This window comes from Hippichthys cyanospilos, chromosome 5 (assembly GCF_059441005.1).
Source record: "Hippichthys cyanospilos isolate Australia breed blue-spotted pipefish chromosome 5, RoL_Hcya_1.0, whole genome shotgun sequence".
Classification (NCBI taxonomy): Eukaryota; Metazoa; Chordata; class Actinopteri; order Syngnathiformes; family Syngnathidae; genus Hippichthys; species Hippichthys cyanospilos.
The window spans coordinates 4,030,083-4,091,030 of NC_142373.1; the positions used below are offsets into that span (position 1 = coordinate 4,030,083).

General features: G+C 39.3%; 1 protein-coding gene and 2 long non-coding RNA genes across 8 annotated transcripts; 1 reads left to right on the forward strand and 2 right to left on the reverse strand.

Annotated features, from left to right (window-relative positions):
- Positions 1-2,859: 2,859 nt before the first annotated feature.
- Positions 2,860-19,039, reverse strand: LOC148423202 (uncharacterized). Its single transcript, XR_015865637.1, has 3 exons — positions 17,005-19,039; positions 3,534-3,584; positions 2,860-3,387 (listed from the first exon to the last, which is right to left on the reverse strand). It is a non-coding gene; the product is annotated as an uncharacterized LOC148423202 (long non-coding RNA).
- Positions 8,118-59,979, forward strand: LOC148423203 (protein mono-ADP-ribosyltransferase PARP4-like). 6 transcript variants are annotated; one of them, XM_088415165.1, is made up of 37 exons: positions 8,118-8,152; positions 8,704-8,831; positions 12,886-13,108; positions 17,386-17,464; positions 18,813-18,891; positions 18,968-19,057; positions 19,133-19,291; positions 22,646-22,783; positions 24,084-24,251; positions 25,539-25,690; positions 28,699-28,830; positions 33,372-33,470; positions 33,617-33,800; positions 34,851-34,992; positions 35,588-35,730; positions 35,808-35,939; positions 36,938-37,024; positions 37,112-37,276; positions 37,369-37,415; positions 39,140-39,221; positions 39,476-39,613; positions 39,694-39,883; positions 41,076-41,146; positions 41,951-42,138; positions 42,568-42,667; positions 42,790-42,960; positions 45,333-45,413; positions 45,496-45,576; positions 46,746-46,841; positions 46,924-47,109; positions 47,282-47,326; positions 49,578-49,734; positions 49,837-50,803; positions 51,777-51,882; positions 54,102-54,201; positions 56,281-56,410; positions 58,210-59,979. In XM_088415165.1, the coding sequence occupies exons 2-37, from the start codon at positions 8,706-8,708 to the stop codon at positions 58,430-58,432; spliced, it is 5,457 nt and encodes a 1,818-aa protein (XP_088271291.1). In that variant the 5' UTR covers positions 8,118-8,152; positions 8,704-8,705; the 3' UTR covers positions 58,433-59,979. The 6 variants fall into 6 exon arrangements, with proteins under 6 accessions (XP_088271291.1, XP_088271295.1, XP_088271297.1 ...); XM_088415169.1 differs by having other exon boundaries at positions 58,213-59,979; XM_088415166.1 differs by lacking the exon at positions 8,118-8,152 and adding an exon at positions 8,203-8,327.
- LOC148423204 (uncharacterized) lies at positions 23,029-32,953 on the reverse strand. Its single transcript, XR_015865636.1, has 4 exons — positions 32,515-32,953; positions 28,682-28,822; positions 24,047-24,244; positions 23,029-23,125 (listed from the first exon to the last, which is right to left on the reverse strand). It is a non-coding gene; the product is annotated as an uncharacterized LOC148423204 (long non-coding RNA).
- Positions 59,980-60,948: the final 969 nt, after the last annotated feature.

The following is a 60,948-nucleotide window of genomic DNA, read 5'->3' on the forward strand; positions in this document are numbered from 1 at the left end:
GTCAATGCCACCGTGCAACGCGTCACTACAATTCTGGTCTGGTATTGGTCGGCGTCTATTCACGGATATGCTGGTCTGCTATTGGTCAGCCTCACTCGTTTCAAAATGGCGGAATGGTAAAGTTTTGTTCTATCATGACTGGTTACAAAACCGCATTTATAGTGCATTTTACTGCTTAATTCAAACTTGAATGGGTTAGCCACCAGTCCCAAGATTGCTTATGATGTTACAGAGAGAAGTATGAAGATGATATACAGTATATGGAAACGAAGCTGGAGATGATCAAGAAATACGAAGCTAGCCTAGCCTAGGCTACCCTTACTAGGGAATATGGCCATAACAAGCGGCACTCAAAGGTAAATAAATCCTTTCTGGTTGGTTTATTTATGATGTTTTCTGATTGTATACATGTGTATTATATATATGTAGCACTTACTATACTATTTTGTTACCAATTTTTTATATGGATGTACAATTTTGATGTTTTTGCCTGGGGTTATATATGCGATAGCTATTTAACAGAGGTTTGGATTGCCCGCCATACGGTGAATTCGCCCTACGAGCCCAACCGAGGAACGGATTAATCTCATTACACAGGGTCCCAATGTATTGAGTTTATTTGTGAATGTCTGATTTCACAGAATCCATTGAAGCTTTTCCCCTGGTGGCAAGTAAAAACAAATGCAGATGCCGCACTGGACTAACAAACTGCAAGGTTCAAAGAGAGAGAAAAAAGTATTGGTTTATATTTCGAAATTTACGGTAGCAAATTACAAACTTAAATTCCAGCGCATTTATTCAGTGAGGAAAAAAAAAAAAATCATACTAAGAAATAATTGTTACATCACATGATGTCAATCAATCAATCAAATTTTATTTGTATAGCCCTAAAAGGCAAACATTCTTCTGCTGCATAATCTCTCAAAATCATCTAATTCGGTACTTTCCTATACAATTTCCTCATGAGTCTCCTTTACAAGTTTTGATTCTGTGTCCGCTGAACTATTAAGACTTTCAGTAGCAGAGTGTGTTTCATCACTAATAATGGGATTAATTTCAAAGCTGATAACCATAGGTGTTAATAATTATTTATTGAACAAATTTCTTAATAGCACCCCCATGACTGCCCAACCTAACTGTTGGCTCTGACCCTAAACTTTAATACTGCACTTTGAAACCCTAACCATAGACTTAAACTCTACAGTACATTAAAATGCTGACCTTGATTTAAAAATCCCAACCCTAACCACTTTCAAATGTGACCTCACACATTGTAACAGCTGACATTCAAACTTAATTTTGCAAACTCACCATTGAAATCCTGACTGATTTGTTAGCGCTGTCTATATGGTTCAGTGGGTCACATCTCTTATGGTGCACATATGGTGGTGTAGAAATCAAATTATTTTCATGGATATTTTGGACCTGAACTTTTTTAACACATTTTTAACCGTCAGAAGTAGGAACATGCCCTGCAATTGGCCAGAAAGCCAGAGACCCGCGTAATAAGAAGCGGCGGCTTGTTAAGTGCGACCGAAGCAGGAGAACAACGCTGGGTTATTTCTCGCCAGCCCATGTGTATCTGCCCTGAGAATCCAGCCAGCGAACCTAGTAATCGCCTGCTCTGTAGGTTTTGTTGATACTTTGATATTCCGAGTTTTTCCCTATTAATAGTATGTTTTCTCTGTTAATTTTTTTCGTGTGTTGTCGTTCTCCTGTGGTGTGTATTTTTTGCATGGATAATTTTATTTCTCTCTTTTGGTTGCAGTTTTAATTTTTGCTCCAAGTCTCAGTTGTACTTTACCTTTTTGGCATTTTTTGGCAGTTTTTCTTCCAAACTGTGATTCTTGTCGATAAACCTTGTTGGAACATTCAGTGTGCCTCCTGTCTGATTGGGCACAGACTGCACTATCACTTACTCCTGAAGTCTGTGGATTGTAGTCCAATTTCTGCTTGTGTTTTGAGATTAATTCGTAACAGATTGAAGAAAAAGTATTCACCAGTTTGTTTATTGCTGCACAATGTGGAATGTTTGTGATTTTATGTGAATATGTCCAAAGCTAGCCTATAAAACTGCAGACTTGTAGCCTCCACCGTATGCATGAAATACCAATATTGCGAACATAAATATCACTGTTTTCATTTTTGCTAGATTCTATTTGCGAAAGTATATTCAGTATATATCAGTATATTGACAGCATTAATATATATATATATATATATATATATATATATATATATATATATATATATATATATATATTAATATATAATATTAATATATTGACATCACAGCCACAAGTCAAGGCTCATGCGCACTACCTAAACATGTGCACCTAGAATGAGACATAACTTTCTAATTAAAAACATCTTTAATATTTTACTTTAAAATAAAAGTCAAAGTTAAATTATCAGCTAAATTTTATAATTCAATAAAAGAAATATTTTCTTTTAGGTTGAAATACAGTTCAAAGATGCTAAATATTTATTAATCATTGAAACCTATAGAATTTAAAGAATATAAAGGGTCAGGGCTGGTTTTGGCAAGGCCACCGCAACATAGCTCATCCTCAGCCTCGAAATCGCTTAATGTAGGACCTAGTAAAAACACGCTCACATACAAACATAATTTATGTCCACACATAAAGCAATGTTAAAAAGACAAGCAATTAAAACTCATGCTGGATCATTTATTTTACATCCAAGTACCGTATATACATTACGCGTAGTTGTCTTGAAGAATGCGAGGCAATTAAGCTGGTGTGCAGGTCAACGCTTATGTATGAAAGCATCAAACTACAGCCTAACATTAAAGGTTAGAGGAAGACTTAGGGTCCAAATTATTTCATATATTCTGTCTGTAGTTTAGAAACATGTTGCATTTTTTGTGTGTCTGTCTTGTTGAAATCAGAAACATGTATCTCAACTCTTAATTGTCAGCACAATGCCAGCACTCACTAGCACAGTGGTTCTCAAAGTGGTGTTCATGGGCTCCCGAGGGTCTGTGGCCTGACTCGTGGGGGTCTATGAAATAATTTGGGTGTTTTGGAATTGTTTGGGTACCTCGGTGGAGCAGTGAAACGCACCTGCGCCTTATGGTCCAAGGAACCCAAGTTCAAATCAACCTCGCTCTGGCCTTGCTGTGTGGAGTTTGCATGTTCTCTCCGAGCCCGTGTGGGTTGTCTCCGTGCACTCCGGCTTCCTCACACATTCTAAAACCATACATGGCAGGTGAAATGGATATACTAAAATTGTCCTTAGGTGTGATTGGGTGCGTGAATGGTTGTTCATCACTGTGTGCGCTGCAGTTGGCTGGCAACCAGTTCAGGGTGTCCTCAGCCGACTGCCTGAGGCCAGCTGGGATGGGCATCAGCAAGCCTGTGACCCCTATGAAAATGGATCGATGGATGCAACTAATTTAGTTTATCTTTCAACAGTTACAGATTTGTGCCTTGTTGGGCTTAGTCTGTTTTTTGGCGCCGCCTAAAGGAGTGAGAGCTGACTACTAACGGAACAAATTAAAGAAGAGTTACCCTCATTTGCTGTTCGCTGTCTGTCTTCTTATGTAGAAGCCATTGGGACATCTAAGGAAGGACAGAACATTGCGTTATTAATCAAAACTATGTATATTTATGTTAAATATATTTTATATTATATTGTGAGTGTATTCAAGACTCTTCAATGATGCAATCAATTCAACCAGTTTAATATATTTTCAAAAATGTAATCATTTTCAAATCTGTCAAAATGCATTTTGTGTCTACAATCGTTTGCTAAAAGGAGATGAAGCTAGCTACCTTTCTGGGGGAAATTGAACTGGTTTGTTTTAAGGAGGTGTGCAATTTGCAATTTTTATTTTCTTAACTTCAGCATAGCTGAAACGTAACAAATATACTAGTTGTCAAACTGAATATGTTGCTGAATAAAATGGGCACTTATGCTTGGCCTAAATATTTTTTTGTTTGTTTTGTTTGTGAAAAGATTTGCAATGGGGGTCCTAAGAAAATGTGCTTTTTAAAAGTGGTCTCTGACTCCAAAAGGTTTGAGATGTAGGAGACCTAAAACTGTGTACTATTTTCTAGTTCTAGTCCACCACCCGTAGAGATTAGGGCAGATTGGAAAACTTGTTCCTGTAAATATTACAGGCAACAAATGTACCCGGCAACAGCGATGTACGAAAATACTGTAAGTTTCTACAGTACCTTACTGCACCTATAATTTGTAGTATAACACAATGTAGTTTAGGGTTAAGGTAGATTTTTAATTTAACTGGATATAAATTTACAAAAATTAATAAAAATGTACTGTATTATATATTATTGTAAATATTCCTTGGACCTCTATATTTTTGATTACTATTGGCAGTAAAACACTGATATTGGGTGATTAGGGGAAAAAACTGTAATTTTGAAAATTTTGGACAACAACTATCTGTATGTTGAAAATAGTTTGACGGCATCATTTCGTATTTTATTAAGCGACAGAATTCAAAGTGCGTAGCACCAAATTACACAATTGAAAGTATACCCTCACGTCATTCAGGCACTTTCGAATTAATGTAGCAGCAAGAAAGCAAGCAAGAAAGTGTCAACCGGCGAACGCTAATGTAAAGTTACTTCATAGAGCGCAAACGTATCCAAAACAATACATCCAATGCAGGCAAAATAAACCAAATTATAAAGAAAGAAAGACAAACGCTTTACCAGTTGACACACACTGGGTCAAGGCCGAGTGTTCTGATGTGTTCCGCCGCACAGGCTGCACCAACTGAAATGCACTTATAACAAACTGGAGTTCTGTTGAATAAGACCCCTTTAAACAGACACTAAGAACAACATTTACTTCTTCATCTTTCATCCAAGTTTTAATGAGACACTCAGTTGACACATGGCTGTTGTGATTCTGGCACGACTGTGCCACGGGTACTGAATGTAGGAATAAATTATTATGCTTGCACAATGCACATACACCATGCATATTTCCAAATACTGTGTATACCCTGCAATGTGCCCCTATGGTTACAGGTATGTATTTGGAAACACTGTAGTTGATTAATGATTGTCTTAAAATCCAATTTTCCTTTGTGAGCTTTTTTCTTTTAGTCTTTTTATCTTAACTGATCCACACTGAGATCTGTGCAAGTCAATGTTACTCGTTGTGGTGAAAATTCCACTTTTTAGCAAATTCTTCATATTTGAAATTTGAACACCTTTATTATCTTAAAAGGAATTATTTCTGGATTGTGATCGAGTGTTTAAAAAGGTATTATTTCTGTGTTTCTGCATTTTGTGTCTTATAATTTCTCCAGAGACAGTCTTCAGAAAATATTTGACAAGATGCTGTATTATAACTGATGTTAATTTAGAGCCAACCCATGACTTCATACTCCCTGTTTGCGTTTTTCTTCTCCTAAATGTTACTTGTGCATGGTTTGAGACATTTCTTTGCTCATTGCAGGGGTTTTGACGAGAGACTTGTTCACTTTGAATATGATGCCATCCACAACAGTCACTTCTGTTGTATGCATTCAGTATTCCTGTCTTGCAGCCAGACATGTAGGTCTTTTTTCATGCATCCTCTTGGTGTTGTCTCTTTTGTGTTCTCAAGGTCTGGTCTGTTTCTGTCACTTTTCTGAGCTTGTCTCTTCTCTCTTCAGAGACTGAAAGGGATGACACAATCATATCCACATAAGCCTGTATTTCACTATATTTTAAAGTTTAGTACCCTCTTTCATTTGTATCAACTGCACTAGAAAGTTACTCTGCATCAAATATACTGTACTTGCCTGGTATATAAATGCATAATTTGTAGGGCTGTATCGTCATTCATTTTATCCATGTTGAGCGGTGACGGGGTGGGGATTTCAACCCTGGGCCTTCAATGGCGACATATTTGTGGCTGTCTAATATGCCTCATAATAGCATCAATGTGACACCAGGGCTCGAGTGTCGCACATATACATCACATCACCTTTTATGTATACAAGTTAATCAAGCAACACCATTTACAGAGCATTTAAAATCAATTATTTTTAAGAACCTGTATTTTTGACACTTAATTTTGTTACCATTGATTTAATAACTCATAAACATGACAAAAACAATAAAAACAATGCCCTTTTCATTCACCAAAGGGCATCTGCACAGTGCGTCATTCTTTGAAAATAAAATCCATCCTTTTTTCTTTCCTTTAGAAGACTGCAATGGCCCCTCCGTGAGTCGTCCCGTGATCCGTAGAGCAACATTGTCTGGGGTTTTATGCCCCTGGAAGGGTCTCCCATGACAAACAGGGCCTAGGTGGAGGGCCAGACTAAGCACAGCTCATAGACCCTTTATGATCAGTAACATTATTGGATCTCGTTTTCCCTTGCACAGACGCGGGTTATCGGGGCCCCCCCTCTGGAGTCAGGCCTGGAAGTGTGGGTCATTGGTGAGCGTTTGGGCCTGCACCCATGGGGCAACATGCCCCCCCCCCCCCCCCCCCCCCCCCCCCCTTCACACACACACACACACACTTCACCACCTGTGGGGGGGCCAAAGGGGTCTGGAGTGCAGAGAGCTGGGCAGCGGCCATGGGTGGGGACCTTGGCGGACCCATCCTCGGCTACAGAAGCTAGCTCTTAGGACATGGAATGTCACCGCTCTAGCAGGGAAGGAGCCTGAGATGGGGGACTTCATTGCTCACGTGGGCAATGGCAGTGAGACTGGAGGGGCGTGATTGGGAGGAATGGCTCAATCTAAGCGGTGCTTGGTTAATGAACTTCTGTGCTCGTCACTGATTGTCCATGATAAACACATCTTATTTTCTAATTACAACATATACTGTACCAGGACTTTACTACATAACTTTCTTAAAACAATACCCTTTCATGATTTGTGAAAGGACATTGAATTTGTTTATGGCAAAAGAGTGTTTTGAGAAAAAATTAGCTGCTCTGGACCAAAACATAAAGAAGAATGACCGATGACAGAGGTACCATTCATTTTACTCATTATGTCCCAGTTTTTCTTTTAAGTGCTATGTGATTTTTTTCTTTTTTTTTTTTTTGTGGGGGGGGGGGGGGGGGGGGGGGGTAGGCTAATAGATAGTGCACTGGCCCTGTAAGTAGGTTAAAGAAAACACTGTGGTACTAACTGCTAAGCTTCCTAGAAAATACTTGTTCTGCCACAGATTTATACCGTAGAAAATGTTGTGTCTAAGAGTCTATTCTTAGATTTCACCTCCCTTTACTACAAGGATGGTTAGAGTAGCAGTGATTATATTCCTTATTGCATGCCAAGTAAATATAAGCACTCTTTCATATAAATACATGTATTTTCTCAATATCTTAAATGGCATTTTTGTCATGCATCTTGTTAGGAAGTGTGTGGTCCTATGTGCCTCCCCATTAGCACTAATGAAAAATTAGGCAGCCTCAGCATTTAAATTGCCCACCCCTGCTGTTTAAGAAAATCAATGCTTTTCTTAGATTTTATTTTGAAGTTGTACGTTTGAAGCAATCATTGTGGTCAACACCGCAACCTCGAATTGAAGAAGGAATGGCCTATTAGTATGCCAGATCGTGGTAATAGACATAAACCGGAGAAGTAAATTTAAATTCCAGTCCTCGTGCGTTAGCGCATTACTTCCGCTCCTTGTTTTGCTGATTTGCTTGTTGTGCTTCAATAAAAAAAAAAAAAATTAAAAAATGCTTACCATACTGAAAAATGTACAAAGTAAAATTCACGTTTTGCAAATACTCTTTCATTTTGGAATTGAAATGAAACTATAACTGTGCTTGTAACGGTTAAAAAAAAAAAAAAACGCTGTTACATAATTTTTCTCTCAACACTCATGACTGAGGAAAGGATTTTTATATCACTGTATGTATTTTTATTTACATTTTGGACAACGTGTAAACTTAATTGTATTTGGACTTTGTATGCTCATAACACGGAAGAAACAGGATAAGACCTGCTACTTTAAATACATTTGATAATTATGGTATGAATTAAATGATTATGTTGTGAATTGTTTCATCAAAAGCCACTGGTGATTTATTTATTTATTTATTACAGAGCTTTGTTTTGAAATCGCACCGGAAGCTTTTTTCCTTTTAGAAAGATATTGGTTTCGGTTCATAGTAGGCTGACACAAAAAACAAGATTGACAGGTCAGTGTAAATTTCGAAAGTTTTTAAAAATTTCTTAGCGGAATCGTTGTGTACTGATGACGCATATGTTTATTCTCGGTTCTAAATTTAAGCGTCGTTTTCCTTTTTACGGGATCCCCCCGTTTACCTTTTCTGATTTATCTGTTATGTTTGTGAAATACCTTTATTTCCTACAGTACGTATTGGCATGATAGATTATTACTGTTCTTTGTAACGTTGTTTGCAATAAAATCAGAATCGCCAGTAGGTTGCTAACATGAAAGTCAGGTTTCTTCGTAGTGTTACTATACTTCCTTGTTATTTGAGCTGTATTTTGTACGGTGCCAAATTATTAAAGATGTTTAGTATTTGTTCGTGGGCAGATGTGTGGTGAATATGGTGAATTTAATCATGCTTGTCTTGTGTTTTAATCAAATACAGGATGCATGTCGAGTTGTTATTAGTTGCTAAGACTAGTTTTAAATAGGTATGTTTGTCGTATGGAGCGCATTGTTTTAGTGCGTTGATGAAACCCAGGCGGACGCATTGACTTTAGGAGTGTCTTTTTACAGACATGGCTGTATTTGACAACTGCTCTGTGCTTTTGGACCTGAAGAACTTGCCGTTTAAGCAGAGGAGAAGTCTGAAGTTGTCAGTGACGGAAAACGGAGGAAGCCTTTGTTTTGTTGTCACCAAACAAGTAAGACCGGTGTTCTACTGTGCATAACTGCATAACTACTGTCCCCCCGTTTTGATTGTTGTTTTGTTTAGGTTATTAATTAATGAAAAAAAAAATCGATATTTTTTCGACCATACAAACAGCAAATTCAACGTGTTCTTATAAAACTCTATAAATTAACTAAAATGTCATTTAGCAAGCAAGAATTACATCAGTTATATGTATAAATGCAAATACCCAACCAACTACAGGAAGAAAGTTTATTCCTTAATTAATTTTTTTAATGCTACTTTTTGTTTTAATTAAAAAAAAAAACTATTACACTTCACAAAATTACATCTGAAGTCTCACAATGTCAAGAAGAGGTTCACATATTTCATATTTTTGGAACTTGTCCAATTTCCCATGACAAATATGTTATTGCTAATTTTCGGGCCAGTGCAAGTCTCGTTTAGTCTGCTTGTGAATTTGGTTGACAGGCTACACCTCGCTGGGCATTCCGGCAGACATGCAGTGCTAATTTTGCTACAAAAAAGCAGATTACATTTTAGACTACCTAAAAGGTGGGTGTTTCTTTTGTAGCGCAAGTTTTGTAAATGCAATTTTGGTGAATTAGACGGTGGCGCTTGTAGGCAGATTCTGTGGTCCTTATTGTGTCGTAGATTGAATTGTATTTCATTCATAAGTGTTACAACAGCATGAAACAATCTGTCTGTTTTATTATCAAAATAATGTCCCTGAACATGTAATAATTATTACCATCTATCCATCCATCGGTCCATCTGTCTATATATCCAGCCTTCCAACTTTTACTCACAAGTGTCGCAGGCATGCTGGAGTCTATCCCAGCTGTCTTCGTGCAGTATGCTGGGAACACACTGAAATGGATGCCAGCCAATCACAGAGCACACACTGACAAAAACCCATGCACAACCACAAGCACACTCAAGGGCTATTTAGAGTGACCAATATACCTACCAGGTATACCAGGAAACTGAAGTACCCGGAAATAACCCACTCAGACACAGGGAGAACATGCAAGCCCCACACAAGTCGGCAGGAACCGGAAGTGAATCTGCGAACTCTGCACTGTGAGGCAAACATGTTAATCAGTCTAATCATTATTCACTTCAAATATAATTTAATAGCAACCTTGAATCACACACAGTCTCAGTTCAAATACAAGGTAGTACAGTCCCCCTGAATTATCATATGAATCAATTGTGGAGAAACAAAAAATAATCATTATCATTTCTATCTTGTAATAGCATGTCGTGACCAGTCGGGACAACTATTGTGAGAGGGGTACGGTTGCGTTTGCCAGGCGGTCTCTCAACTGCACTCACCAATGACATCATCCACACGAGGAGATCCTAGAAATTACCTCGATGTGGGCACGCCAATGTCACACACGGACCAGCGAGTCTGTTTCTATTCCCGCTACGTTAAAGTCCTCTTAGGCTTTACATGCCCTAATTTTTTAATGTAAATGAGGGATAACACCAGGCTTGTCTCGTTCCGTTCCTCCATGGCCCTCAATAAGACAAACCGTGTTATGCCTTATTCTGTGCAAAGCCTTGGAAAATACCATAAGTGAGAAAACTTCATTCATATGCAGATTTAAAGTGCACTTTGCTCTAGACTTGCATTCTGCACAAACATAGGGCCCCCGGTGTTGGTTTTCAGGTTTGCCGTTTAATGCAGAAATTTCTAGACATTCTTTTAATCTTTTGAAAACAATAACTATGTGTAAAGTGTAAAGTGAGAGACATTTTTCTTTTATGATTGGATTGTATTTACACAGTTGTTGAACCTTGCCTTGCTGAGCCTTTCTTGGATGTTCCTTCTATACCAGGCATGTCCAAAGTCGGTCCTCGAGGGCCTCCTATCCTGCATGTTTTTGAGGTTTCTGTCCTCTAACACACCTGATTCAAATGTTTATTTGTACGATGGAAATGTCAAAAACATGCAGGATAGTGGCTCTTGAGGACCGGCTTTGGACATGCCTGTTCTATACTCAACCATGAAACTCACTTGTTTTCACCTAACCTCTTCACTTATGGAATGTTTCGGACAGGTGTTTTTAACTTTTTCTCAACTTTCACAGTCTTTTAATGTCCCAGTCCTAGCTTTGTTAGAAAGTGTTGCAGGGGTCACGTTCAAAATGAATGATTATTTATAACTAACTACATTACTCTATTAAAATAAGTATGTAACCTATGAACACAACTGTAGATCACTCTTGTTCAGCAGTACAATGTACATATTGGTGTACCTTGAACCAACAGTAGAACGCCTCGATAAAGAAATCATATTTGCAGCCAGAAATTTTTCACAACGGGGGACTTTTCACAATAGCAAATCTATGTCTCGGACGTAAACATAACAAACTTGTTGTGGAATCTACAATCTGACTGAAGTTAAAAAAAAAAACCATCCAACATTAAAAAAAAAAAAAAAACAGAGTAAGAAACTGCCAAATCTACAATAAGCTTTCATTTTCATCGTTACATCAATTTCTTGCATAATGTATTTCACTTTGCTTCATCCATCTTTCATCTTTATTACTTTGAACCTGTTTTCAAGTGTTAAGCTTGGTTTAAGCTTGACACGAACATGAATGAAATGATCCATGCATCAAATGACGTGATTTCGGCAACCATGCCCCTCCGCGCAGAGTCCACAAGGAACGTATTTTTAGCAACACGTGTCTTCCGGAATTTCTTTACGAGCAGACAACATGGTGGAGGAACTATTCCTTATTCGATGGTTAAAATAATAACCGATAAATTGTTGAGACCATAGGTGAGAGTAGAAACGTAGATCGGCTGGTAAATGTAAAGCTTTCCCTTTGGGCTCAGCCAGACAGATACTGACAAAAACCACTATTCATAACTACAGTTCCATCCGCAGGTGAAATATTGACTACAAATACTGATTGTCCAGTTGTGTGCTCTCGAACACAATTTTTTTGCCACTTGTATATTTTGTATATTAAAGTAAAGATGTATAACTAATAATAAATGAATCATTGCTGTTTAGTTGGCTGATCCAGTGAAACCCCGCTGCCCCACCCCCAACCCTGGAATGTAAATGAAAGTAAAAAAACATGTAAACCTCTCCACAAGGTAGGGTGAATACACGCCCACCCTTTTGTGGAGAGGTTTACATGTTTTTTTACTTTCATTTACATTCCAGGGTTGGGGGTGGGGCAGCGGGGTTTCACTGGATCAGCCAACTAAACAGCAATGATTCATTTATTATTAGTTATACATCTTTACTTTAATATACAAAATATACAAGTGGCAAAAAAATTGTGTTCGAGAGCACACAACTGGACAATCAGTATTTGTAGTCAATATTTCACCTGCGGATGGAACTGTAGTTATGAATAGTGGTTTTTGTCAGTATCTGTCTGGCTGAGCCCAAAGGGAAAGCTTTACATTTACCAGCCGATCTACGTTTCTACTCTCACCTATGGTCTCAACAATTTATCGGTCACGACCGAGAAAAGAAGATCCTGAATATAAGCTCGGACTTTCCCCTAGTAATAGCGAGCTGAGCTAGATATAGTTTGCTGCTTGGCTTTCCATGCAAAGATATACAGTAAAACTCCTCGACAACGAAACCTGCATGTGTGAAAAAAATCCCCCATTGTCAAAAAAAAAAAAAAAAAACATGCATTGAAGCCCTTTCCTCTTCTTACTTCCTCATACAACGACTACAAATAATAATATAAAATAATTCTTTTTGTGACTGATTAACGCAGTGGTTACTCCCTGTGGGGATGGGGTAAATTCATTGATATTACTACAGAAAATCTAGTAAACATATGAACAAATTTCTATTAAGAAAGAGCTTTGGCACTCTATTTTGCCATCTTGTAACTTGATAAGAATACAGTATCATCAAAATTCCAAAAGAATAGGCCTAGGTAAATGTATAAACAAATAGGTGGGCAATTACTGTACACACTAATTTTCAGGGAAAAAAAAAAAAAAAAATTGGCATCACCCACCTATTTTCAATGTGTAAAGCACCATTACTAACACTCAATTTTTTGCCTCATTCACAGTGCTCCTTCGTCGTAGTCAGCAACATTTCACACCTTACCCCGAACAGGCTGCGCAGCATCTGCAGGTTCCAAACGCCAGTGGTGGCGTTGGATTATGTGCACAGTTGTTTGCAAAGAGGCATCCTTCTGCCTGTGGATGACTACAAGATTGACATCCCTTCCATTGATGCGTCCTCTCACATTCTTCCTTCCTCAACAAAACTAAGTCCTTTCAAAGATGAAGGTAAAATTTAGTTTGCAGCCATATAAGATGAACATTTAGTTCCAGCTGCTTGGATCGAGTCATACGCCGTTCATGGGTGCTTTCCAGATCAGATTATTTCATCATTACGTCCTAAAAAAAAGGGTGGAATGCCCTCTCTGGGTTGGTGATGATGTCCTGCCCCAAGTAGAGAAGTTTATGTATCTTACAGTCTTGTACATCGACATTATATGCCGTTATTGCGGGCTGGTCTGTCGCATGAAGAGAGAGGTGAGCCGAAAGGTGAAGGTTATTCTATGTTTCTGCTCTCACCTATGGTCACGAGTTGTGAGTCATGACCGAAAGAACAATATCGCGGATACAAGCGGCCGAAATGAGTTTCCTCCGAAGCTCGGTCATCTGGGAGGGTCTCAGTGTCGAGCCGCTGCTCCTCCGCATTAAAAGGATACAGTCGAGGTGGTTAAGGCATCTGGTTAAAATGCCTCCCTGACGCCTCCCTGTTAAGGTGTTCCGGGCATGTCATACCTGGAGGAGGCCCCAAGACTGGACGAAGTAGCCGGAGAGAGGGAAGTCTGGGCTTCCCTGCTCAAGCTGCTGCCCCCGGATAAAATGGTAGCTGATGGATGAATTATGTGATTCTATTAAATACTGTATGTAATTCACCACAAGTAAATTATGTTCACCACATAGCTTTTTTTTTTTTTTTTTTTGATAAGGGCTTCTTACTACCGGTACTCAATTTTTATCTGCTCATTGGGTGACATAAAGAAGGTCAGCTGATTGGCTCATTTGTATGTAAAGGCACTTGACCTTAACTGAAGAGCGTGCTTCATGTACTATTAACTAAGTGACAAGACAAATAGAGCCTTTCTACCTTTGGTTCTCAAAGTGCTTTAGACCAGTGGTCCCCAACCCCCAGTCCGCGGTCCGTGGATCAACTGGTACCGGGCCGCGTGGGCTGCACTCGAAATAATGTTTTGGAGATGATTTAGTTTAATGGTACGTGCACACCGAACCGTAACGAGGCGAAAAAGCGGGGAGTTTTGAATTGTAGTCAATGGAGTTCGCGTGACTGGGCGCGAATGCACGTCGGGCGATGCTATGGACGCGAATGGAGCGATGCGAATGGCCGCGCGCGGTCACGAGAAGCGAAATTTTGCCTTTTCGCGTGAAGTTAATTTTTTACTTTTTCCTCATTTCGCGTCGCGACAGCCAATCAACTTCGGGAACATTCAACGGGTCACGCAGGGGGCAGGAATGAATCATGGCGGCCACTTTGCGGTCACCGGGAGCGAACCAACAGGGCCAGCTGAGCTTTCAATACAAAACAGAGTCAAGCAAGAGCCCTCACCTGGCTTGTAGAAAGACAGAAGCGAGAACTTGGAGTAACTGGTTTGCTTCACTTCACAGCTGTTGAACCGTAGTTACTGTGCTAAGCTAACGATAGCGCAGCATTGTCAGCACAATATTTAGCACGGTCTCGGCCACGGCAAGATTGCGACATTGAAAACTTCTGGCGCCGCCTTTGGCCGCTGTTGATATTTCATATATTACATACATAGTAAGAAGGATGATGTGGCTCTTAGGGCAGACCCCCTCCCCCCGATCCACAATATAAATGTAAGGCGTTGACCGGTCCGTGGTGATCAAAAGGTTGGGGACCACTACTTTAGACTAACTAGTTATTTACAGTACGTACTGTTGCCACGGCATCAGGAGAAACTGGGGCTTCATTGTCTTGCTTAAGGATACTTTGACATGGTCGAGGATCAAACTCACAGTAGTTACTGTGCTAAGCTAAAGATAGGGCAGCATTGTCAGCACAATATTTAGCACGGTCTCGGCCACGGCGAGATTGAGACATTGAAAACTTCTGGCGCCGCCTCTGGCCGCTTTTGATATTTCATATATTACATACATAGTGAGAAGGATGATGTGGCTCTTAGAGCAGACCCCACGGTCCACAATATAAATGTAAGGCGTTGACCGTTCCGTGGTGATCAAAAGGTTGGGGACCACTGCTTTAGATTAACTAGTTATTTACAGTACGTACTGTTGCCACGGCATCAGGAGAAACTGGGGCTTCATTGTCTTGCTCAAGGACACTTTGACATGGTCGAGGATCAAACTCACAGTCAATCAGATGGGAGACCACCACCCTATTACTAAGCCACACTTTATACAAACCACTGAACTTTTTGTTTTTTATGCCTGATAAGGTAAATGTTCATGCTGTATTCACACAGATTTTTTGACAGCTATTCACAGTTCAATTTTGGTCGTGGACAGTATAAAAGGTAAATTCTTAAGAACTGAGTCACTGTTTCGATTAAACTTAGTGTTGTCATGTAATACAGGCTGTATTACATGACAACACTAGAGGTAAAATCAACAATAAAATTGAACACAGACAAGATATGCTTAGTGATACACAAAGGCACTTTGACAAGCAAGTTCCACCATATTTTTTTCAGACTGTTTCTTATTGATTGTCTGGAGCTGAAATGTGAATGTGATTCTTCAGTTTAGTTGATATATTCTTTTTTTTTGACATTGATTTCTTTTTCTTCTTCACAAAATCATCTTCTTTCCCCTATAGTGGTTACTGGAGCCTGGAGACATGTACTTCTTGTAGAGCAGAGGTCTTCAGTCCTGTTCCTTGAAGGCCTGTGTTCTGGATGTTTTAAATGTCTCCATGACACAAGACACCTGATCCAAATGTTCAAGATTGTCATCCAGCTTCTGAAGAGCTTGCTCATTTTCTGCACATTTGAATCAGGTGTGTTACAACTAGAAGACATACAAAACATCCAGGACACCAGCTCTTGAGGACGCTATGGCAGCAAACTGAGGCAATCAGTCAATTGGAATTGGTTTGGCTTTGCAGCATCAGACAATGAGAAACAGTCTGCTGCAAAGTATGTTTAAATTACAGGGGTGTCAAACTCATTCTTATCGAGGGCCACGTTGCAGTTACAGTTTCTGTCAGAGGGCCGGGATGACTGTGATAAAATACATTTTGGATGTATTTGTCACACTTCCAAATAGTTTTGAAATCAGAGAGAGGGTGAGGGGAAAAAAGTGCAAATTGACATACAAATGTGATATTTTGACCGGAAACTTGAATTGGAATGGGCGTTCACGCGGGCCGCATGAAATGATGTGGCGGGCCGGATCTGGCCCCCGGGCCTGGAGTTTGACACCCATGGTTTAGAACATCCATCTATCCATTTTCGAGAGCCGCTTATCCTCACAGTGGTCGCAGACTTGCTGGTGCATGTTCAAACTAAATCGAGAAGCACGACTTTTATGATTTCAATATTTAAGTTGAGGCATTTGAAGTAAGTATTGCACTGTGTGTGACATAAAAGGAAAAGCTTTAGTTTGACAAGACAGAAGCTCCATACAGGGCAATCACTGAGTCAATTGTACTAAACATTGTCAAAGTGAAGTTGCCAGTTTATTTCATTAGCCACATATTGATTCACTTCAATGGTCGGTGCAAACGGTGTATGATATATGAGAATCTCCTGAAAATAATCTTGAACATTTTGAACATTGCCTTTAATATAATCTCCGTTATGAAGATGGAAAAAAAAATCAAATTTGAGTTAAAAAGAAAAAAAAGTTTTTTTTTTCTATTGAAGCCACATCCCCCAGCCATAGTTTGTTGGCAGGAGAAAGGAAGCTGCAGGATGGAATATATGGTATATGGGTGTAGTTGGGTGGAAAAACTGTAAAAGATTTAGGTTTTGCTTGCACAAATCCCACCTTGATATATGCCCACAAGCAGTGCAGATAGAGTGCCATAAATATGAGGCGCAGACGTGAGGACTAATGGAAAAACAGCCAATGCAGCATGTGCACTCTCCTCTGTTTACACAGTGCAGACAGATTGAATCAGATCCAACACCCACCCAGTTTCAGCCAAGCGACTCTTGGCTCTTGGCTCTTGGCGCTTGTCGATCACGGCCTTCATTTGCTCGTGGTGCCGACACGAATCAAAGAGTTGTGCTCTCTCTTGGCTGATGTATTGGCCTGTTGATAAAGCGTCTGCGTTAGGCTCACTCGGCTCGACACAGACGGCTCGAGGTCATGCAAAGGTTTCTAACGACAAACTGGTGCCGCAAAAAGATTGTGAGGCTGCAGATCAGGTGTGTGTCGGAGCTTAAAGCCACATTTCTTTGGAAGTACATTGTTATGGGTGTGGATTCCCTCTTCCTCCAGGCTGCCACAAAGCAAATGACACTGCTGTATCGTGACTAACTGTGAGTGCGTGACTGTGTTTGTATTTGCAGTGAGCGGAGCTGTAGTCAAGCCTTCCAAGGAGGAAACCTCCATTCTAGATAAAAGTGAAAGCATACTGGGCAAGTCCAGGTATGTAAATTGTATAATGCTTGGGCACAGAAAATTGTTGGATTATCAGAATAAATTAGGTACAGTAAAAGAACCAGTAACACAGCATAATTAACCTGTGGACTCATGGGCTCTGGTTCTCTTCGCCCTATTCACATAATTAATTTATGTTTTGAAGCCACGGTTCTTTGCTGCAATTGTGAAAGTGGCTGGTACTATTGTCACTACACATTATAGGTACCCACCGATGCACAGTGTTCACCTGCACTTTTAAATGCATGTAAACATGTCTATCTTAATGATTTTACCAGTAAAAACCTGGCTTAATACTCCTAGGCTATTTGATTAGAAACTAAATACCCCCAGGGCCAATACCAATTATTAGTCATCAAAGATGCCAATAACATTCAATATTCATTTTCATGAGACAGAAACATTTCTGTATAATATTAAAAAATATATATATATATGATAAAACACCATGTCTTTAAATATATGTTTATTGAACAAAATTTTACTTTGTGTCATTTTGATTGTGTTTTTTTTAGTTGTATTTATAGTTATTTCAGAAAAGTTACATCTTTGTTGTAAAATTCAAACACAATTCAGGGCATGCCCAGGCCCCAGGGTCTCCCTTTAGTTTTATACAGTAAAGAAAGTATCGTCCTGCGATTTGCTAGTGACCAGTCCAAGGTGTCTCTACCTACTGTCCGAAGACGGCTGGGATAGGCACCAGCAAGCAGGCAACCCTGATGAGGATAAGCAGCTAGGTTTATGAATTAATTAGCTAATAATAATTCAATAATCCATTAAATGTAATATACAGTATCATACTATATAGCATATAAACAGTAATTAATCTGCTTATATAAACAGTAATTAATCTGCTTTATATATTTTTTTTATATCACAGAAGCCTGCCATTTCAATGGGGGTGTGGACTCTTCTATATCCACTGTAGATTAACCTTCTATTTCAAAGTCTATCAAGATGATGAAAATACTATGTAGTTTGTTGTAACACCACAGCAGCATTTTTCGATTCTTTTTGGCTCACCAGTCACATAACACAAATTGACAAACAAGCATTTATGTGCAAAACCAAACCTCCAGGGGTACTCATATCCCCCTTTTGAGAACTGCTAATGTACTGTACAGTACTGTGAACAATATGCTTTTGTTTGCAAAGTTAATATAAATGTCCTGGTTGTTGCGTGCCTTTTTATATGAGGACTGTTCTCTCAAATTGCACATCACTGCCATCTGCTATAGACTACTGGGCTTATCTCGCTAAAACCTCTTCAGAATGGACTCCTGTATTACTTCAATGAAAATACTTATCATGGCATTTCTGCTGTGGCTTTTCACAGGATTTATACAGAACAGGATGAAAATCTTCCCATATATCCAGATGACTTCAATGTGGCTAAGTATTCCATCTTTTATAAGGTGACTGTGAGGCGCCACATCTTTGTGTCTTACTTGTCAGAGGTAATAATGTGTTATAATGTACTCATCTGTGTAGGATGACAGCAGAAGTTGGTGCGTGCTGGAGCTGCAGAGTGCCAAAGGAAAGAAGAGGCAGCAGTACCGCGTAATTCGCTACTGGAAGGACGTGAGTCAAATAAGTCTTCTTTAAGAGTATGGAAATATTGGTCAAATGTAATGCAGGTGGTTTTTGTGCGAACAGCAGACCCTACCCAGTGACATGGTGATGTTCCCCTCGACCTCGGAGCAGGCTGTGGAGGTCTTCCAGACACTGACTGACACGCTGCTGGCTTCGGGTCTGGAACAATGGACCGGCATCCCCTCGCAGGATCAGAATTTTGGCTCGAAGGCCCTGCAGCAGGTTTTCCATCCCCTCCTCACAGCTTAAAACACAAATATTCAAGTAATTATGTAAACAGTAGCAACCAATTAGTCCCTAGAGGGCGCCACTGAGACATAAAAGATTATTATACCATAAACCATCACGCGCTTCCTCTGTGTATCAGAGGTATTACTAGCAAGATTATGAGTAACATAAAATTTATTGTGAAGGGACACACACGCTGCCCTGAGCAAAACTGTCTCTGTTACCTAGTTGGGTTCGTAGTTGTCATAATGATACACTTGGTCACTCCTGTTTTGTGAAACCCCATAGACATAATCAGCATAAAATGTTCCACTATGAACAACATAAACATTTGAATCAATGATTTTGTCTCAATAAACAATTATGCTTTATTTTTGGCCGCGTAATTTCACCAGTAAATCTTCTATTTGCAAGTCGGTTTGTCTGCAACATTTGCCAATTAGCACCAAAACACAATATATGCCACTTATTGTAGGTTGTTTGGGTCCACACTTATTGACTTGGCCAAGCCCCCCAATTTTCTGCGGCAACCAGAAATAGTATAATCTGTTAATGAATTTTTTATGAGGACACCGCTGCATAACATTGTATCCTCTTTGAGATTATCCATCCATCTACTATCTATTGCTTATCTGGCGTCAGGTGGCAGGGGCAGAAGCTTGAGAAGGGGATTCCAGACTTCCCGCTCCTCAACCACTTCATCCAGGTCCTCCTAGGTTCATAAAATGAAACAAAAACACTTACAGGATGGTGGTGCAGGCCAACATTTGTCTTTATGATTATTTGTCGTGAACACAACTTCTTTTTCGCTCTGGGTTTATGTAAGGGCATCAACACGTGGATTGTAAAACATGGTGTATTCTTAAAAAAGGAATTAAGTGACAACAGTCTTTGCACTCAAAACTCATCTTTCTCTTTTTCATTGCGGAACCATTGTCACGTGGCCTCCGGCACCGATGAAGAGGACACATTCAGAAAGACGTTCCAAGTGTGCACTGTTGCACTCAAGTCATGCGGAAATTCAGTGTTGCCCCTCAGAAATTTAGAGTGCACCATACACACTTTACATAGTCCGACTGCCACCAACTGTAGTGGATGTGTAATTCCTCTTTGTGTTCTGAAATGGCAAATAAATGAATTGAGTGTGTTTCCTAGGGTCACACACATCGCCCTCAACAAGCATAGTAAAACACACCCAATTTGAGAAGCACAGCACGCACCTTCGGTCAAGGTCTCTTGTAATAAAATTAGATGTCCATTTATAACAGGGTGGCGCAGTGGTTAACATGTCCGCCTCACAGTTAAGGGACCCAAGTCTCCAACTAGCTCTGGCCTTCCTGTGTGGCGTTCGCGTGTTCTCCCCGAGCACGTGTGCGTTCTCTCCGGGCTCTCTGGCTTCCTTCCACTTGCCAAAAAAACGTGCATGGTATGTAGGTGTACTGGACACACTAAATTGTCCTTAGGTGTGATTGGGTGCGGGAATGGTTGTTCGGCCCTCTTTGCCCTGCAGTTGACTGGCAACCAGATCAGGGTGTCCCCTGCCTACTGCCCAAAGTCAGCTGGGATGGGCACCAGCCAGCCTGTGGCCCTTGTGAGGGAAAGCGGCTATAAAAAATGGATGGCTGGATCCATTTATAACCAACCATATTGAGTCACGCCACAAATTACAGGTTATTTTGAGGGATTGGTGTATCCTTAATTTTGTCATTATACCCTCAGATGATGTAACCCAATAACATACCATTTTATTCTTATAAAAGGTCACTGCTTTCACAAATCCACACAAAACCATCGATCCGAATATAATCATTGAGGTTGTAATGTACAGTATTAATTGAAAGTTATCATTGACTACAAATTTTATTTTTGGTTGTCCTGTCAGGTATGTTTAAGTATGGATGCAATTTAATTATCATGTATTATAGCAATCTAGGGAAAACAAAAGTCTCAGACTTCATAATGATAACGTTTTTGTAAGGTAAGACAAAAAATATACAGTGGGCCCCCGTGTTACGAACTTAATCCGTTCAGCGGCTACTCTCGTAACTCAAACTGCTCGTATGACGGGCAATCCAAACCTATGTTAATTAGTGAATGCGTACAACGCGTGCAAAAACCTTAGGTAAAAACATCACAACTTTATACAAATATTAAAAATGAGTAACATAACCTACTGTACAGTTAAATTAAATAACATAACTATACAAAGGAAAAATGACATTTACCTTTGGGGCGACGTGACTTGAGCTGGGTGGAGGTGGAGGGGAGCAGAGACCAACCCGCAGAATTTATTTATTTTCTTAAACGGGAACTTTTCTCAAACTAGAACATATCACCGGCGATTTCCTTCTCTTTAATCCATAATAGAAGAACCCTCTCCGTCTACCGCCACTAGCAATTTTAGCAGCCACGTCTAACAGATAAAGTTTGCAAAGTCTTCACAACACACCGACCAGCTGTGCCATCAAGCTAGATCCATGTTTTTCAACCGCCATGTGCCGCAACACAGATATTGTCAGTTGTGCCGCGGGAAATTATCCCCCCGGTCCGCTGTCGGCATTGACTGTGCCGCGGACAGCCCCCCCGGTCCGCTGTATACATTTACAGCATTGACTGTGCCGCGGATAGCACCCTCAATGCTTTAAATGTGCCGCAGTGATCAAAAGGTTGGGAAACACTGAGCTAGATGAAGGCGTTCGGCCAAGCATATCGGCATTTCTGTGATTGACGTGACGCCGGCCAATAGTATATCCGCATCTCCGTGAGTGAGACCGGGACTGTGACCTTAATCGACCAATAGCATATCGGCATCTCCGTGACTGACTCCGTGACTGAGACAGTGACTGTGACATTGTAAGAGCAATATCGTTCAGCGTTGCCGTGACAAGCGTGATCATTTAGTTTCGTTGATGCAGCAAAGCGAAAATAATTGTACAAACATATTAACCAGCATGTCGGATTGTTCGTAAGACAAAAGGTTTGTGCGTAAGAGGGGGACAAAAAACGCCGCGGTCCACGCTCGTAAGTCGAAAAGTTCGTAAGAGAGGGAGTTCGTAAACCGGGGGTCCACTGTATATATATGCTTCATGTTCACATATATTACTGGGCACACTCATGTGCTAAAAGTGTCTGTCTAGGAAGGATTACTAGGCTTCACAGGAATAAATGGCCATGGCATACTTCACTAGCATTCACAGATGAATTGACTGATGTCAAGCAAAGTGCAGAGGATGCTCCAACAGAGTCTGAAAAGAGTCCTGCAGATGTCACAGGGTTACTCAACCATCTGACAAATATTCTCTGTCACTATTATGCCACTGATTGATATGTACCTTGTTCAAATGGCAGCTGCTGCTGGAGGAGAAGCTGAATGCCGGAGTGTTGTCTCAAGACATTGCCGTTTTTGTGGAGCTGCTGTGGACTGAGGCCCTGGGTCGTCTTGACAACCTCCTCAAAGTGCCTGTTAACAAAATCAGCCTCAATGATGTAAGGCTTTCTTGTTTTTACCATAATGCAGAATGTAGTTTGTCACTCCCCAGAAAAGATGTTGACTATTGACTACTTATAGTAGAAGTCTTCAATAAATCTTATATACAGGTATGACATTTCAGAAAAGTTCCAGCAGTAGTTTCATAAAAGATGGGTTTGAAATTCAAACTACAAAGTACAAGGTCCTCCTCTTTGAAGTTATCCCCCCCGGAATGTAATGCACTTTTGCAGCATTCTCTGACCTCGCCTTTATGCATTCTTGGAAGGATTCCTCCAGGATTCTCCAGAGCTTCGTCGTCATGCCATCTTGATGTCATCCATATCTTCAAAACGGGTCCCCTTGATGACCCCCATGAGTTTGAAAAAGAGAAAAAAAAATTTAAGTAGGGAGGTTGTTCCGGCATGGCGATATTTTTCTCAGACAGGAATTTGCTTAAAGCGCTGTGAGCCTGCGTTGTCATGATAAAGCAGCCATGAGTATTCCTGCCACAAGTCTGGCTTCTTTTCATGGAATTGCAAGAATGCAAACACCCCTTGATCTCTGCTGTAGACATGCTGGTTGATTGTCTAGCCCGCATTGAAGGGGACATCTCTGAATTTGTAGTCAGGACTTGAAATAATATTTTGTGACACTACTCCTTGAGCTTTTCCAGCAGACCTCAGATGTGTTTTTGTTAACACTCAATAGAACGTAAGGTACTTTTTTTTAAAATAAATTATAGTTCAGTTGTTGCAATCACTAGGGATAGGCGGGTACCAGGTATCTCGGTGGTGGGTCATGCATTTCAGCCCTGGGCCTTCAGTGACATCAGGTTTATTCCAACATAAATTAATATGCCTGATATTAATGTCAATATGACATCAGTGTTTGAGAAGCCATACATATAAATTACACCCTGACACTAAAATAGGCTAAGCAAGCAACATTTAATTTCCAGAGATGTTAGAATCAATTATTTTGAGTGTTTTTCACATGTTATTTGTTACCATTGATTTAATAACAAATAAACATGGCAAAAACAGTGAAACGCAAATAAAATGTACTGGTTAACTCCAAAGACAATACAGTCATCATCACTGAAGCTACATATTTTTGAAAATGTTCAAAATAATTTAGTCGTGCAGGTTTTGTCTTATGGGAACTAAGCTTTTTTTTCTTTCAACATTGAAAACATTTCAATCTGGCATGAACTCACAAAATGCAAACGCTACACAGAAGGGCTTTAGCCCAAATTGATTCAAACAGAAATGGGATCCTACATTCAGTGTTTTTGCACTCCATCCTGTGTGTTTTAAGGTGAGCAGAGCTGAGGGCATGTTGCTTGAAGCACAAAGAAAACTGAAGGAATCCGATGCTCCTGCAGCGCACTCTCTTCTCTGTCAAGTTCACACCCTGCTGCCATGCAAATACTTCAGTGTTGGTTGCACTCCCTTGGTTATCGCCGAAAAACTGGACCTCTGTCAGGTATAATAAAACATTCATGTTTCGTGTGTGTTACATGCACAAATGAGTACACAATAGTACTGTAATAAAGAAAAGGATGAGGAGATTTCTTAAGTGTTTTCCAGTCCACAATTCACACTGCTGCAACAGATAACAATCCACCGTAATTAATATTGCCGGCTTGCAACAAACCACAGCCCAAAGAGGGTTCTGTTTTGCCTCCTCAATTTGGTTGCGCTTTCTTCTGCTTCTGAAGCCTGTCGAAACCCCTTTGATGAACTCACAAAAATACCCTCAAGCTTGTTCTTTTTCTGCTTTTGAACATTTGAAATGCTGACAGCCTTCAACAGCAAAGAATATACTCATTTATATTTTTTGATGTAGCTGTTTTCATCTCAATTCATATGTAATTATTGCAATTTTTTTTTTCTAATTGTCACATATTGGATCCTTATAGGTCAAATGTAAAGACTATGCACAAAAACAACTGGGAAGCTCACCTTAAAATATCTTTAAAATACCGTCAACTATTGTTTCACTTCTCCCTCTCAGTGGTATGTATTTTAAACACAAAGGAACAATGGTAAAAGCACATTTGTAAAGTAATAAAACACAGCATTAGGAATAATATTGTGTTTATGACTTTAGAAGTGAGCGTTTTTTAAAAATCCATTTCAGGGGGAGCCAGACAATATTTGAGCCGTGTTCTGTCGATACCTGCGCAGTTGACAACTATGACCTAATTTTCGGTCTACAGCATGTGGCAAAATGGCCGCCTCCTGAGATGGATGCAATTGTGGATTTTTTTGCTTAATTCTTATTTCATCTAACACAATATTAAGACACATAGAACATATTGTTAGCTACGCGAATGTTATCAGTTTTGCAGTCTTGTCAAATGTGAAAAGAGAAGCGTGGAAGAGCGCAATGTTTGTGTGGCCGAGTCTTGTGGGGCCAAGCATACCAGAGCATGACCACATTTGTACACAACTCTCCACATTGCATGCTGCTATAGCATCAAATTTATTTTCTGAGATCTAGTTACTACCTACTGTTGTTCTGTTTGGAACTCAAACGACTCACATGATATTTAGAAAGAAATGCATTATAATAGGCAAGTTAAGTAATGGATGAATTCACCACATACATTTGTTGAATAACTGAGGATCTCCCTTTGTTTTATTTTTCCATGTCAAACAACTCAGAAAAATATTAGCCGCATATCGACAAGAAAATGCACTTTCCCCCCTTCCACACACGTGGCTCTAATCAAGACTGACAAGTGAGTCATTGTTTCTTTTTGCCTAGCTTGTTCGTGACATCCTGAACGTGAGTGAGATGACTCTGAGAAGCCCCACCCCTTCCTGCGTTGGCAAATTTCGCGCCCTAAGGTGCAGCATTGAAACAGTTGAGACTGGCTGCCACGAATACCGCACTGTATCATCTCTGCTCGAAGACAGGTAAGAAATTTATATGCACGGTATAAAAGCACCACAAGTAAATCATACAAAACAAATCAAGTTAGAAGCTAAAGTAAAACCCTAATCGCACAGCAAAAGTCAACCATCCCTAAGCCTGATGACGAAGGGAGGAGGACTTAAGGGAATACCTCTGTTAATGTGTTATTACTTTAATTTAACAACAATTTTAGAGCAAAAAGAAATAAGCAAATACAAATTTACAAAAGTAATTCAATGACTCGAGTGTCTGCAATTACTCAGCAATCTATTTTCTAATTATTCGATTGTGTTTTCATCATTCTGAAAATATTACACATATCCATTTTCTATGAGGCTTATCCTCAGAGATGTGGGTGCCCTCTTATCACAGCTGACTTTGAGTAAGAGGCTGCGTACACACTAGGCTGTCGCAAGTCACTCGCAGGGCACACATTGAAAAACAATAATTTCAGTCACCCCTACAGACAACTTAGTTTTACATTAATTCATTGCTTCTCAATTATTTGTTCCCATGAAAGAAAGAGAAAACACTGTGTGCCCCCTTTCTTGCTGTGATGACAAAAAAAGGGGTGCACATAATTTTTTGTGGGTTACTCACATGTATACCTGGTACTCACCCTTCATTAAAAAGTCTTCATCAATGTCATCCTCAGTGTCACTCCCACATGAAGTGCATTCTGTCTGTATGCACACAGCCACATCGCATTATTCAAACCCGCATCTTAAAAAATGTCGTTAGTCTTATCAGTTATGGTATGCGTGTTTCTTTCGGGACCCGGTTTAATTAGTCCAAGTCGGAGGTAAATTCTCTGTCAATGTAGAGTGACAACGTAAACAATCTCATTTACACCCTCACAAGACTGATACGTGGCCGAGAGTCAGTCCAAGCCGATTTTGTAAACAATCATATATCCTCAGAATAGGAAGACTTAGAGTGTGCATAAACAGGACTTGAAAGATCTGTTCTGCAAACCTGCACCACGGTCAATTCCACAGTTCAGAAAGCACCAAACAGGAAAAAGATTGTGATCTACATCCTGCTTTACAAAGAAAAAGCGCTCCACGTTGACAAGATTGTCTTCTCCTTTGATTGGATGCACCAAAAACAATTGGTTCTCTTTCTTTGTGCCATTTTATTTTTTTAACCGAGTGAGTTGGTGGTCCCTGCGCAAGCGCATTGACCTTCCAAGGACTTCATAGCACAGCATTGCTGGACCAACGACATATACAGTGGGAGGAGGTGTGCGTCGTCGTTGCAGTGACAGCGCGACGGGGCAGACATGCAGTATGTCGAATCTGCGGGGCAAGTGGAATCCACTGCGATGTTCCTACACTTTGTCTCGCCACCCAGCAAGAGGGTGATTAGCTATTTCTTTCGATTAGCTTTTTTTTCTGTTAGCTTTTTTTTGCAGCCATAAGCTGCGATACATACAGGCACGCACTCTCTTCATAAGTCAAATAGAGGATGACTGAAAAAGTTTGACCCTGTATCAAATACACCTGTTTTGTCTGCTAGCTGAGGAGGTGACTGTTAAATCTTAAGTGTGCTTCAAGCCATGGCACATCTTGGAGCCACTTGGAGAAAAAAAGTTGCTTTCAGGCTCGCTGGTTGTCATGGGTGAAAGTTTGGTAGGGTACACAAATGGGCGAAGTGAAGCATGCAACGTTACATTTAAGTGATTTTCGCTCACGCGTGAGTACCACTTATTTGCATACCTCACTATAAATGAGATTATCAATGAAAAATGTATAGATACCTAAAATTGTATCCTTTTTAACATGAACATTTTTTAACATCGACATTTAACATTTTTCAAATGCAGTTTTTTTTTCCTTGATTGACTTATTTTTTTAATGACTGATTTTTTTTTTGTTTTTTTCTTGCACAATGCGGATGACTAAAATAGCTATGTCGTCGACTAGCTATTTTGCAGGCAATGCAATGGGCATCCTCATGTAAAGCATGATAATCCCTCCCAGTGGACACGACCGACAAACGCAGTCGAGTCCAGCGTGCACACACATATATGCTATCTAGCCAGACATGAATAATGTCTTATTGCAGCTTACTGTCAAGGGGCTTAGTTTATTCTAACTTTTAGGCTTTTGTACTAAATTTATATGGTTCAAATTACGACTGCATATTTTAACTTTTAACCTTTAAAGGCCAAGCTATCGAGACTTATGTGCAATGATAATTCTAGCCATTTGGCTAATTTGATGTGTTAGTAGAACAACGGTTTTTAAAAAATTGAGGGGTGCTTATGGGGGCGGGTATGTGACATCGGAAGAGAGTGACAGACTAGCGGTTTTCTAACGGACCGACAATTACAATTTTCGGCGAGAAAACAAATGGCGGACCGATGATGACGGAACGGGGGCAATGCACCAACGACTGACAGAACCAGCAAAGAAAAAAAAAGTAAGATGCCCACCTCTGTTAAATAATGAAAAACTGTAGTGTAAATGGGTGTTTCCAAACTTTTGACTGGTACTGTAGATTCAAAGTTTAATTTCATTGTTCATAGTCAAGTATTTTGTTAATTTGTAAAAAGATGTATCAGCTTATTAATTGTTGTTTTTTTAGGAGTGTAGAAATGCCCATGACCATCCCTATCAAATTTAGCTTTTTTTTGTTTTTTAATTATAGAAAATAAGACTGGATAAATAGCACAATTGTGTGATTGGCCAGTCAGTTTGTAAAAGGTCAGTTGGATGAAGCATGGGGTTCAGTAATTGTCTGTGACACTTTATTGTGTATAGCCATTTAATGTAGCAAGTTTCTTTAACACATGACACTTTAAGCTTTTTTTTGACAAACTCAATAGATGACTTGCACTCAAGATTTGGAGACACGGTCTGCAGTTTTATCCCCACAGGGGCCTTTTCAGCCACAGCTCATGTGGGTCTGCTTCAGGCTTGATTGATCTCAGTAGGATGATAAAAGCTTACTTTTCATTCACAAGAGCTACTTGTAAAGTAAATGACTACCTTATTTGCCTTTTCAGTGCTGTGCAGATCCATCAGGTGTTACGAGTCAGCAGAGCTGTGGAGCTTCAGACCTTTAAGGGCAAGCTCGGCAACATCAAGTCGCTCCTTCACTCCTCCAGCGCCAGCAACTTTGTTGGAATTCTGTCGCGGTGAGTTTGAAAGGAAGCTAAAGTTAGATGGTCCATTTTGCACTCCCAAGTGTGCATTTTCTAATTTACCAATTTCTTCTGGAGAAACCAGTTAAGAACTACCGACTTCCAAAATGCCTCCTACAAATGAACAATTTGGGAACCCCACCCCCATCACCAAAAATGGATGGCTCTGATGCCACTGAACATTATGAGTAGTTGAAAAAAAAAATCATAAATGATATAAATGATACAACCCAAAAGCCATGGATCATCTTGGTTGAGAAATGTTCAAGGGGGATTTTTTTCAGTAAAACTGCCACTACCCAAAAAATGTACATGCATCGAATTTTCCTTTTGTTATGAGTTAATGACTAATTCAAAGCTCCATTATGGCATATGAATTATCCCCCCCCCCCCCAAAATATATATATAATAAATATATAAAATATATATATATGTACAGTGGGCCCCCGGTTTACGAACCCCCTGTTTTACGTATTTTTCATCTTACGACGTGGACCGTGGCGTTTTTTTGTCCCCCTCTTACGCACAAACCTTTCGTCTTACGAACCATCCAACAAGCCGGTCAGTGTGTCCGCACTATTTTTTTTGCTTTGCTGCATCAACAAAAACAACTTTTTTCGCATGTCACGGAAATGCCGATATGCTATTGGTCGATTAAAGTAACAGTCACGGTCTCAGTCACGGAGATGCCGATATGCTATTGATCGAGTAAGGTCACAGTCTTGGTCTCAGTCACGGAGATGCGGATATGCTATTGGCTGGCATCACGTCAATCACAGAAATGCCGATATGCTATTGGCCGATATGCTATTGGCCGAATGCCTTCATATACTTTTGAATACAGCCCCTTTAATTTTTTTTCAATGTCACTTTTTTGCATATACATTGTACTGAGGGGTGAAGGATAAATAAAAAAAAAATACATATGTATTGATAGATCTGATGCCACTGAACGTTTTGAGAGTTTGAAAGGAAGAAAAAAATCATAAACGACATAGTTTATCACACCTCAAAAGCCATTGACCATTGTCATCAAAAAATGTTGGAGGGGGATTTTTTCAGTATAACTGCCACTGCCCCCAAAAAAATTTGTTTTTGTTATGAGTTGATGACATATTCAAAGCTATAATACGCGTTATAAAATATTCAACCTTTTTTTTTTGATGCAAATCCTTTCATTTTTCCTGTCGCCTTTTTTGCACTTATAATGACCATGGGGGCGTGGAACGGATAAATAAGTAAAAACCTACATGTGTATGGATAGATCGAATGCCGCTGAATCGTTTGGGTGATTGAAAGAAAAACAATATTCATAAATGACTTCGTAACGTGCTTCAAAACTTCTTTAGGCATTGTGGTAAAAAAGGTGACCCTGGTAGGTAAATCAAATCATGTGCACAAAGTTAAAATTTTGCGAACACCCCAGAGGTTTGTCACAGCTAAATGTCCAGAAATGGCCTCACTCAAACGGCGACTTAACGATCATACGTCACCCCACACCGCGAAGGTGCACTTCTTTGGAGGGGGCAATCCAGCATGTGCTCCACTTATGCTTAGGAACATTATTCCAGTGAGTGATGAACGATCAAATATTTGTATTTGTATGCCCAACTCTGGTGGTGAAAAGTGATAGAAGTCATAGAAACATGGGTAAAAGAAAATGATGAACGACTCATGATTACAGTTTGGTTCGGCTTGGAAATTTGTGGATAGACAATGATGGAAGGTTGACCCAGCTCACCAATGAATTATGAATGATGGACCAGCAAAAATTAGTACAATACCCAATTAGTACAATACCCAAATCTGTCTAATGTCATTTGTAAAAAGAGACAGTGTTTTTGAGCAGTCTCTCTAAAGATATGGGGCGCTATTTTGATAAGCCACCGCCCCTGCGCTCAGTGTAAAATTGGGCGCACCCTCGTTTTGGTGCCAGCGCAGGTGGAGTTTACAGTGTTTGGAGCCATGTTGCGCTTGTCTGGGAGTGGGCGTTCCAGCATTTATAGGATTTCCTCACCCCTGATGCTTAGTGTGAAAACTAGTTCATTACTTTTCATTTCTCTAATGCCTGCCATTTTTGTAAAACTTAAATGACAATAATCGTGCAAGTCTAGTTTAGTGTTTCTATAATTTTGGTAGACTGTCTATGCCTCACTTTGTCTTCCAGCAGACATGTCCCATAGTGCTTCTGCTATTTTGATTACAAAATGTAGAGTAGATTTTAGACCCCCTTTTGGTGGTCTATTTTGTGCACAGGTGGTTTGAATGCGAGACATAGGCACAGGCAGACATTCTGCACTCTGCAATTTGAGCAGTGGATGTCATCATTTCATTCATAAATGTGACAACAGCTTGGAAAAACCTCTTTCAATTATTGTACAAATTATGTCATTGAATGAACAGTAGTCTTCATTTCAAAAATATTTTAAAAGCATGCCATGGCACAACTATAGCTGAGGTAAATGGAGCATGGTCGAAAGTGTTCACCAATATGACAATAGTGTAGGACAGTTCCTCTAATTTATGAAGGAAATAAATTCATTGAACACCATATTCTGTAATCCCCAAAATATAGGACGCAGCTGTGTATAGGATACTCACTTAATTCTAGGGCCAAATTCTGGTATTTTCTATGTTATCGTGTATAAGACGCATCAGCAGTTTGTCAACAATGTAATGTATTGCAAAACAGAATGAATCACATGTTTGAAAATTATTCATAATTTCTTGTGTTGTTATCCGTTACGTTATATATGTGTTGCGAGTTGAGTGTATTTCAGATTTTCCACATTGTGAGCAGTGAATGCCTCGCCACTGTAACGTTGAATGCGCTCGAAGCAGTTGAGCTTGTGGCTGATAGTCTAAACAGGCAAAAACGGTCTTTATTAGGCACATGTTTTTCTATTTTTGAGTCCGAAACAGGCAAGAATTTTCCGAATTTTAGAACTTTAAGAGTATGTTAGAATTTAAGCAATGGCCATTAGGGAAGCTTTTCTGTTTAGACTATCAGACGAAAGTGGCCGCTGTGCCCAGTAAAGGGTTAATTGAATCAGATGGATTTGCTGCAAAAGGCACTGGCTGCTAACAGCCAACCGACTTCTGCCCTCCAGCCTGTCCCGTTACGGTAATTATCATAAATAACAATATGGCTGATGTAAAAATGTGTATCTGTACGTCAAAACTTGGTTTATATGGCTCAATCTTCCTCGAATGAGTGTCGAATTAAAAAAAAAAAAAAATCCCATTTATATTTTTCTATTGACGTGTGAAGTGCAAGACTTATTAACTTAACTTTTTTTTTTTTTCAAAATAACATTCACGATGAATAGGATTAAAAAAAAATCATCACAATGTTTTGTACCTTTTTTTTCAGGTTAAAATATTTAAGATAATGGTGGTCCTGTCTAAAAGTATGTGCAGTGATACCTCAGCTCACGAACATAATTGGTTCCCAGAAAGTGTGTGTAAGGCGAAAAGTTCATCTTCCGAACATTTATTTCCCGTAAGAAACCATTAAAATGAGAATAATCCATTCCCAGGTCCCCATAAAACACAATTTTCTCCTTAATAAGCCTTAAATCTACACAAAAATATACCTTATTTCATGTACAATAAATGTGCTATTGTATTGTAATTAAAGAAATAAACTGTACTTTATAATAAAGTCGTTTTATTTACCTTTGTGATGGTAGTTGATGACTTGATGGAATGGAGTGGGGGGAGGAAGAGGGACGATATCCGAGTGAAGTTGCCGTGCTTTCTCGGCGATAATACCCTCACTCACACTGTCCCCTGCTAGCTGCTTTTCATTAATCCAAATCAACATACGTTTTTCAACCTCTTCTATTGCCTGAAACCGTTGCTTAGACAACACAGAAACACCCTTAGCCACACACGCACCCTTAATAGCTTCCTTGTTCTTACGGATGGTAGCAATGGTATACTTAGCGTACTGGTACTGGGACGCTAAGTCACACAAACGCACACCTCGTTCGTGGTTTTCAATGATCTCGTTCTTCTGCTCGATTGTAATTTTCTTTAATGTTTTCTTAGGGTTAACACTTGCCTGTGGTGGGGTCTTTTCGGTCCCATAATAGCGACAAACTTGGACGCCGTGAGGCAGAAGAACCAGACAAAACCGAAACGGTGGCCGTGGCGCTGTTCGGTTTTGTTTGGTTCGTCCGCCGAAAACTAGTTCGTCAGCAGAGACTATATGCCCGCGATTTTAATGTTCTTGAGGCAAAAAGTTCGTGAACTTAAGTGTTCGTCAGCGGCGGTATCACTGTATATATATTTTTTTTATGTTTTTACCTGGGGTTTACGCGCATTAGCTAATTAACAGAGGTTTGGATTACCATGGAGCGAATTTGCGTATGATCCCAATCGCAGCACGGATTAATCTCGTTATTTATTTATTCACTTGTTTGTTTGTTTGTTTGTTTTTGGAGAGGGGCTCCATTATTTGCTGGTTTTCATCCACTATAATTTCTTCAACACACCAATGTTGATAATGTTTGACCTTTGTTTTCTGTTAGTGGTTTGCTGCTACCTTGTTTTGGGGTTGAGAACTGGGGAATTAAACGAACAGATGCTGGCAATCTTGGAAATGGCATTTACTTCAGTGACAGCATGAGGTCAGTAAGCATTTGGAAAATCCTTTTATTCATTGGATATCCTCCTCACATGCTATTCTTCCACACTCGATTACTTTGCATTATTTTATCAGTTTGCCCTCATAAATCAGCTTCACAGTGGCTGTCCTTCTTCACCTTCCATACAGGACTTCCCTAAAGTATTCTAAACCCGGTGTAACGGACGGTTCTCGATTGCTGCTGGTGTGTGACGTAGCCCTGGGGCACTGCCTGGAGCTTCACCAGAGAGACCCCACTCTGACTCAGGCCCCTGAGGGACACAACAGCGTGCATGGCGTCCGCCGCACCGCCACCACTCACTCCGAGTTTGAGGTAGGGCTCTGCTACTATTTGTGAACTATGTGTTTACTTTTTAAGTGTCTTTTTAAGAATCATTAGAAATGAAATCAGATCTAACTCAAGATGATTGTTTCTGGTGATGCATTTCCAGTGTGGGACCAAAGTTTTGCAAAAAAAAAAAAGTTATTGCCTTCATCAATTTGTAGCTGCATGAATAAACAAAACAAAACTCTGTACTCACTCGTGTTTGGCACATATTGACTGAAGGTGCATTCAATGGCCAATCACACAGGAGGACATCTGTGGAATTACATATTCATTGCACTACCCATGACAAAAATATGGAAACATTTTATAATTTATTTGATGAAGCAAAATCAAAAGCGCAGCATGTCAGCTCACGTTGCAAGGCCATAGAATGCAAATTTGATTACATTGGCACAACATTGGCACACAGCAAAAGAAATGGGATAATGGTAAATGTATGCATGCAGAATTGTTTAGCACAGTTTAACTGTCATTCAAGATAGCCTTTAGCATTTGCTAAAGTAATAACGCAACCACCCATCACCGGATTCACTAGCGATTAAATTTATTATACATTCAGTATTTACTTGAAAAAAAATCATATCAAAGTTCAGCAAAATTGTAGTGTTTGTGTTTTTATTTCTGAATCTGATCTTAGGATCTAGGCTGACTAGATCTTCAGTCATCCATTTGCATGTTAAAGCTAGGCCTTGGGGAAGCATGTAACTGGCATGTGACTAGCATGTCAACCAGGTGACAAAATTTCACCATATACGTGGACTTTTTTTTTTATCTCTGATGGAATAATTGTATGCATGTATATATTATTGCATAAAACAACGCCGTTGACAGCCACCTAGAGTATATCAAAAGCATAAATTATGGAGGGCTGATTGATAAGAGTTAATGACATGAGAGGCACTGATACTCCTGTACCAAGCTACTGGGAGCTCATATTGTCTACATAATGGGCACACTTGCTCTAATTCCTTTTTGAAAAAAAGTTTACTGTTCAATTATTACTGTAGCTAATTCTGTTTCCATTACGTTCTCCAGGGTGATGAGTACGTGGTGTACAGTCCAGATCAGGTCAAGCTGAAATATGTTGTTCAATTCAGCATCGACGGAGACCAGTATAAGGTGTTCGCCCCAGCTGTAGACACATTAGCTGAATCTTGCCTACCCCCTGCTGGCTCCGGTGAGCATTCCACAGCACTGCCATGCTTCCCGTAGAAAGAAGTCAGCGGGTGTATTTTTTGTTTTTTCATTTGAGGAGTCAGTCGTAGGTCAGCCTTAAGTGTCTTCTCTTTAAAAGTGTATATGATAATGTCTCATCTCCATAAGATGCCAGTTGTTACAGATTCAATTCAAACCTGCAACGATGTAACAAATAAATAAATAAATATCAAGTGATTGTGCAATGAAGAACCTCAGGGGCTGCGTTTGCAAAGCTTCTTATTGTGGCGCCGCTCCTAATTGGCACTAAAAGTTCCTTCGCCAAGAGTTTTCTCTTAGGATCAGTTGGCAAAGTAGCTGAGCAAGTTTTTAGTACAGTAACAACTCCCAAACTGAAACAAGACTTAATGGACCATCCTGCCATCCCCAAGGCGAGCATGCATGTCAGCAAGCCTCGTGGAAATATTTATCATGACAAAGGAGTGCAATGGATTGGAACAACTCCTTTTGTAAGACTATTTGATCTTTGTAGAGACAACACAGATCTTATGTAAATATGCTGGCATCGCCTATGACGCACGGGAGGGGCGAGTATAACACGTGTGTCTTTCTTTTAGCGATCCTTCCTGATGATGATGGTGTTGAAAGTATAAAGAATCCATTGGACGACGTGACCGCAGGACTGATGGACAGCTCAGGGCAGCAGCTCCCCCTGCTGGCTGTACATGTGAAGTGCAAGTTGATGGATTTGCTCTCTCATGTAGGAGGATTTCTCACAATCTTCAAGCGTCCTCGAACGGAGACATTTTGTTATTCTACGCCTTTATCTTTTTGTAGGTGGTCATCTTCCAAAAGTACACTAATTTGAGCAACATGCCTATTGAAGCCAAGTATGTCTTCCCTCTGGATGATTACGCAGTCGTGTGTGGCTTTGAAGCCTTCATTAATGGGAAACATGTTGTGGGACAGGTACAGTATCTAAAATTGTCCTCTTTGCTAAAGAAATAGAATCAAACTTAGGCTTAGGATTTTTATGTTGTCTTCAAATGACCTAAATTCCATGTTTTCTATCCAGTTCGTGAATGCATTAAAAAAAAAAAAAATACAGATCTGCATTTCTTGAATAAATCTTAAATCAAATGTTCCCGAATCAACACCTCATAGCGATACAAAAGACACCTGCCGGGCATTTTTCAAACAGGTATTACTTTATTGTGGATGTGGTGCTCCTAAACTGCATTTAAGAGTTGGAAGATTGATTTACTGAAATGTATGTTTCTTTTCCTGCACTTCTGCATCTAAAAAAGATTTGTCTAAAAGTATGTCCTTTGGTCTCGTTTTGATAATATAATGGCACAAATTCTAAGTAAAGTGTACGTGATGGACTAGTGGTTTGCATGTCGCACAGGAGGTCAGTCATGTCTGTGTAATTTGCATTTATAGTGTTTCTTGCGGTACAAAATTATTATTCGTCTTTCCAAAAATGTGCGTGTTGAGTTAATTAAGACTGTAAATTGTCCTGAGGTGTGTATGGTTGTTTGTTCATATTTGCCGTATGATCTACTTTAGTAATAAAATCTGCTGAAATAGTACAGTTCCCCACCACCAAAATGAAGACAAGCAACCTAAAAAATGTTTGGTGGATGGGCATTTAAATAAAGTCTTTGTCTTTTTTTTTTTCTTTCTTAAGGCCACATCAGTTACACAAAAGCAAAAATTGACTGTAACAAAACAAACATAAGCCTTCGTTTCCAATTTACCATGTAATAATAAAAAAAAAAAAAAAAACGCAAATACACATTTAACATATTTTTGACAAACTAAGTTAAGACTTTATTTGAACAAAACAGACTGGATAGTCAAAACAATCAGCCGTAATCCAGAATTGGGGCTTCAGTGGCATGTCATGCTAGCCTTGTTGTCTGATGATTTCCACACCAGTTTACTGTCATGTCCTTGGATGCCAGGTGAAGGAGAAAGAGCAGGCCCGTAAGCAGTACAAGGAGGCTATAGAGAAGGGCCACGGAGCCTACCTCATGGATCAGGATGCCCCAGTAAGCATGCCACACACCCAAGCTCACAACACATGTCAATAGAGTTTGATCTCACCTACAGTGTGGCCTCTACACCCTTCCTTGCAGGACATTTTCACCATTAGCGTGGGCAACCTGCCAGCAGGCGCCAGCGTGCTCATTAAAGTGACCTTTGTGTCCGAGCTCATCATCAAGGACGGGAGTGTTTTGTTCACCCTGCCTGGTAGTGTTGCACCGTGGCAGGCAAGTGCTGCGCTCAATCAAACTACGCAGGTAAGACAGGCCTTCCTAGGATATCCATTTTTTTTTTTTCTATAGTTTGAAGACCAAAAAATTAAAGCCCTGGCAAACTGATGTTTTAACAGGTGACCGTGGATAAAGTGTGTGTGACGGATGACGCAGCAAATACAAGGTTCGTCTGAAAGTAGATTGTCAGGTTCACCAAATAGACATTTATAATAATTAGGCAATAAAGAGAGAAAAGGCACTCAGTTTCATCATTTTCTCAAGTGGGATCGAGAGGGAGAAGGAGTGTAGCGTTTATTTGTTCACTGCACATTCGTTCTCCAATGCTACTTCTAACACCCCCCATTTTATATGATACAGAGGCATCTGATTACATGTAAAATTGGCAGACAGTATACTTGTTTATGTGTTCATATTAGCAAGAATCCTTTATCAATCTTCACATTCTCTGGTAGTGGATATGAGCTCAGAGGTCCTGACGTCACCTCCCAGGGGCTCTGCTGTCAATGTCTCCTTATCAGCTGTTCGCACTCTGCAGTCGAGTCGTCCTCTTGTAGCCACACCCAAGCTGAAAACACTCATTTATGCTGCAAATATGTACTATCATGGCAAATGTATAATAACTACTCAAAATGATTCCTACATAGATGGAGAAGATAATTTTTTCATCCATCATCTTGGCTTATTCTCACAAGGGTCATGGGTGTGGTGGAGCCTATCCCAGCAGTCTTTGGGCACCAGGCAGGCTACACCCTCATCTGGTTGCCAGCCAAAGGCAGGGCACACAAGTCAAACATTCACTCCCACAAACACATCCAAGGACAATTTAGAGTGTCCCAATTTCCTTCCATGCATGTTATTTTTGTTGTTGTTTTTTCTGTGGGAGGAAACCCATTCAGCCATGCAAACTCCACACAAAAAAAGCATGAGCTGGAAGCGAACCCACGAACTGTGAGGCAGACGGGATAGGCTTGCTGGTTCCTATCACAGCTGACTTTGGGCAGTAGGGAAACACCCTGAACTGGTTGCCAGCCAATTGCCGGGCATATAGAGACGAACAACCATTCACGCGCCCCATCACACCTTAGGACAATTTAGTATGACCATTACACCTTCCATTCATATTTTGGGAGTGCCGGAGTGCCGGGAGAGAACCCACGTGGGCTCGAGAAGAACATGCAAACTCCACACAGGATTGGTGGAGTAATGTTGATTTGAACTTGAGTCCCTGAAACTGTAAGGCGGACGTGTTAACCTCTGTGTCATCGAGCCGCTAAATACAAAATGAACAGCATGATTGTTTAATAAATAGCAATCAATAAAAAATGGTTTTGTACTGTACAACTGAGAACAGATTCTAATGTTCAAGGCTAACAAGAGTAAAATTAAGAGAACAGCAAAGCAAAATATGTGTAAATGAAAATTTAAATAAATCCAAGAAGTACAACACACTGACTTGCGATATAGTTACATATTTACATAATGCGTTACGTAATAGCATATAATTAATTATAAATGTTGTTAATGGACTAAAAACAGGTGTAGCTATTGAGTGCAGTGACAGTAAATTTAAAAAAAAAGTGGAGTTTAATGTGAATAATTTTAATAAATCTTAATACATATATTCCAAATTGCCAATTTTTGTTGCACAATTGAGTGAATTAAGTTTCCCTAAAAGATGTTCTTCATTAAAATCTTAAACTTGCAGATTGGCATTTTTCACTCCTAAATTGTTTGATTCAGTTGTGTGATGTGGAAATGGCTGTCTTCAAGTTTCTGTGTGCCCATCAAATGGCAGCTGTTTTGGAATCGCTGCATGAGAAACATTTGGCTGACATAATATGCATTCATATGTACGTGCATGTAAATAAAGTCATTGTTCCCTCTCAGAGAGTTCAGCCTGGACATGTCCATTGAGATGCCGTATGAGATCAGCAGCCTGCGATGCCTTACACACAAAGTCAAGATGAAGGTTGATTTCATGTTTATATCTTCATGTATCATATCAGTTGGAATAAATTACTTCTCATGTCTTTTGAATCCACAGCTTCATAAGGATGCACAGTTTTTCGATTGTTATCTTTTAGGACAGTTTTCATATTTTAGTTCCTACAAAAATGTGTATCTGCAATGCTTCAAAAGCTGACGCATATGCCTTTCAACATCACACATTGCCACAATGCCATGACAGAGCTGATGATTTTGCTCGCTCTCGTTATCCTGCAGAGGACCGAGTGCAAGGCGGTAGTGAGCGTGCTGCCCGGGCAGGTCATGGCTCCAGAAGGATTCCAGCTGTCAGTCACTCTGTCGGAGGTACATCTGCCCAGGATGTGGGTGGAGGAGCATCCTGACAAGGACAGCCAGGTCTGACAGTTTGCTGTCTGTCTGTCAGCCTTCATCTGCCGTTTTGCTCTTTTTGTGTGACCTCATTGTCCACCCTTTAGGCCTGCATGCTAGTTTTCTACCCCAAATTTGACATCAAACCAACTTCTGGATCCGATGAAGTTGTCATTTTGCTGGACACGTCTGAGTCCATGTGTGGGGAACCTTTACTCTGGGCACAGAGGATTGCCCAGCATGTCATCAGAAGCCTTAAGGGTGACCTTAAAATCAACATCATCTTGTTTGGCACAGGTCAGCATAACTTTTTTCTTTTTTATTTTTTTTGGTGCCACTATGCCTTTTAGATATTGCTATGCAGTCTGTCAAGTTTTAGGAAAAAGTTTAACAATTACATTGAATGCACTCCCAGCAGGTAAAAAAAAACAAAACCTAAACAAATTCAGTTCAATGACAGAGAATCAGTATACTGCAGGGGTGTCCAAACCCGGTCATCAATGGTCGGTATCCTTCATGTTTCCCAGGTTTCTTTCTCCGACACACCTGATTCAAATGACCAGCTCGTCAGCAAGCACAGCAGCAGCGTGATAACAATACTGCTCATTTGAATCAGGTGTGTCAGGGAAAGCATGCAAGACAGAGGACCTCAAAGGCCGAGTTTGGACACCCCTGGTATGCTGTAACTTTAAAAGTGACAGTAAATACAGGTGGGTGCCAAAAACATTTGAATTTTATGGAAAAAGTGAAATGTATGGTACTCTGAACAATTTATTGTTGGAACGATTTGAATCCGACAAAAAGTGTAAATTAGAGGAAAAAAAACAAAAATATATATTTTTTCGGTTTTGAAAAAGAAGTGTGGTCAGGATAGGCTGAACAAAAAATGAGCAAAAAGTAAAAAAAAACTCTCTCTCACAATCTGAAAAAAACATGCACGATGAGTTTCATGAAGACAGGCAGCCCGGAGATGGAACGTCAATGTGAATGGTTGACCTCAAGTTGGTTTGTGTATATAATATTGGTTTTAGTTTGTCATTTTTTATCTTGGAGCTGATGAAATTCACCTGTTGATATTTATTGATATTCAGCTGATTCTGCAGACAACCATACTACTTCATCAATAGGGAAGAACAAAAATTTATAAAAAATGTAGAACAAATGTATCGTTCTTCTATTTATTATTGTTGACTCATACAAGCGCTTCCATTGCACAGTTAAGACTTCCTTGTTTTTTTTTAAACTAATAACCTGTAAGAAATTGAAAAAAACCATGCTTCTTTATAAACTGCAATGAGACACATTAACAAAAGACAAAGAAGGATGTCAATCTTGCCAGTTTGTCAGGAGCCTGAGGAGGACAGGGAAAGAGACCACTGCAGCAAAGTTAAGCATGTTGTACCCACAAATACTGTAAAAGATGAGATAACAACTTGTGGAAGCCTTAAATGCCATTCATTTCTTTTTTGTTGTCGTGTTGTTTTATCAGATCACACACAAGCTTTCCTGATACCGCAGCCTCTTGAAAAAGCTCGACGAAATGCTGAAAACTTCATAATGGTCAGTCCTGGCTACTTATGATCATACCATAATGTTGTTAGGACCAAAGGGATACTCTTAAAAGTGCATTTGTAACTAATGTTCATAAGAAAAGCCTCAAGAAAAAAAAAAACGTTCTTAACTAGGGCTGTTCGATACCACTTTATTCAAACAGATAGCAGTACAAGTACTTACCCAGAACGACACCAAGAAATCATACCACAAATCTACTTACAAATTACTATTCATTTTAAATGAAGAACTTTCATTTAGTTATGACAAAGAATCATCCATCTGTTCTGTCCAAAATAAAGCGCAAACAACTTACTGACTATAAATTATGGTACAAAACACACACACACAGTGGATGCATTCTATAAGGACATATAAAGACCTTATTCTATATATACTTATAAAAATTGTATTTTAATGGGGATATGAAAAGATGGATGGTATTCATAAGAAATGTGCACTCAGCCTTGTAGAAACTACTAAGTAAACAAAGGCATATCACTTATTGTTTAAAAAAACAGCAATAATGCATTGTATGCATTAATATAAACCTTATAAACATGTATACATCATACTCACATATTTTAATAGGCATATGAGAGGAATGACCTCAGCTGCTATCAGTATGGGCTACTACAGAGTACTTGAAAAATAAGGCTGGTGTCGATGTTTGCCTACCAATATTCTTGAGTTGCTTGGCCATATCCTGTATTCACCCGACGGGGAATCCATAGTGCCTCCTAAAAACCAATTTGAGTCAAAAAGTGTGTACATTACTATTTCGGTGTCCTCTCTTTTTATTTTTCCTATTAGTCCATCACGCCGGTGGGGGGGAGCACTGAACTTTGGCGGCCCTTGCAAGCTTTAGCACTACTGCCCCCGTCCCACGGCGTCCGCAACCTTCTCCTGCTGTCCGACGGCCACATCCAGAACGTCAATGTCACTATGCAGCTACTCAGGGACAACACCGAACATAGCCGCTTCTTCACCTGTGGCATCAGGTCAGAAAGGTCAAGGGGGGCATAGGTTACATGAACATTACAGGAGGCGTTTACTTCTTGGTTCATGGATAAAATACAGATAGAGCTTTGGATTCAGGCTCATTGTTTTAAGAGTCTTTATATCATCGTTGCGAATTGTAGCTGTATCAATCGAATTTACTTGACATGAATTGACTCACTAGGGTTGAAGGTAACTGGAGTTTATCTAAGCTGACTCAATAAAAAACAGGATTCATGACACATGATACATGACATTCCAATGATACTCAATGGTCAAACTGAATATAAAAGAAAAATAAGTTCAAATGTAAATAACATTGACAAATACTAATTGTATCTGAATCAAGACTAAAGAGATCAGAATTATGGGTTGTGTTTTGCCAATGCATTCTCTGTCCATTTTTTGTTTGTTTGTTTTGTTGGTTTTAGCTCTACAGCCAATCGGCACATGCTGAGAGCCCTTGCCCAGGCAGGATGTGGAGCCTATGATTTTTTTGATGCCAAAAGCAAACACAAATGGGCAGAAAAGGTGAGGAAATACTGCAAATGTGACACGACCACTTATATTTCTAATGTGATTTGCCTTTACTATTTCGAATGCTCACAGCTACAATGGAAACAAACCTAGGACCTGTTATGTTTTGGCAACAGGTGGAGTGCCAGGTGAGGCGCATGGCATCTCCTGGCTGCAGCTCTGTGTCAGTGAAGTGGCAACAGTTCAACCCGTTAGCACCTCCTCCTGTGCAGGCCCCCAAGCAGCTGCACGCGCTCTTCAACGACTGTCACACGCTGATCTATGGCTTTGTGCCACACTGCACACAGGTACAGTATGTCCTTGCTCAGTTATTCAATTAATTAGAACATTGTCAAGGTCAGAATAATCTTGAAATATCCTTATGAGAAGAACAATAGCAATTTTGAAGAGAAATTTAAAACAGAATCTTACATAAGATCAACAAAAATGTACTAAAATCAATCCCATGAGCCCATTACTAAAGGCAATCCTATCTCTGGCTAAAAAAGCTGGCCCTAAGGACATTAAATGTCACCTCTCTCCACATGGAAGGAGCCTGGTGCTGGTGTGCGAGGTTTCTCTTGGAGCACCCAAACCACCAGTGCTAAGCAAGTGACCCACAGTACCTTCGGCTCTGGTAGAAGATGTTTCCTGAAGTTAGCCATCATATTCACCAACTTTAACATGTTCAGCTGCAGGTTGTGCTGGCTCCATCAGCTAGCTGTACCAGCCACTTAAACTAAACTTTGTGGTTGTTAATACAGCCGATTACTAGGGTTTGGAACCTTTCTCATTCAGTATTGAAGAGGTCTCATCAATACGCAGGTGTGTTTCCCTTTTTCATCTTTCTTTCTGCCTTAGGCATTAGAGAGTCCATGTTCTCTTTCAGGTATTATTATTGCAGCCCAAAAATGTGTCTTCTTGAGAATTGTTAAAATGCTAAACTTAATTTCCAAATAGGATAAGATTAACTTTAATGTCCCCAGGGGGAAATTTGTCTTGAGCAAAGGGATTTGTCCACAACAGTGTTAAAACAGACATACATATAAAACACACATACAAACACACATAACAGCATGGTACAATTACTGCAGAGAAAATAGGGCACTCTAGCATGTTCAGAGCAATCCTACAATATGATCGGTCTTGTATTTAAAGTCAAAATGAATACCAAACATACACAGAAGAGTTTCTTTTTTTAACTTGATCCTGTTAAGGTTCTATCCTTTTAACTTATGTTCAGTAAAACAATCGAAGAAAATTAAGATTAGTTATTTAATGAATACACAATATGTAATGTTAATACTGTTAATAAGGATAACGTAATGTTAAATAATAGGAGAAAGGAAATAAAATAGGCAAAAAAATACAAAAAAAAGGATTGCTTATGGTTACTGCGGCTCTATTGGGGCGTACATAGAAATCTAGTCACTGATACCCTACTTCGCGGGTTTCAGACTTCGCAGGGGGTTGACAGCCCCCATTAACCGCGAAGTAGGGGGATCACTGTATGTATATATATATATATATATATATATATATATATATATATATACTGTATATATACACCCGTATTTTATTTTTTACTAAAGAAGGGTTCGGTGAATGAGCATATGAAACTGGTGGGGTTCGCTGCCTCCAACAAGGTTAAGAACCACTGCTCTAAGTGTTTACTAATAAGATAAGTGAGGCCGACAACAGCATTCTCAGTACAGCACCCAGGCCTGTACGTTAATTGTAATGGGTCAAGATTAAGAGCCACCTCCGACTCAAGTTCATTTACAATAATTCTTACAAAACACTTCATAATGACACAAGTCAGAGCAGTTGGTATGTAGTCATTATTTGTCGATGGATATGCAACTTTGGGAACAGGAATGATAGAAACTTTTTCCAGATGTCAGGAACCATGTGATTGTCCATAGACTGCTGACAAATGGGACATCAAGCAGCTGTAAGCTCCTCTGAGCACATTTTTATTAGCTTGGCGAGGAAACCATCACCTGTAGTTTGGAATCTTACTGAGGTGAAGTTGGTTTAAATTCAGATTAATTCATAGTATTATAGTGTTATATATGGTATTTTAGTATATCAAAGGATTTTTTTTCCTCTCAACTCCAATGAAGTTGGGAACTGTGTTCAACTTAGTGTAATTTACATACATAATGCATACATAATTGTAATATACATACATATGTTATACTTTGCAAAGTGTAAAAATATCACAATCAAGGTCCAGCAACTTAAAACTCTACTATGACAAGCAAAAGCCATTTATCAACAACGAATGCCTTCTCCAAGTCCACAAAGCACATGTAGACTGGTTGGGCGAACTCCCATGCACCCTTGAGGATCCTGTCACGGTTGTAGAGCTGGTCTCAAATAATTTTGCTATACTACAGTATTAATAATAAAAAAATTGGTCTGGTTCAGAAGATCATTAGCTTTAATTAAAGCTCTAACTGGCCTGTTTCCAGCCAAGTGGTACCTCACATGTACAGTAGGTTAAACATTGCAGATAGAGGGTAAGACAAAATATGTGATGTTCGTTATCGCCAAACTATCAGGAGCAGAACTACATGAATTGAATTCACAAATGACTTTTTCCACATCAGCAGTGTAGATTTACTGTGTATTACTGATCTTGTTTTAATATGAGTTTGCTGTTTGCCATCTGCAGGCTACTCTGTTCGGAAACCTGAGCGGCCAGGAGCTAAGAACCATGGTGTCCACCAGTGAACTGCAAAAGACAAGGGGCACGGTTAGAAGATGGAGCTCTTTAATGTCAAATACGTTGTTCTTTTCATGACGTTGGTAAATGTCTTTAATGTGTGTGAATCCAGTTTCTTCACAAGCTGACAGCAAGAGCTCTCATCAGAGACTACGAAGACGGAAGCTTGGATTCCAACCAAACTGAACATGAGGTGTCATACAAAAGTGCAAACCCTAAGTGCATTGACTTTGGGATGTTGATGTTTATGTAAATGTTTACAAAAACATTATGTGTGTGTTTATGGCTCGTAAGGTGAATTCACCATATGACGGACAATCTAAACCTATGTTAAATAGCTAATGCGTATAGAACCCCAGGTAGAAATATCAAAATTATACATACATATCAAAAATTGGGACCAAAATAGTATACTAAGTGCTACGTATATATAAAATACATGCATACAATCAGAAAACATCATAAATCAAAAATATAGGAAAAGATTTATTTACCTTTGAATGCATCTTGTTATGCCCATATAGCTTAGCCTAGGCTAGCTTCGTATTTCTTGATTATATCCAGCTTTGTTTGCATATGAATCATCTTCTTACTTCTCTCTTTAACATTACTAGCCATCTTGGGACCCATGGATAACCAATTCAAGTTTGAATTTAGCAGTAAAATGTACTATAAATACAGTTTTGTAACCACTCGCGATAGAACAAAGCTTTACCACCATTTTGAAACGAGTGAGGCCGACCAAGAGCAGACCAGCATCTCCCTGAGGAGACGCCAACCAATAGCAGACCAGCATTGTAATGACGCTTTGCATGGCATTGAGGGCAACCTAAATACAAATAAATACAAATACAAATATAAATACAAATAAAAAGATGACCTAAATACCGTAAAGAAGGGATGAAAAAAACGCAGTATTCCACATCGCACCATGAAAAAAAAACGATGGCAAGGGACGCTGTAACCCGTGGGTCCACTGTATATACACACACACAAACAGACACACACACACCACCAAATTATAAGGCGCACCTTCAATGAATGGCCTTTTTTTTTTTTTTTTTTTTCTTTTCATAAATAAGGCACACCGAATAAGGCGCAGCTACAGTGGTGGCTGGGGCTGCCTTTGCATTCTGTTATGTATCCATTAGATACATATGATACAGATAGGGAATGCCAATTCATTGATCAGATAAGTCACTCAAACTTTATTAATAGAATATAGGCATTCTCACAGCCTAACAACCCTAACAACATAAAACAACAGTTTTATTTTTTTCCTTAGGTAGGCTTATTTCAGTAGATAAATAGGGTGAAAAGTGTTCTATAATTCTTGGTTTTTAATTGTATCTGTGTTCTCAGGGGAAGAAAAACCAGTTGAAGTCCTTCATCATTGACTTAAGCAAAGAGTTCTCTATCCTCTCCCAGTTCACCAGCTTTGTGGCCATTGAAGAAAGGGTTTGTTTTGTTGTCACTGACTACTTCATCCATCCATCACTCCTCTAATATGTCATAACACAAGGTTTGTTTTACCTATCAGGAGCCGGTTCAAGCACAGAAGGGGTTCACGGACATCCCTAAGTTGCTAGCGGAAGAAGATGTAGACGTTCTTCCGTACATCGACTGGACATCTCTCCAGACTGACATAGAAGACGAGGAGGAGAAGGAGGAGGAGGAGGATATGTTTGAATTGGCAGACAATTTTTTTTGTCATGGGTCCAAGAGCGTGAGTACAACTGTGTGCCAATAGTACTTTATTCTAAATGCCTAAGAGGTGTACACATTCACCTAACAATTGTGCAGCAGTACACCATTCAATTATGCTACAGCATCCTCTCTCGTGTTCATTTTACTTGTGCTTCTCTTTATAGGCTGATTTTGTCTGTTGTTTTGTGCAGGTTTTGGATTCAGACTCCAGCGAGCTGTGCCAATACTCTTCCACGGTTTGTCTCTTTGCCCTCAGTTTTTTTCTTTTAGGCACAGTGTTGGGAAAGTTAATTTTCCATGCATATTAGTTATTAGTTCACAAATTTTAAATGAATGAGTTTACGTCCTAGTTTATAATTGAATGTTCTTAAACTAAGTACTTAGTTCCAAAATTTATTTTCCTTTTTTTTATTTATTATTTTTGTAACAATTATTATACTATTTTTATTTTTCTTAAAACAGGTGAGAAGCATTTATACTTTACATATTTGAGACTAAGAATAAGGTGGTAAATATATTTACCATATTTTCCGCACTATAAGGCACATCAGATTATAAGACGCACCTTCAATAAATGGCCTTTTTTTTTCATTTCATATATAAATCACACGGAATAGAAACTACGTTGATGACTGGGATTGCATTATGCATCCATTAGATGGTTTTGCGTTATCATCCACTAGTGCTGCACCAAGGGGAATGTTTTAAAAACAATCAGCAAAGTCATCAAATTTTATTCATAGAATATAAACTTTATTAATACAAAATAAGTGTTCCCACAACTGCTAAAATGAAGAAACAGCTGTACTATATGAAGACTGAGGGAAAATACTTCCTGATGAGTATTACTCTGCATGTTCATGAAGCTCACTCCACTAAATTGAGAAAAAGTAGCAAGACGCTCAGCTTCATAGCTTGTGAGACTTGGCTGACCAGAGCTCACGGACTTGTATCCAACACATTGTAATAACAGAACATTCATATACATCATTTGATATGATCGATATATTAGGCGCACTGTCAGCTTTTGAGAAAATGTAAGGCTTTTAGGTGGGCCTTATGGTGCAGGAAATATGGTACTTAAATGTTTAATTACAGTATTTTAGCAGCCAAAAGACACACTGTATTTAATGGCCCGGTCTCAGTTGCGTTGGCTTGTTTTGTATTTAACACACACACCAGACGCCTAAAACATGTGGTAGCATGCATCCACGCTGCCGTATGTTCTTAACCTCCTAAGGGAAATTTTGACCCAACTCAGGCTTTTAGATGTTTTTGATGTGTGATATCAAAGGAAAACCATACAACAAAGAAAAAAAAAACTACAATACACTATTGCAACTTACCTTTTCGGACTTTATTTTGAAATTACATGAATATACCTCATATGATGTTGCACTATATTATTATCAAATGTAAACTTAAGCAAAGTAGTCAATATATTTTTGAACAGATATAGATCTCAATCCAAATAAGAGGCATAAAATGTTTCTAAAAAAAATCTGAAAATTAAATTTAAAATTAACGAATGAATTATTTTATTTCATGTACAAAATTATTGTGAAAAAATATGTTTTATTCAATCTATTCAATATATTATATCTAAGATAATATCTAAAATTTCAGATATCTTAAATCGCTTATTCTCTATAGTAAAATCGTTTTATTCTTCTACGCCACGCTGTCCAGTAGACATATAGGACACTGATTATTTCCTGTTTAGTTGCATGTATACCAATATTTTTGTATAATCTTCTTCCAAGACATTTATTAAACTGCTTGCTACTTTGCTGTTCAAAGTTGTGTATTGTCTGCTTTAACGCAATTCCAACATGATTTCTATGAACATTCTACAAGCACTAGTAATTCTAGTATTTCATGATAACATTAGGTTAGTTTAGCAATTAGCATGGCTTTCTCCAAATTTTTGTTTACCCCCTACTATATCCTTTTTGACGTCGTTATAAAAATCTTTAATAATATTATCGTAAGATACCTTATCATCCATCTAGATAGAGTTGGGCTTCTCATAGCTGTTTACGTGGGCTGCGGTTAGGGTTGCCAACTGTCCAGTTTCAGCTGAGACGTCCCACATATTGAGCTAAATTGTTTGTCCAATGGGGGACATCAAATATACCATGTATTGACTATCATCTCTTATAAATATAACACTCTGAAGATCCTAGGTCAGCTAAAAAGAGAGTGCCAGAGCAAGTGCCGATCACTCAATCTCAGTCTCACAAATAGCTATGACGCCGCAGACAGCAGCTCCCACAGCCACCCCCAAAAATATGTTTATTATCCCTAGAATAAGCTCATTCACAGAGACTTTCACATAGTGAAAACTACAATATGTTCAGTTTACGCTTGGCCAAAACAAGGACTATTTCATGAACTGTTATTGGTTGAAGTCACTCAGTTATACTGTAGCACTGATTAGGCCCAGGTGTGTAGTTGAATAATGTTTCACTGTTTTGGTTTTTATAGAGTCCCAATCTATCGCCATCCCCAACATTTCCAGAAGTGTGCGGTGAGAGACAGAGCGATTCTTTTTCCGAAAGTGCAATCAAAGGACGTCCCAATTTGAAGAGTAATATGGGGCTATATACAATGGACGTCCATTTTTTCCAGCCTTCTGCTACTGGTAAGTGTGCATTTTTTGCCTAAATTTGTAAAACTTTTGACGCTCCTCCACATTCTTCTACAACCAAAGAATCAAATGTAAGCATTTCTGCCCTTCCACCAGATAGCCCAGTTGTTTCTCTTCCACCTCCAATGGGTGCTCCACCACCTGCATCTGTTACGGGTCCTTCTATTATGTTTCCACCTCCTCCTTCCGGCCCATTATTTGTTCCTCCTCCTCCTCCACCTGTTGATCAGCCACTATTTGTTCCTCTTTCATTGCCACTTCCACCATGCAACGTATCATTCGATGGTCCTTCACCTCCCCATCCATCGAATGTGAAGACATCCATCTCATCAGACCCTCCACCTCACATAATGGCCACAATACAGGGTGCTTCATCTGGTTTTGGACTGAAGAGCAATACATTTTCCATTTCCTCTCAAGTTTTGGGTGCTCCTGCACCTGCAGCTAGGGATCCAAATGCAAGCAAACCCCCGATTCTCTGCAGCCCATCATTGACACCACTGAAGCAGTCACTTCACCGTCGACCTGTCCTTGCTGCTACCAGTGAAAGCTCCGTGGAAGCCAAAGAATCGAATGAATTAGAAAATGATGACATGGACTTCATTTCAGTGGAAACTTCCAGACAGAGTCCTGGAAGAGTGTGGGACTCTTCAGCAGTTTCGGCCAATGAAGTCCCAACTCAGTTGTTGGGCAGAATTGGTGGCTCATTTAGTCGCGCTGCATCAGCAGTTGACACTTTTGGTGGGCCGGCACCACCAGAACAACTGACACAAGTTTCTTTATGCCAATCTAGGGAAGATACTTTTGATGCACTAACTAAAATTGGGGTTGCAAAAAAAAAATCTGGAGTCAAGCTACTATTGAAGAAGAAAACAATTGAATTTGAAGCTGAAACTTCTAGCCAGCCTGCTGAATACACCTCCGCAGTGGGTTTTTCATTTGTGGGCCAAGGTGTAAGCAAGCCTGCACTTGACAAGGTGACACCTGAATTCACTTTGGAAAACAGAACTCTCAAGTCTCATTCACTGATGCCAAGACGCCGAGTAGCCTATCAGACCTCCCGGTAAGTTTCTAAACATGCCCTTTTAATTCAGTAATTTAAAAAGTCATTACATTTTTGTTGTGTTTCAGTCTTTTAGTTTTTTTAGTTAGGTGTTAATGTTTTCTTTCTTTTGCACTCTCAGTGCTTTGCGTTTTTTTATTTTTTTCATTTAAAAAAGTTAAAGGTATATTGCGGAGCGCCACACCGTGAAGTTTCATGCCAAACAGACGAGTTAACTGTAAATGTACTGTACATGGAAGGGTACTCTTTGAACTTCAACCTACTGCAGTACAGATAATTACTTAAATCTTAAAATATCAAACATTACACAGTAACTGTATTGTTATCCCTTCCTGTTTTCATCCCTTAGCTGTAGTCAGGAGACACAGAGGAGTTGCCCTCGGAGTAACAGCCCTCAGACATCAAACAAGAGTGGAGCCTGTAGCTGACCAAACAGCAGAATTTACACTTGAAATTCCAATTCATTACAATAGCTATCTAGATAACAGCTTCCCAGCGCTCTCGTTTGTCCTGACCGTTCTCCTAAGCCGCGGTTCTCGCTCGCGTGCCAATCACTCGGAGAATGCTCCAGTTATTGTCCTCAACTGACTGGCCAGGCAATTCGGCAAACAGCTCACGGGCACTCCTACTAGACATATGATTGGCTCCTACCGCAACATCGACCAATGAGGGCAGCAGTAGATTACAACTGTGGACATCTTTCGTGGCAGCAGTCATAATGCACTCATGAACCAAAGTACCATTTTAAAATGTTTGTATGCTGCTAATTACGCACTCATAAATATGTAAACATGTCTTAAATGTCAGCATTTAACCTTACTAGTTATTGTTGTAAACAAGTTTTTCCGGAGTTGTCCTCTGTACTGTATTTTGAAACACATTTATTTACCGCATGTTAAAAATATAAGCACATGAGTTAAACATCCCTGTTGATATTGTGTGTATGTTAATTTCTGTACATCTTGTATTGCAGGACCAAGTTTGGTAGCGGGAAATTTCCTGGAACCACATCGTTGGATGGCATCGATTACATTATGCAGAATAGGGAATGGCCCAAGATTTTCCAGATGCAACTTTCAGTAAGTCAATAAATTAATATTGCAATAGGCCTTTTGGGCATTTCCTACACCTGCACCATGACTTGAGATCCTATGCAGTACCAACATGTATTAAACTATGCACCGTTGCGATCTTTTGCTATGCAGTATTTGTCACTTTTTGTCATTTTATGTACTCTTGTATCTTTTGTTTACAGTTGTGACCTATTTTGACTTGTCCCTTGTCGTATCAGTTGCTATACAATTGCTATAGGTTGTTAGTTTGCTTTATAATCTCATAGCGGAATAATGGATAGAAGTTTTTAAGTTCAAAGGCATTGTTGACACGCAGCCGGGGTCTTGCAAAATGGCAGTGAATTTCTCCGTTTTACCTTATTTGCTATTCGTGGCCGGGCTTTTTTTTTTTTTTTTCATCAAAACCGAATCTTTCCAAACCTCCGGCCAAAGTGGAGATTTGCCCAAGCCCCCGGCTTCATGGTTGCGTCTAACCAGCTTAAACCTGAGATTTGTGTCATCGCTCTACTCTTTTTTTCCCGCCAAAGATGCAGATACTAGTGATGTCAGAGTTCTTTTTGATTGGACACGTCAGAGTCGAAAGTTCTTTCTGATTGGACTGAATTTGGCATGCTTGTAACTGAATGAAACTACACCGTGCTGGATTCGTATAGACCCAATTTCTTGAAATAAACAAACAACTATGATGAGGTTGAGACTGCGGGTTTAAATAACAAATTACATGTAGACAAGGCCAAAGTTCCCAGTGACTCAATGTCAGTGTTGGGCAAGTTACTTCAAAACTGCAATGCATTATTTACTACCTATTACTGTCATGTCAAAGTAGTTAATTACATAACAATATTACTGTATTTGAAATGTAATGTGTTACACTACTATTGTGTTACTTTTATATTACTCTCATGTCAAGTTCACCTGTTAGACATTTGTGAGAAACCATACACAAAGAAGGAGAGAAGGCATTTTTATTCTTATGGATGAGGAGAACAGAGGAGAACAGCATGAATGGAAGGCTGCTGCATTCTGAAGAGCTCATCCGCACCCTTTTTTTTTTAAATTTGCTTAGGAGGTCCCTAGGTACAAAAGACAATGCTGTCCTAGAGGATTGGGTAGGCATTTGGCAGCAATTTAAACAATTGGTTTACGATGATGAGGAATGCAGTTTTATCACCTTTCTCCCCGGGAACAGGATGCGCACATGGTCACAAAACCCCCATTTGGTCATTACACATTCAGTGGGAGTTTGCCTTAAGCCTAAAGGTTGCATTGGTTGCATTGGATTTGGATTACTACATACAGTTGAACTTCTACTTAAAAAATGATTTTGTTCCGGAAGGAATTTTGTCTTATGAATCACGCTCCTAAACCCCCCTAAACGCTCCTAAAGTTGATCGTATTAATGTGGCAGTTGACAATATGAGTGCAATTCACTTGTTTGTCTTGAAATGGTGCTGGTGTGTTGGTGATGAGTGCAGAGAGAGAGAGAGAGACACCTTTTTAGGATGTTTAATGTGTATGGTTTTTTTTTTGTTTGTTTTGTTTTATTTTTTTTTATTTCCAGTGATATATTTTTGGATTATTTTGAGCATGTAAGTGTTCTTAAATTTAGTTTGGGGTCATGCGAAGTGCTTCCTGTGTGATGTCATTGCTTAAATGCCAACAATGTGCTAACAATGCAAATGTAAGATGGCTCAAAGTGATATGTTACATTGTGTTTTTTATGTGAAAATGTACAATGTTAGCCGTAGCTAATGTCAATGTCATGTTTGTTAGTTCTACGGTGTAAATTGTAGGTGGGAGGTATGGATGAAATGAGTAAAGATGAAAAGTGGAAGACCGCTGTAAACATCAATGCAAAAAAACGTAGTGTCTCGTTTGTGAGCAAGCCAGCATATTAATAAATTATGAAAAAAATGCATCACAAACTAACAAAAATGGTAGACATCACGAGTTGTGATAACATATTACATTACAGTCATGTTGGTTTGAGCGCTGGTATCTCGTGTCTCATATGCTAACAATATCGCCTTTCTTATCTTGAATTCTCTCGTTACTAGAGACAGTATTTTTCCGCCAAACGGTTTTGTAAGCTGTATTTTTCATAACAAGAGGCTTCCATAAGCGGAGGCACAATTGTACTATTTTTCCAATGCCATGTCCGGTCTGTATCAGCGTCCAAACGCTCCTCCCTTGACTTGGTGAAACATCTTATATCTGTGTTGTAGGATGGCTACTGGGAGTTGAGCGCAGAACTGGGAAGGTTCGTAAACATTGATCTCGATGTTTTCACCGCGTTCCTTGAAAGTAAAGGCATCCGCTCCCTCGGTGAGAACCACTTCTTCCCTGAAATTTCACTGAGTAAAATGTGATACAATCGTGTTTGTTTTGACATTTCTCATTGCAGTGTTTTAACAGTAGTGTGCATGTTACAACATCCATGCACTGATTGTTGCACATTGTGTTACCATCTATCCAAGTATTATCCTTACCACTCATCATCACAAGCGTGGCCCGCATGCTGTCCTAGCTGTCTTCGAGCAATGGGCGGGGTAACAGCCAGGGGTTGGCAGCCAATCGCAGAGCACACAAAGACGAACGACCTTACATATTCCCAATCACATCTAAGGACAGCATTATATTATACTAGCCTTATTTCCATTCAATAACCCTAACCCTATTCTGTTTTGATGTGTTTCAATGGTCAAAATCAACAAGTCATGGTTTGTTTGTTTTTACTAAATTACTCAAAAGCAGTGTAAAGAGGTAAGCACAAAAATGTATAAAAATAAAATACCATTTCTGTCAATGAATAAGGTTTTTTTTTTTTAATCAAATTTCATCAAATTTGTATTTGATGAAGAAAAATTGTGACTAATCAAGTGATATTTAATATAAGATCTTTGTGATTTTCTCATTTTTTACTTTGTAAGTCTACATTATGGTGTCTCTGTGTCTTTTATTTGTCTCAAAATGCTGTTTTGACATTGTATACCATTGATCCCAAACCACCGGTCCATGAGCTATAGACTGAGGGGAAAAAGTAAAGAAAATAAATAAGACCAGTACCTGAAGTAAGGCATTTTGGAGAACAGTGAATTAAAAAAAGAGAGGTGCTGCAGTGCAGCTCCTGATTAAAAATATGATGGAATTGAATAAACTTTGTTTTTACTTAGTTAATTTCGCTTAATAACCAATTTTTTTCTCAAAAATGTTTTTGATTAAACTATAATGGCCAGCGCTGTTTCACAAATCAACTGTGCCTAACAGCAAACTGTGTTTTATTAAGAACATTTTCAGTATTGCTAGTTCAAGAAAATTTTAAGTTTAAATGTGGCATTTCTTGTATCAAACACATAAAGCATTTTATGCATTTATAACGAAAGAACAGCTCACTGACTAAAAAAATATTCTGTACTAGAGGTTTTCAATACTGTAATGCAGACAGCTAGACGGTAAACAGTTGTAAAAAAAAAAACCCTATTACATGTTGATGAATGTTCTCATAAAACACCTGTACAGTTAACGTGTTGAGACGATTCACTTGTTAGATAGAAATCTTCAAGAAGAATTTTAAAGACTTCATCTTTGCTGAGGAAATAGGAACATTTTCTAATCGCATCATACTAGTTGGTGACAAATATTAAAGTGCTTTAGTTGTGAGAGAGTGGCTTGAATTGCAAAGTGGTTTCTTTTCTAAAAGCTGTGAGAATCTGCTTATTACTTATTACATACCCTTGTAGTAAATAGCGGTTTGTGTAGCACTTGAAGATTCACGTTAACTGATTTTTTTTTTGTAACCTTATATCTGTCACTGGATACTTAACCTGTCTTTCCAGACTATAAACCGCACCGGTATATCAGCTGCAGCATCAAAAATTGAGCAAAAAAATAAAATACATTTTGTCACTGATAGGCCACACTCCGGCTTCCTCCCACCTTCCAAAAACATGCATAGCAGGTGAATTACACATACTGAATTGTGCTCAGGTGTGATTGGGTTCGTGGATGGTTGTTCGTCTCTGCGTGTCCTGCGATTGGCTGGCAACCAGTTCAGGGTGTCCCCCGCCTACTGCCCTAAGCCAGCTGGGATAGGCACCAGCAAGCCTGTGACCCGTGTGAGGATAAGCAGTTATAGAAAACGGATGGATGGATGGATGGATGGATATTGGTAAAGTTACTAAGTAGGAATTAGCCAGCTCAACACCCTTTTTCAGCCAATTTTCCTCATCGTCCACCAACTTTAGCAAAATCCAGAACATTTTTATTGCATGTTTAGATTCAGTAGTGCATCAATAGTGTATTAAGACTTTAAAAATTAAATTTGATATTTTTTAGTAAAACCGCATGTTTTTGTTTTTTTTGTTTTGTTTTTTTTTTCTGTTTTGCACTTGCGGTGTGGTGTAGGCATTAAGGCCTGTGCTGACATTCTGAGGCTTCTGGCGACTCTTCTGGTCCTGCAGCTGATGCGGTTGGAGAGGCTTCCGGAAGGCAAATTGCTGCGCACACTCTTCTGTCTGGAGGATAGTCCCCTCAGGTGAAGCTCATCAAAAACACAATGCTATATGTTCCCATTGTAGCGGCCTCTGAGCTCAATGAACAAACCATTTGCACATTGTTGCTTCACTTCTTTTGTTTGTCTTGAAATTCAGAACTATAGCCTATAGAACGCATCCAGGAGTAGCACTTCACTTTTCCACCTTTTATAATTTTATAGCCTCATTTCAAATTGTGGTAAGTTCATTTCTAGCCAACAAAAATTACACACAAATTGGGGGGGGGGGGCATTATAAATCAGCATAAAGTATAAATGAGTATTTACAGCCTCTGCCCTGAAGCTCAAAAATGAGCACGGTTGCATACTTTTTTCTCCTCATCATCCTAGAGCTGTTTTTACAACTTAATTGCAGTCCACCTGCAGTAAATTCAGTTGATTGGACATGATTTGGAAAGGCACACCTGTCCTATATGAGGTCCCAATGTTGACTGCGCATGTTGGCGTCAAAGAAATTGTTTGTAGACCTGCAAGACAGGGTTGTCTTGTAGCACAAGTCTGGGAAAGGACAAAGCAAAAATTCTGCTGCATTGAAGGCCCCAATGAACAGAGTGGCCTTCATTATTTGGAAATGGAAGACATTTGGAACTACCAGGACTCTCCATAGTGCTGGCTGGCTATCTAAACTGAGCGATCAGGGGAAGGGCCGTTGTCATGGAGGTGACCACTTTGTAGAGAGGGCAGTAGGACAACCACCTCTGTAGCAATCCATCAATCAGGCCTGTAGGGTAGCATGGCCAGACAAAAGCTACTCCTTTGTAAAAAAAAAAAAAAAAAAAAAATTGGAAGCCCATTTAAAATTTGCCAAAGGGCACCTCAATGACTCTCAGACCATGTCATCGCATCCCACTCTAGACGCATGAAAGAAGAAGACTCTTTGTGAAGACTCATGGAATGTCACCGGCTAGTAGATTCAAATGATCGAAATCCTTCCAAGCTTTTTTTTAAATCACACTCCTCGCCTCTGTATTCACCGGCGAACACCAATATCACCTATTTTCATTTTAATTAATCGTGGCAGCCACCATTAAAATTCCTTTAATCGTGCAGCCTTACATTGTCATAAATGGGGTATTGTGTGTAGAATTTGGAGGTAAAAGATTAATGTAGTATGGTATGGGGTTGTAAGATGACAAAATGTGGAAAAAGTGAAGCACTGTGCATACTTTCCGGATACACTCTGCATGCGTCCATTAGACATTCCGAATGGCAAATATGGCATATCAAATATGAGTTTATGATTAACAAGAAACTAATGGTGGCCCTCAGCTTGCTTGAGCCTTGATAATATGTACAAAGATATGTACAAAATGTACACAAATTAAATTGATTAAATCAATCATACAAAAATGGAATCTCAAGAGCGGCCAGAGACGGTGCCAAAAAAACAAGCCAAACAAAGCACGCACCAATGAATGAACCGTTTCAAAACATCATTATTTCGTGTGCGGGTCATGAGTCACGGTACCAGTTGAGCCACAGATTGATAGGGGTCCGCGGACAGGAAGTTGGTGTCCACTGCTTTAGGGAGCTGAATGATTCGCTTCAATGATTCATATCTGGAGTAACATCTTTGTCTTTAAATTCTTTTCATGAAACATAGTCACATTTATCCTCAAAGATGATAACTGCTTGACTATTTAGCTTAGCAGTCAAAAAACATGACTGGATGATGCGTTTTTTTGTCTTGTTTTGGGAGGCGTGTCCGGCGGCACCTGTAGTGAATGATCAGTGTTGATCATACATCCATTTGTTTTTTGTTTTTGTTGTTTGGCACAAAGCAGGCCAGCACACTGGCAGGATGTGAAGAAGGCTGTGGACTGGGTCTGCTTGGCGGACCGCCAGTACCCCTGCATATGCAGCCGCCTGGAGTTCGGGTTCACATGGGAGACGGCCACCCGCCAACTGCTGGGCTATGACGGTCCCCCCACCTTCTCGCCTCTCGCAGGCCTGAAGCTGAGGAGGAACATGTCTGCTGCACGTTCCCCTGTGCTGGTGCGTTGATTATCACATATGGAAATACTGTATTTCAGTAATCTGTTCTCATGCGCTCACAAAAGATTATGCCTGTATTTAATCAGAGAGAAATATTCATAGTCTATTTCAAAACAGCAAAATACAGTGGACCCCGGTTTACGATGTCCCTGCCTTATCTGTCTTTCATCTTATGACGTGGACCGCGACTTTTTTTTTTTTGTCTTCTCTTTACACCATTTTTTTCACCTTACCACATCAAAAACAACAACTTCTCTTCTTGAACGTGGCGGTTAGAATGTGTGCTTGTATGCCAGGGGCACTGCTCTCAAACGTCACTACGTGCGTCACTGCTTATGTCACTACAATGCTGGTCTGCTATTGGTCGGCGTCATGACTACCTAAGATACTGGTCTGCTATTGGTCGGCATCACGGAGTAACTAAGATGCTGGTCTGCTATCGGTCGGCTTCACTCGTTTCAAAATGGCAGAATGGTAAAGCTTTGTTCTATAGCAAGTGGTTACAAAACTGTATTTATAGTGCATTTTACTGCTTAATTCAAAGTTGAAAGGGTTAGCCATGGGTCCCAAGAATGCTAGTGATGTTAAAGAGAGAAGTGAGAAAATGATTAGTATTGAAACCAAGCTGGAGATAACCAAGAAATACGAAGAAGGCTAGGCTAGGATAGCCTAGGCAAGGCTAACCTCACAAGGGGGTACACTATGGCCATAACAAGCTCGTCACATCACTCAAAGGTAAATACATATTTTATATATGTATTCCTGATGTTATTTAATTGGGGTTAATATATAAGTAGCACCTACTATATTATTTTGTTACCAATTCTTAATTTGTATCTACAATTTTGATGTTTTTAGCTGGGGTTTTAGCTAATTAACATAGGTTTGGATTGCCCGCCATACGGCGAATTTGCGTTACGATTTCAACCGCAGAACGGATTAATCTCGCAAACCGGGGGCCCACTGTACTCATCCAAAAGGCTAATAATTTTCATATAGCATTTTTTTCTTTTTACGATTATTATCTAGCAGGTTGTTTCACAGGTGAGATATGACATATATGTTTGCTTGTAACTTCCTTTGTCTTAACACAAAATGGTATGAAAATGTATTGGTTTTGAATGCATCTTTATGTTGAATTTATTGATTATAAATTCAAAGTACATATGACATGCTACTTGTGGGGTTTTTTTTAATGAATGGATAGATGACCCACTTAATATTGTAGTAGTGTTGAATTTATTGATTGTAAATTCAAAGTATACAATTTACAGATTAGTGTGAATTATCGGGGTGTCAATATAGGGTTAATGCTAATTTCATACCAGTTACATTTTCCTGCTTTTTTACCTGCATTTTTTACCCTGCTTTGATTGATTTGTTTGCATATTGGTTACATTATTTCAAATGACTTTTTTTCTTCACACATAGTAATTAGGACCAATTCACAACAATGTTTAATAATAATTGAGAAAATCACCTCATGGTTGCTAACCAACCCATACTGTTCATCTGACCTCTTTGCTGCAACGACAATAAACATGGACAAAAGACAAGCCTTTTCTTTTTGTCTCGATTTTTATTTATCATTATTAAGTTTTTATAAATATATTTGCTAATCGTTTTTAACTCTCAGTGCCGTGGATGAGCATTTTCGTCAAGTAAAATCCTTTAGCTACTACAACTATATGTTTTTTTTTTTTTGTATGAATGGATAGATGGCACTCGTGCCCTACTTTTAATACTTTTAGTACTGTAGTAGTGTAGTGTAGTAGAATATAATGTATGTAAACAGTTATTTTGTCACCTAAAACACATTTTCATTGTTTTTGTTCATGTTTTCAACAAAGGGATGGACTGTTGAGATGTTTCAGATGCCACTAAACCCAAAAATATTCGTGTCAAAGTCACTGTTGTGCAGAAAAAACATCTTTTGACAAACAATTCATTTCCTCCTTTTGTCCGAAATCGTTTTGGACAAAAGGAGAAATGGCTTAGTGTCACTCATATGACCCATTTTCAAACAGAGAATACTAAAAAAATAAAGCAGGGTCGATTTAGAATTTTGCATTGAGCTCCTTGTTATACAACAGCAGATTTTGCAAAAAGTACTGAAACAATGAAGATGTGAAGATGCGAGAAACTGCACCCATTTGGAGAACGGAATTCCAAATACAGTACTCCAAAATTACTGTAAATAGTGTGTGCGTACATCAGTGCTTATCAAATAGTGGAGCGGGCGGAAAAGGCTTTGTTTTCATCATGTGAAGTGTCATTGCAATAAAACAAGATTTTTTTTTAATTTTTTTGTTGGGTTTTTTTGTTTCAGGCACTTTGATGCACTCAATTACTTTTAGCTTTTATATGGGTTACAGCTTAGTTTCCACAAAAAGAAAACTAACAGTTGTTGAAAGTGGATTTGTATTGCTCTTTTCTTTTGTTAATGTTAAAAAGGATAGAGGTTTATATATACCTTTACCATTTTCATAGATAATAGTCTTATTTATAGTCGGCACGCCGAGTGG

What these genes read in the sequence shown, in the direction of transcription:
- LOC148423203 (XM_088415165.1), top strand. Translation starts at nt 8,706, where the DNA reads ATGGCTGTATTTGACAACTGCTCTGTGCTTTTGGACCTGAAGAACTTG. An exon ending in TGATGGATTTGCTCTCTCAT is followed by an intron (nt 35,731 to 35,807) that starts GTAGGAGGATTT and finishes ATCTTTTTGTAG; the next exon opens with GTGGTCATCTTCCAAAAGTA. An exon ending in GGAAACATGTTGTGGGACAG is followed by an intron (nt 35,940 to 36,937) that starts GTACAGTATCTA and finishes CTTGGATGCCAG; the next exon opens with GTGAAGGAGAAAGAGCAGGC.